We start from the raw sequence: 72089 nt of genomic DNA, 5'->3' as shown, positions 1-72089 counted from the left end.
AAAGTTGACATCCAAATAAGGAAGATCTTCAGGCAACATGGCATGGATAGGAGCTCACCCTCGGATCTGATCAGGAACCGGCCTCAAGCCAAATATGAGTTCTGGAAGATGTCTCTGGCACGCAATCTGCACTCAAATAAAAAGTGCAGCAAGGTAGTATCAGTAGAAACACTATGTATGGGTAGATATCATAGGCCGACTAAGATTAGTATCATGCATACGTTCATAAAATCAATAAGATAGGCGGTTAGGCACAACAGAACATAACCAAATAATGTCATCAACAGAAATTAACCGACACAAGTTCAATCATCAACCAACCACAAGAATAAGTAAGTCCAATGCAATACAATGCAACAATGATAGAATCTTAACCGTGTACGCACATGCTAAATGGTATTGTTTCCCCAAATAGTCATGACCTGCAGGGGACCCATGGTGTCCATGTACCACTCACTCCGGAATTGACCTTGGATCACGAGCACATAACTAGGCCACATCCTCACCCCCTGTCAAATGTGCCTTTATGTATATATTTATATCTCTGTATCTGATCACAATATGAATCTCAATATATTTCTAGTCCAACAGTCAATATGGAACATGATCAGTCAATAATATCGATGTCAATGAATACAAGGCACTATGCCACAAGTCATAACAAGACTCAGATAAATTCACTCAACACATCATGAATATGCAACCATCTCAATCAACAAGAAGAGTATACATTGACTCCTTCCTTTTTCAAAACACAACAATTTCATCTCAAGTTTCGGTATATGAAGAAATGGCAACAAGCCCACATAATCAGAGTTCATACCAACCAAATCATACTTTCTCCTATCAACTTCATTACATATACAATCAACTAATCAAATTCTAAGTCAAGTAAACCGTAACCTACCTCAAAGCCGAATTGAAACAATGCACTTATTCTGCAACAACTTTCCCCTTTCGCAAAGCTTCAGAACGTTCAAAGTCTAGCAATCATAACGCTAAGTGAGTAAGGAATCATCTACTGAACAACAAAAATTAGGGGAAGAAAACCTCACTACTTCTACCCTTTTTCAATGGGTGAACTATCATTAGGTATGATTTCATCCTAGAATCAATCCCAACAATCATATTCTATCCATTCATGGGATTTCCAATCAATTCAACCCCTTTCAATTAGTTTTTTTAGGCTAAAGCTTCCATTTTAATTGGAACCCTAAGTCTCAATCAACAATTTCCACCATTGATAATCAAATTCTCATCCTAGGAAGTGATAATCTATACTCCTATGTGATTAAACAACAAATAAATCAACAACCCATTTATTAGTCAAGGGTTTCATAAATTCTATGGTTTTAACCTTTCAATTCACCATTAAGGAACCTTAGATGAGGTAGGGACTTAAGATGATTATGGAATGAATGAAGATAAAGGTTAAGACTTACCTTGATGAAGAGTGGTTCCCTAGCCTTAGAAAAATTGCCTTAATATTTCTTGAGAACTGTTTCTGGTGTTATGTGGGGAATGGGTTCGAAATATGGAATATAAAACGCAGTTTCTTCCTCTCGTCGACGTTGCAGTGGTCGATGTTTCGCTACGGCGGTCTCGCTCGCTACCTCGAATTATATCAAACGCATCCAAGAATATCACAAAAGCCGACAAGGCGGTGTTTCAAAGTTAGATAATTTCCGAAAAAATTTCGGCGAGTTTCCTTTGTTTTACCGACTATCCAAAATAACCCCGCGTACGTAAAATACCAACAGAGGCCACACAGGACCAACAGAACATCATATGTACATATGCGGACCGGCCGCCGCGGCGAATGGGATCGCCCAAACACAACGTATACAAACACAACTGAGCAGAGGTAGGCACGACCCACAAAACATGTCCACAGACCTCTAAACAGACAAACAGAATCATATGGCGGAACAGGGCCCCGCCGTACCCATGAGCAATATATACAAAAGCAACAGACGAGCATATATATATACCAAAAGTATAAGCTCCGGAATGAGGGGAGCACTCCAAGTAGCAGAAGGGGGTGTCCTAAACAGGTGGATCACCAAACTGTGCGTCCGTACCGCGGCATGAAACGCAGCCCCCCGAAGAAAGGGGGTCAGTACGAAATATGTACTGAGTATGCAAAGCAGAAAATGTAATGTACAATCTGAGATCAAATCAAAATAGAGGTACAAAAAGTAAATGCATTTCCAAAATATCAAATGTTACTTCAAAATATAAGTCATGCATAGGGCACACGGAAATATGGTCGCCCGCCCGTCGATGGCGCCATAACACAGCATAACACCAGAAGGTTTCAAATCTCCGAATCTCCGTCACATATCACACACAGCATATCGCCATACACAGCATAACGCCAAACATGAGTGGAACCCGGCCCTCGAGCGAGGAGCTCGGTGAACCATAATCACAAGATAACACCGAATGTATCATAATGCGCACGACAACGAACCGGCCCGGAACCGGAACGATATCATAGTAGGCACGAGCGGAGTAGTGAGTAATCATATGCATAAAATCGTTATCATAAATCCAAAAGATAAGTAAAATAGTCATATTCGAAATCGGAATAATAATTATCACTTTTGTTTCAAAGGTTATCGAATTCACATCAAAGGGGCGTCGCGGGACCCACGGACGAGTATAGACCCGAACTGAGCCCGCCTATGAAAAACATACTCATTATATATCATACAAACTCCTACGAAAGTTTCAAAGCATTCCGAGCTTTTCTGAGAAAGTTATGAGCGTTTGTAGTTTTTGAATCGCTAATGAATAAGTTCTTCAAAAAAAAAAATCAGCTTTTAAGTAGCCTTTGCAAATTATTAATTCCAAGGGTATAAGGATCAACGTTATGGCATATTAGCACAAGGATACCAAGGAAACAAGTGCAAGTCATATACAAGCTCGGATTGCGAGAATAGAGTTTCCTCGAGGCTTGAATCATAGCCTAATTTAACTAAGACATGCCAAAAAGGAAGGTTACTTTACATACCTCAAACGCTCTCCAAAATGATCCAAACTCAAGCTAATCCAATCTATGATTCGGGCTGCCCACGATCTATAAACAAGCCATAAAGTGCCAAATATTAGCTAAAGACTTTTTGGGCATTAGATTCCAAATTTGCCCTTAATTCTACGAAATTCGGGCAAAGATTTCCCCTGTAAATAGGCTACCCCGAGAATCTAACTCGGCCATATCAATCAACAACAACAACAACGACCAACCTAACAACATCAACAACCAATCCGAAAGACAAAACAACAATAATAGCTTTCTTTTCCATTATTCAACAACTTACATAAATTCAATTCGACGACTTACCTTCAAGCCAAAATCGACGCTTATACATTCACATACTAACCCAAACCCCTACCAACGATATTTAAGGACATTCTAAGCAATTCATACAACATTTCCAACAACCCAAATTTTTCTCCATCTTGGCCGAAAACAGCCCAACCGAGAGCAAATTTCTTTAGTTTTTTTTTTTTCTTCATTTTTAAATCATGATTTGAATCCACAATTCACATTCTAACAATGGTATTCTCATCAATATACAATTTACATTAAATGTACAACAACCTCCAAATCAGTCCGCAACATTTACGACATCAATTTGAGTCAATAAACTTTCATCTCCAACATAGAATTCATAGCGACGACGACTAAAACAATAAGCGATACTCATTTGTTCGTTGTCATGTAATGTGACCCATAATCATCTATCACTACACATAGACATGTATTAATGATTCTTAGCCATCCCACACACTACAACAATTAACATGCTACAAGAAGTTTACTCAACAACCCAATCACAATACCCATTTACACGGCTAGCACACCCATCACACAACCCACTTCCAATCATACTATATTTCATGATTTCCAACCATTATAAGATACTACAACATGAATATAACCTTCATAACACAAAAACATAATGAATGCTTACCTTTCTTCTTCAACTTTCCAATAGCCTAGGGTTTCCAAAAGATGAAAATAATGGGTTGATCGCTCCAACGGTGCTTCCACGCTACTTAGGGACCTCAATATAGTGGGTTTGTACCAAAGAATTAATTTTGGGGTGGCTTGGAATGGACTTGGCTTTTCTTCCCTTCTTGGCCGTGAGCTTCTTGATGAAGCTCTTCAATTTGGGGCTTTATTTTGCTATGTGAAAATGAAGAAAGATGACTTGAAGTCATCTTTTAAGTCCCACTTAATATCTCTCTTTGCTTATGGCCCACACAATGACATTTTTTGCACAACATTTCTAATTCCAATTTTATGAATTGTGGTCCCAATTTCCTAAGTGCTCAATACCAACAATTTCATATATATAACTTATATCTCAAAATAAAATCGAAAGTCAAAATCCCGACTTTGTATCCCGAAAATAGTTTTGTCCTTAACTTATCATAATTAATCCGGATTATTCCAGTGCACAAAATTACGGGTTCTAACATCCTCCCCCCCTTAAGAACATTCGTCCGCGAATGTTAGATTAACCTTGCGGGTCATACAAACAACTTGGGGGAGTTTCCTTTTCAACTATCACAACAATACACTCATAGATCAAACAACATAGTCAAATGGAGAATTGGATTACCTGGAGGCTCTGAAAATAAATGAGGATACTTCTTCTTCATCTGCTCCTCAGCTTCCCAGGTCACCTCCTCTCGATTATTATTCCGCCACAAAGACCTTAACGTACGCCATATCTTTGTTCCGCAACCTTTTTACCTGACGATCCAATATGGCTATAGGTTGCTCCTCATAAGATAGCTCCTCCGTGACCTGGATATCATCTACAGGAAAGACTCTGGAAGGGTCACCAATACATTTACGAAGCATAGAAACATGAAATACCGGGTGAACCGCTCCCAAATCAGCTGGCAGATCTAACTCATAGGCAACCTTGCCTATTGTACGAATGATCTGATAAGGCCCAATATACCTTGGACTGAGCTTCCCTTTCTTGCCGAATCTCATAACACCTTTCATAGGTGACACCTTCAGGAAAACCCAATCGCCAATCTGAAACTCCAAAGGTCGACGGCGATTGTCTGCATATGATTTCTGTCGACTCTGAGCCGCTAACAATCGCTCTCGAATGAGTTTCACCTTATCCACTGCCTGCTGGACCACATCTGGGCCAATCAACTCAGTCTCCCCAACATCAAACCAACCGATCGGTGACCTACACTTTCTGCCATACAATGCCTCATAAGGTGCCATCTGAATACTGGAGTGGTAGCTGTTATTATAGGCAAATTCAACAAGCGGCAAATGGTCATCCCAGCTACCTCTGAAATCTATAACACAGGCTCGCAACATATCTTCCAATGTCTGTATAGTGCGCTCGGCCTGTCCGTCGGACTGGGGATGGAATGCTGTACTGAGACTCACCTGCGTCCCCAATCTCGCCCGAAAGGATCTCCGTAAATTAGCTGTGAACTGGGCACCTCTGTCGGAGATAATAGATAAAGGAACTCCATGAAGTCGCACAATCTCCCTGATATAAAGCCTGGCATAATCCTCGGCTGAGTAGGTAGTCCGGACCGGAAGAAAATGAGCTGATTTCGTCAACCGGTCAACGATAACCCAAATAGAATCATACCTCCGGGGAGTGCGAGGTAAACCTGTAATGAAATCCATATTAATGATCTCCCACTTCCACGTCGGTATCTCCATCTCCTGCAATAGCCCACCGGGCTTCTGGTGCTCAATCTTAACTCCGCCGGCAATTCGGACACCGAGCGACGAACTCGCTATATCTCTTTTCATACCATCCCACCAATATAAGCATCTAAGATCATGGTACATCTTCGTCGACCCCGGGTGAACGAGAATATCGGGCATAATGTGCCTCGCCCATAACCTCGTCGCCGCAACCCCGCAACGTCGGTACACACACCGCCTCGTGAAATAACACTCCATCGGTGAAATCTCAAACGGAGTCTTCTCTCCCGTGCCGGGCCGCATCTCTGTACTGTGCCAGAATAGGATCCTCATACTGATGCAGCTTGATATCTTGTATAATAGAGGACTCAGCAATACCTCGAATAGAAACCCCAACATCTCCAGAATCTGCCAAGCGAACTCCAAGACTAGCCAACTGATGAATATCGCGAACCATCTCTTTACTCTCTGATGGCACCTCTGCTAGGCTGCCCATAGACCTGCGACTAAGTGCATCTGCCACAACATTAGCTTTCCCCGGATGGTAGAGAATATCAACATCATAATCTTTCAGCAACTCTAACCACCTCCGCTGTCGCAAGTTCAGCTCCTTTTGCTTAAAGATGTACTGAAGGCTCTTATGATCTGTATAAATATCAACGTGAACCCCATATAAATAATGTCTCCACATCTTCAAAGCATGAATAACCGCAGCCAACTCCAAATCGTGAGTAGGATAATTCTTTTCGTGTTTTCTGAGCTGCCGAGAAGCATAAGCTATCACCCTGCCGTGCTGCATCAACACACACCCCAAACCAATACCAGAAGCATCACAATAAATCACATACCCATCTGGACCCTCGGGAAGTGTCAGAACTGGAGCTGTAGTCAATTTCTCTTTCAGCAACTGGAAGCTACGCTCACAAGCCTCTGACCACTGAAATTTCGCTCCCTTCTGAGTCAGCCTTGTCAAAGGCGCTGAAATGGAAGCAAATTTCTCTACAAATCTCCGATAATAACCAGCCAATCCCAGAAAACTACGCACCTCTGTCGGCGTCGCAGGCCTAGGCCAATTCTTAACGGCCTCAATCTTCTGAGTATCCACCCGGACGCCATCAGCCCCCAATAATATGTCCCGTAAATGCCACTGAAGATAACCAGAATTCACATTTGGAAAATTTAGCATACAACCTCTGTTGCCGAAGTGTGCCAAGTACCGTCCTCAAATGGTCTGCATGATCTGCTTCTGACCGAGAATAAACCAGAATATCATCGATAAATACGATCACAAACATATCCAAGAACGGTCTGAATACCCGATTCATCGTGTCCATAAATACCGCCGGGGCATTTGTCGGCCCAAAAGACATAACTCGAATTCATAGTGCCCATACCGGTCCCGAATGCCGTCTTGGGAATATCGCCTCTCGTACCCGTACCGATGATAGCCCGACCGCAGTCTATCTTCGAGAAACACACAGGCACCCCGTGCACTGATCAAACAAATCATCAATCCTGGAGGGGATATTTATTCTTGATGGTTACCTTATTCAACTGTCGGTAATCAATGCACATCCGCAGCGATCCATCCTTCTTTCTCACAAATAATACCGGAGCTCCCCAGGGTGATGTACTGGGCCGAATGAAACCCTTCTCCAATAAATCTCTCAGCTGCTCTTTTAATTCTTTCAATTCTGCAGGTGCCATTCTGTACGGAGGAATAGAGATAGGCTGAGTATCCGGCAACAAGTCGATAGCAAACTCTATCTCCCGCTCGGGAGGAAGACCTGGAAGCTCATCTGGGAATACATCTACAAATTCATTAACCACTGGGACTGACTGAAGAGTCGGTGCCTCTGCCTCTAAATCATGAACACGGACCAGATGATAAATATAACCCTTTCTGATCATCTTCCTTGCCTTGAGGTATGAAATAAACTTGCCCCTCGGCGATGCTGTATTACCTGCCCACTCTATGACTGACTCCCCTGGAAACTGGAAACGAACTATCTTCTTTTGACAGTCAACAGTAGCATAACAAGAAGCTAGCCAATCCATACCCATAATCACATCAAACTCAGTCATATCTAACTCTACCAAATCGGCCTTAGTACAACGGCCACAGATAAATACCGAACAGTCTCTATAAATCTGACTGGCTATAACAGAATCCCCTACTGGTGTAGCTACCTCAAAAGGCTCTATCGACTCAGATTCTATCCCAATTTTATTAGCAACAAGTGGAGAAATATACGATAATGTAGAACCAGGATCAATCAATGCATACACATCTCGAGAGAAAACCAGTAATATACCTGTGACGACATTAGGCGACGCCTCCTGGTCCTGTCGGTGGCTAATGCATATATGCGGTTCGAAGGACCGCTAGAACCAGAACTCCACCACGACCCCTCGCCTCGGCACCGCCGGCGCCGGTGTACCTCGCCCGCGGGCGCATAGCTACCGAGGACGAAGATGAACCCCCGGCCGACCCGGTAGACGGAGCCGAACCGCTCGTACCACCCCTAACCGGACAGTCTCTCATCTGGTGGCCCTGACGGCCGCAAGTAAAGCACGCGCCAGTGGCACGAAAACACTCTCCCGGGTGCTGTCTCCCACAGTAGGAACACGGAGGTCTGGGTGGTCTCGTCTGACTGCTGGAGCCTCTGTCCAACTGTGAGCCTGAAAACCTGGAGCTCTGGCCGGCTCCTGAATACCCTGCACCCTCTGATCTCCTGCCGGAAAACTGCGGGGGTGTACCCCGTGCTGACTGAGAAGGATATCTGCTCTGCTGCGCCGACGAGGTCGTGTCGCCTATTTGCGGAAATCCCCAGAGTACCCAGATGATCTAGCCCTCTTGGGCCGGCCCCTGTCATCCACTCTATCAGGCTGGCGCCCTCTGCGTCTGTCCTCCATGCCCTGGGCGTGAGCCTGTATACGGGCAATATCCATGCCGGTCTGGGCTGCTAACACCGCGCAGCTATCAACGAAGTACGGATCCAGCCCCCACTATATACCTATGCATCCGATCAGCCATGGTAGCTACATATGTGGGCGCATATCGGGCCGCTAGAATCAAACTCTAAGCCGTACTCCCGAATCGGCTCGCCCCGCCGCTTCAACAAAGCAGAATCGGTCTACCCCGGAGCGCCTCACCTCCGGAGGCGAAAAATGGGCCGTGAAAAAGCCTCGTGAACTCGCCCCATACGGCTGGAGGGGCACCCTCACCTCTGGACAGCATCCACGACTCATACCAGTTAGCTGCTACATCGTGCAACCGGTATGACGCCATCTCTACCGACTCTGTATCCGAAGCACTAATCAGTCGCAGGGTCCGCTGCATCTGTCGGATAAACTCATAAGGGTCCTCTGCGGGCTTGGACCCGAAAAACTCTGGTGGGCCACAGGTCAGAAAATCACGGGCCCTCGAACTGTCGCGCCTGTCCGCGCGACCATCTCCTGCTCCCTGTCTGGGGACCTGCCCTGCTACTAACCGAGTCAACAACTGAACTGCCTCTCGCAGGGTACCATCGTCCGCCCCTGGCTGGGGAACTGGAGGCATGTGCACCGGTGCTCCAGACTCCTCTGAAGAAGAGGACGTAGTAGAGTCTGTCGGCCGGGATGCAATATCACGCATTATCTGAGCAAGGGTCCGAGTACCCTTTCGAGCCCGACTCGTCTCCCCGGCCGCTACTAACTTGCCCTTCTGGGCACCCGTCGTCGCCTTTTCGAGGCATCACCGAAAGAAAAACACAACAACCGATCGTAACGAGTCATCCTAATAGCACAAACTCTATCGCACGATCTAAGATCGAAGAAAAGACAACATCCTAAATGTCCTCGTAGCCTCCTCGTTTATAGATGTGGTGCACAACACACCGATAAACAAGACTCTACTAGACACGATCTGTGGACACTCCGAGGACAAACCGCTCTGATACCACTTCTGTCACGACCCAACCCCGTAGGCCGTGACTGGTGCCCTAATTGGGCACCCATACACACCTATCAGACGCTACCTCGAATTATATCAAACGCATCCAAGAATATCACAAAAGCCGACAAGGCGGTGTTTCAAAGTTAGATAATTTCCGAAAAAATTTCGGCGAGTTTCCTTTGTTTTACCGACTATCCAAAATAACCCCGCGTACGTAAAATACCAACGAGAGGCCACACAGACCAACGAACATCATATGTACATATGCGGACCGGCCGCCGCGGCGAACGGGATCGCCCAAACACAACGTATACAAACACAACGAGCGAGAGGTAGGCACGACCCACAAAACATGTCCACGTACCTCTAAACGGACAAACGAATCATATGGCGGAACAGGGCCCCGCCGTACCCATGAGCAATATATACAAAAGCAACAGACGAGCATATATATATACCAAAAGTATAAGCTCCGAATGAGGGGAGCACTCCAAGTAGCAGAAGGGGGTGTCCTAAACGGTGGATCACCAAACCGTGCGTCCGTACCGGGGCATGAAACGCGGCCCCCCCGAAGAAAGGGGGGTCGGTACGAAATATGTACCGAGTATGCAAAGCGTAAAATGTAATGTACAATCGAGATCAAATCGAAATAGAGGTACGAAAGTAAATGCATTTCCAAAATATCAAATGTTACTTCAAAATATAAGTCATGCATAGGGCACGGAAATATGGTCGCCCGCCCGTCGATGGCGCCATAACACGGATAACACCGAAGGTTTCAAATCTCCGAATCTCCGTCACATATCACACACAAGATATCGCCATACACCAAGATAACGCCAAACATGAGTGGAACCCGCCCTCGAGCGAGGAGCTCGGTGAACCATAATCACGGCAAGATAACACCGGAATGTATCATAATGCGCACGACAACGAAACCGGCCCGGAACCGAACGATATCATAGTAGGCACGAGCGGAGTAGTGAGTAATCATATGCATAAAATCGTTATCATAAATCCAAAAGATAAGTAAAATAGTCATATTCGAAATCGGAATAATAATTATCACTTTTGTTTCAAAGGTTATCGAATTCACATCAAAGGGGCGTCGCGGGACCCACGGACGAGTATAGACCCGAACTGAGCCCGCCTATGAAAAACATACTCATTATATATCATACAAACTCCTACGAAAGTTTCAAAGCATTCCGAGCTTTTCTGAGAAAGTTATGAGCGTTTGTAGTTTTTGAATCGCTAATGAATAAGTTCTTCAAAAAAAAAAAATCAGCTTTTAAGTAGCCTTTGCAAATTATTAATTCCAAGGGTATAAGGATCAACGTTATGGCATATTAGCACAAGGATACCAAGGAAACAAGTGCAAGTCATATACAAGCTCGGATTGCGAGAATAGAGTTTCCTCGAGGCTTGAATCATAGCCTAATTTAACTAAGACATGCCAAAAAGGAAGGTTACTTTACATACCTCAAACGCTCTCCAAAATGATCCAAACTCAAGCTAATCCAATCTATGATTCGGGCTGCCCACGATCTATAAACAAGCCATAAAGTGCCAAATATTAGCTAAAGACTTTTTGGGCATTAGATTCCAAATTTGCCCTTAATTCTACAGAAATTCGGGCATTTCCCCTGTAAATAGGCTACCCCGAGAATCTAACTCGGCCATATCAATCAACAACAACAACAACGACCAACCTAACAACATCAACAACCAATCCGAAAGACAAAACAACAATAATAGCTTTCTTTTCCATTATTCAACAACTTACATAAATTCAATTCGACGACTTACCTTCAAGCCAAAATCGACGCTTATACATTCACATACTAACCCAAACCCCTACCAACGATATTTAAGGACATTCTAAGCAATTCATACAACATTTCCAACAACCCAAATTTTTCTCCATCTTGGCCGAAAACAAATTTCCAACCGAGAGCAAATTTCTTTAGTTTTTTTTTTTTTTTCTTCATTTTTAAATCATGATTTGAATCCACAATTCACATTCTAACAATGGTATTCTCATCAATATACAATTTACATTAAATGTACAACAACCTCCAAATCAGTCCGCAACATTTACGACATCAATTTGAGTCAATAAACTTTCATCTCCAACATAGAATTCATAGCGACGACGACTAAAACAATAAGCGATACTCATTTGTTCGTTGTCATGTAATGTGACCCATAATCATCTATCACTACACATAGACATGTATTAATGATTCTTAGCCATCCCACACACTACAACAATTAACATGCTACAAGAAGTTTACTCAACAACCCAATCACAATACCCATTTACACGGCTAGCACACCCATCACACAACCCACTTCCAATCATACTATATTTCATGATTTCCAACCATTATAAGATACTACAACATGAATATAACCTTCATAACACAAAAACATAATGAATGCTTACCTTTCTTCTTCAACTTTCCAATAGCCTAGGGTTTCCAAAAGATGAAAATAATGGGTTGATCGCTCCAACGGTGCTTCCACGCTACTTAGGGACCTCAATATAGTGGGTTTGTACCAAAGAATTAATTTTGGGGTGGCTTGGAATGGACTTGGCTTTTCTTCCCTTCTTGGCCGTGAGCTTCTTGATGAAGCTCTTCAATTTGGGGCTTTATTTTGCTATGTGAAAATGAAGAAAGATGACTTGAAGTCATCTTTTAAGTCCCACTTAATATCTCTCTTTGCTTATGGCCCACACAATGACATTTTTTGCACAACATTTCTAATTCCAATTTTATGAATTGTGGTCCCAATTTCCTAAGTGCTCAATACCAACAATTTCATATATATAACTTATATCTCAAAATAAAATCGAAAGTCAAAATCCCGACTTTGTATCCCGAAAATAGTTTTGTCCTTAACTTATCATAATTAATCCGGATTATTCCAGTGCACAAAATTACGGGTTTGAAATAATGGTTTCAGCTTTAGAGGGCATTGAATACTCCACTATTTTATCACTGCTTGATGCACTTGAACAAATGGACCATTTATTCCTGCAAAGAGAGTTTAGTATTTCCATACTGATGCAACAAAATCTCTAGTAAGAAAAAGATGTTAAACAGTTTCCTCTTGAGTTTGATCACACCATCTGCAGTTAAAAACTATAACAATTTTCATCCTTTTCAGAACTTCATCTACAGGTAATTTGTACTTCCACAGACTCCATAAAAAGGATGATATTTTAAAAGGTACTCCCTTTGTCCACAACTTAGCATTGTGTATTGGGATTTTCTCCTTCTGCTTGAATAGGTTCTAGGCACTTCCTACTGTAAATTTCCCCATACTGGTGAGCATCCACCAAGGTTTATCATGTTCCTCTGACAATTCAACAAAGTTCAAGCTCTGTCCTGATATGATCAAGAATGTCTGCAGGAAATGGTTCTAGTAATCTTTGAATGTTCCAGCAACCCGATTCCATAAAGTAGTCAAGATCTTCAATATTATTGTCTCTTGGAAAATCAGATGGAATAACTTGCTTTAAAGCACCAAGTTTAGTCCAGTTATCCTCCCACACATTGACTGTGTCACTTCTTGGTTCCTTCCAAATCATCTCATCTATTTCTTCTCTAGCCACCAAAGATCTTCTTCTATATATGAGAACCACCTCTCCTTTGAACTGTTGTAGGTTTATGTTTCTCACAACATTCGCTTTGCATGAAATTTGCCCATAAGGAGCTGGTAGTCCTGAATCTCCACCAGAGTTCAGCAAAATGTGCCTTAGAAACATCATACAATGATGAAACGTCATACAATGATGAACCATCATACAATGATCTATAGCCTAATCCTCTTTAATCTTTTGGAAGGCATAGCTTCACCCATGAAGCCTAATGTCTGCTCCTCCCTTTTTCCTTGTTGCTCCAAAGAGAATCTTGCAAATATTTTATGCAACTCATTGATAGTTTATTTTGGTGGAACAACAACTGATATTAAATATATAGGAATGCTCTACAGTATATTTTTTATTAAGACAACCTTTCCCCAATATGACAACAATTTGTCTTTCTAGTTTTGCAACTTGTCTTTAACCTTTTTGATGAGATCATTATAATAAACCTTCTTCTTCCTAGCATGGAAGATTGGAGACATTGGATATTTTAATGGGAACTGACCTCTTGTGAAGCCAATAATCTGCTCAACCTGTTGAATCAAGTTATCATCCACCTTCTGAAACATGTAGACAACACTTTTCTCTTTGTTTATTAATTGGCCTGATATTTCTTCATACTCATATAGAATCTTCATGGTTCTCTTCAAAGACTCCTTTTCTGCAGATGCAACGATGATTGTATCATCTCAGCTGACAAGTGAATAAAGCTGGTGATAGGGGGTCACCCTACTTGACTCCCCTTGTAGAGTGAAAAAATCATTTGGCTTGTCCTTCGAATTGACACGCGATAATGCATGTTAAACAACAAACCATATATTACCAGGAAAGACAATTAACTATTGAAAAACTAACTAAGTTACAAAGTATGCTAAACAACTAATTAGTTTCATATTATATCATAGAATTTATTAGAATTACTAGCTGTGCAAAAACACATGCTATTACCCTCGCGGTCTACTCTAGATACTTCAAATCTAGCCAACCTATCTCATTTTTTCCATCACACATGAACTAGATGGTTTAAATGTATACAAGCAACAGACATAATATGTTTTAAGGGAAAGCAAGCAAATTAAGAATTAAAGTTTCACTTACCTCGAAAATGACAAACTTTTACATTACTTGAAATGCTCAAACTGCCCAAAACGATCTCTAACGGTCTCAATCTATTCAAAAGTATGAATAACGGGTCCAGATTAATCTAGGAGAATCGGTCCCATAATTTTAGGATGCCTCAAGGACAAATTCAACTACTGATGAACTCAAAATCGTCCCTCGGATCAACATATCATAATTCAAAATTATTTACATTGGGGTGTTATCCATTGGCCATGGACTTCAATTCTATAATCAAATTTTCATTTTTTATCTCAAATGCTAGTCAAAAATCTCATTTTACCTCTTTTAAATCTAGGTCTAAAATATCTAATTTAAATTTTTAGAACTCATGATTTAGGTCTAAAGTATCAAAAACGAAAATCTTAATGCACCAAAAGAAAATATGCACTAAAGTTAATCTCTGAATTTGGGCTTGAAGCAGCCAAACCAGCAGTTACATCTCCCTAAAGCTAATATGATGTTAACTACCAAGGTGCTTGATGATCACATCAAAAGCTGTTGAAACCACAAGAGATGAATTATTGAAAAAAATGTAAGCAAATATCACAGATTGATTGACAAGCTATTGTACCTAACAATATTTAGACCATACATTGCTTTCAGTGTACAGACACTCAGCCAGTTCTCAGCGCACCCAAAAATATCTCACATGGAAGCGGCTCTAAGTTAGTAAAGTATGTGAAGAATCTTTAAGTGTAGTGAAGTATGTGAAGAATCATCCAGGACTCTTTAAGTGTAGTGAAGTATGTGAAGAATCATCCAGGACAAGGTGTTCTATGATCCAACAATGAGAAGGGAAACTTAACAACCTACTATAATGCTGACTGGACTGCTTGCAAACTTCAGGAAACCTGTGACAGATTTTTATATTAAGTTGGGAGATTTCTTAGTGTCATGGAAGTCTAAGAAACAAAGCACGGTTTCAAAAAGTTCAGAGAGGAGAATACAGAAGCATCTACATTTTTAGAACTGACATGGTTGATTGAACTACGAAAGGAGGTTGAGGGTGTGTTCAGTATAGGGGAAATCATTTTCCAAAAAAATGTTTTCCAATTTTCTCAAGTTTGTTTGGTAAAAAATTTTGAAAAATATTTTATTTAGAAAAACAAGTTTCTTAAAAATGAGGAAAATAATTTCGTTAATAAAAGAAGGGAAAACAAATCCCACAAGTGGCATTCCACCAACTACACCACCACCACAACTCAACCCCCACACCCTCCCCCCCCCCCCCCCCAATTTATTATTTTTTTTTTTAAAAAAAATTCTTCATGTTTTTTTTTTTTTTTTGGTTTTTCTATACCACACACCCCCGTCCCCCACCACCACTTTTTTTTTTTGGGGGTATTTTATACCACCCACTCCACCCCCTTTTAAAAAAAAGTTTTGAAAAGTTTTTTTTTTAATTTTATATATATATATTTTCTACACCACGGCCCTCCTCCCGCGACCCACCCCACCCATCCAAAAATAATTAATTTTTCTTTTTTAAAAAAATGTTTTGAATTTTTTTTTTGTTTTTACACCACCCACGCCCCGCCCCGAAACGCCCCCCTCACAAATTTTCTACTTCATATATTTTATTTTACTTTTATAAAACATTTATAAAAATGGGAAGTTTGTGTGATTAAATTTGGTGTAGGGTGGGTGTTGGGGGGGGGGTTGTGGTTGGGGGTATGTGGTTGTGGGGTGGGGGTGGGGTAAATTGGAGTAGGGTGGGTTGTGGTTTGGGGTAGGGTCAAGTGGAGTGGGTGGTTGGGGGTGGGGTGGGTTGGGGTTGGGGTTGAGTGGGTGGTGCGGGGTGGGGGTTGTAAGAAATTTTTTTCCATTTTTATAAATTTTTCATAAAAGTAAAATAAAATATATGAAATACAAAATTTGGAAGGGGGTGGGTGGAGCGGTGGTGTGGGGTGGGTAAGATGGAGTGCTTTTGCAGGTGGCGGTTGGATGGGGGTGGGATTTGTGTTGGGGATGGGGTGGTGGGGGTGGGGGTGTGTTGGGTGTGGTGGGGCTTGGGTGAGTATTTTTCGAAAAATGTTTTTCTACTAACCAACCGAACATGAGAAAATAAGTAAGAAATTCGCTTATTCTCCAATACCCAACCGAACATTAGAAAATAAGTAGAAATTCACTTATTTTCTAACAACACATTTTCCAAGAAAATATTTTCGTGGAAAATATTTGTCCTCCATACCGAACACACCCTGAGCACGAAGTGAAATTGCTAGTTATATTTCGCAGCTACAGTAAGACGCTCATCCGAATAGTTGTCAATTCTGTGTTTCATGAGAGAACAAAAATATATAGACAGAGACTATCACTTTATAAGGGAGAAAATAAATTCAAGTACTAATGAAATTGAGTATGTTTTATGATTTCAGATCTCAGAAACTCTACAATAATTAAAGAAATTATTAATTCTTAACATCATTAAGGACTCAACAGCAAGAGAGATTTGTCCATGTGATGATAACAAAGAGTTTTAGAGTAATGTCAAAGAGTATAGATGACGTCTTCATTATTTTGGATAATACAAGAAATTAAAAAAAGGGTATGTAAACTTTCAAATATAGCTAAGAAAGAAAAAGAAAAGCAAGTAACGCAATAGCTTTTGGAGATAAACAATTCGCACATTAAAAAGGGAACGTATAGTAAGCATGCATGAAACAGAGTGACTAACAGAACACATTTTGCATCCAAAACAAAAATCGCTCATTATTTTTTAGTCAATACATTATGGGTGAAGAAAGCAAAGGCTTCGTACCATCGTAGAAGTGAATATAAAAAAGAAAGGGACTTATAATAACTTAGTAGCTAGCAGCAAAACAAACACACATAAAATATATCTATGTAATCTCTAACAAATTGGAACTAAAGAGCAAATTCAAGAAGCTCAGGATCACGTTCAAATACAGACATATCTTCTTCACTGATCGTCATGAATGCATCCAGTCCACCAGTTTGGTTACCCATCAAGATAGCCAACTTGTTATTTAGACCATTTGCTATATATACCTTTGTAGGCATCCCCCATCCAAAATTGATTTCATGAAGTGCAAATTTTACTAAACTAGTAATTTGATACGCATTAGGACCATTTTCATGATATTCCTGCTTCGAATTAGCTAGTTGGAGTAATAAGGCCACAAACAAGTTGACATTGACGTTCTCTCTTTTGTAAGCTAGCTCTTTTGATTTCCTCATTTCACTGACCAATTTTGATATCGTCATACTTTCTTCATTAGTTATTGATGTTGGACAGATAGTAAGAAGATTTCCAATAGTCAACTAATTCTATCAAACAAAGATAGCAAAATGGGCTCAATTTCTCTTCCACTTGTATCCATTATCTCTGAGAAGATCATCAAGCCATCTTCTCCTACTAAAAGATGGCACAAACTTTCTCTTATTGCTCAAGCTTTTAGCAACTCTTACATTTCCATTTTCCCTTTTCTACACCGAACATCAACTAAAGAAAATTAATCCTACTCAAATATCTCAACGTCTTGAGGAATCTTTATCAAAAATCTTGTCCACTTATTATCCATATGCCTGAAGGCTTAAAGATAATATTACAGTTGATAGTAATGACACGGTGGCTGAGTTCGTTGAAGTTCAAATCGATTGCCCCATATCACAAACTCTTAACTGTGCCAGTTTATTTTAAAACTAAACCCAAGTTCTAGCTCCATTTTAAAGCTATAGCTGCATTGTGCCAGTTAAGAGTTTGTGATATGGGGCAATCGATTTGAACTTCAACGAACTCAGCCCCCGTGTCGTTACAATCAACTATAGTATTATCTTTAAGCCTTCCGGCATATGGATAATAAGTGGACAAGATTTATTATAAACATTCCTCAAGAAGTTGAGATATTTGAGTAGGATTAATATTCTTTAGTTGATGTTTGGTGTAGAAAAGAAAAGGGAATGTAAGAGTTGCTAAAAGCTTGATCAATTAGAGAAAGTTTGTGCCATCTTTTTGTAGAAGTTGGAGAAGATGGCTTGATGATCTTCTCAGCGATAATGGATACAAGTGGAAGAGAAATGGAACCCATTTTGCTACCTTTGTTTGATATAATTAGTTGACTATTGGAAGACAAATGATTTTTTTTGTGCTATGTAATTACCGTTACAGTTTAGCGCTTTTATAGCCAGAAACCTTGAACAATAGTCAAGCCGATTTGATGTTGGTACACCACGGCACTACAATTTTTCTCTGTTGTTAAGCCAGCTAAAAGGGCGTCTTACATACTTTAAATATCATGACAGGACATCCCTATCCTTCTCAAATGCGATGGCATGGAAAAGAAGCCAATTAAAAAGAGACACGTTGAAAATAACTCCAACAATTCCTAAAAGTTGCATCCCCATACTTGCCTCTCGTTTTGTCTCTTTCTTTTCGTAAACATGTTGTCTGCTACACTCTTTCCTTGTCGCCCTTTCTTCCCCCCCATCAGAAAATATTTTTTTTCCCTATAAACATTGACAGGAAAACGATGTTTATGGGGTTGAAAATAAGGAAAGCGCGACTATTGGGATTTTTAATGGAATTGTTGATGGAGTTGAGAAAAAGGAGAGGGGAAAAAATCCTCCATTATCGTGTCAAAATGGAGAGGTAGTATTGCTAGAGGCTAGGAAAGCGGAAAGACAAGAAGAAGAAAGAAGGAAAAGTAAAAATAAAATAGTTCTGTTTTTTCTATTACTTCTCCTTCTATTTGGCTCATTTCACGTTCTTTAAAGTGGTGGACAAGAAGCTCTCTGCCATGTATGATCTTAAGAAGTTTCGACTAATATTTAGTGTTCAATAAATCATTACCTGAATTAAGGTGTTTAACTGAAAATATTTGAAAATTTTAAGGGGTCGCATATGTATTCTTCCTTGTAAATAGTTGTTGCTTTGTGACGAATTTTGTAATATGGTCTTTAATCTATTCTTTTTATTTTGTTTCCCACCTGGTGTCCGGTACCAGCATTGAATATTGATTATTTTCGGATTCGCGTCACGTATCCATTTCTGGGGAAAGCGCTCCCTATCAAGGATTTTTTCATACACAGGGCTCGAACCCGAGACCTCTGATTAAGGGAGAAACAGCCTCATCCGCTGCACCACGTCCTTTGTTGGTCTTTAATCTATTCTTTAAAAGATCTCTATTACATAGTTTACAAGAGAATTAAAGAGATCATCAATTTTTAATTAACACCATTAACGATGACTTGAAACAGAACACATTTTGCACGCAAAAGGAATCTCTTAATAGTCTTTGTTCAATACATTGGTGAAGTTAACAAAGGCTTCTTACCATCGTAAAAGTAGCCAACATCAAAATAAAAGGACTTGTAATAACTTACTAGCTAGCACCAAATCAAACACAGAAAATATATGTAAAATTTCTAATAACTTGGAACTAAAGAAGCAAATTCAAGAAGTTCAGGGTCACGCTCAAACACAGACATATCTTGTTCACTGAGCGTCACGAATGCGTCCAGTCCACCACTTTGGTTACCCATCAAGATAGCCAACTTGTTATTTAGTCCATTTGCTATGCTCACATTTGTAGGCTTCCCCCATCCAAAATCGATATCATGAAGAGCAAATTTCACCAAACTAGTAATTTGATACGCATTAGGACCATTGTCATGATATTCCTGTTTCGATTTAGCTAGTTGGAGTAATAAGGCCACAAACATGTTGTCGTTGACGTTATCTCTATTGTAAGCTAACTCTTTTGATTTCCTCATTTGACTGACTGACTTTGATAGCGTCATATTTTCTTCGTTAGTTATTGATGTTGGACATATAGTTAGAAGATTTCCAATAGCATTTGGAGGCAAACCAATTTGTGCTCGTAAATCAACTGCTTGAACCATTGATGGTGGTTGGAAAAACGCCGAGTTTGCCTTTGCTGCAGCAACAGCACATTTAAAGATAAGCGCACTCACAACTTCAGTACGCGTCGGATTTTGCACTTCTGATTCGGCAGCAACCGTGTTCTTAAGGTTAAGTAATTTCTCGTTAGAGAAAATGTACCTTCTTTGGACACAATCATGTTTGTTTGACATGAATAATGGGGCGATAAAAGGTCCACTTGAAGGTGGAGGGAAAACAGATTGTCCAACGTAGTGGAGCGATGGTTTTGTAAAATTCGGATCGCGAGTTATCTCAGACCAATCACGAAAAAGATTGTAACCACTACATCCATCTCCAATCTTGTGTGATATACACATACTGATAGCTATTCCTCCACAACTAAAATAGCTGAGTTGAACTACAACTAGTCCACGGCCTTCACAATTCGACCAAGGCAAACCTTGAGGAAATAGCAAATCTTCTATAGTTGCATTGTGCCAGTTAAGAGTTTGTGATATCGGGCAATCTATTTGAACTTGAACGAATTCGACCCCCATGTCATTACAATCAACCTTAGTATTATCTTAAAGTCTTCCGGCATATGGATAATAAGTGGACAAGATTTTGGACAAAGATTCCTCAAGAAGTTGAGATATTTGAGTAGGATTAATATTGTTTAGTTGGTGTTTGGTGTAGGAAAGGGAAAACGGAATGTAAGAGTTGCTGAAAGCTTGATCAATTAGAGAAAGTTTGTGCCATCTTTTAGTAGGAGATGTAGGGGAAGATGGCTTGATGAGCTTCTCAGAGATAATGGATACAAGTGGATGTGCAATTGAGCCCATTTTGCTATCTTTGTTTGATTGAATTACTAGTTGACTACTGGAAGGCAATGATTTTTTGTTTTTGTGGCTATGTTATTGCCTTTCAAGTTTAGCACTTTTATAGCCAGAAACCTTGAATAAGAGTCAAAAGTAGAAGTTAGCCGATTCTATGTTGGTACGCCAAGGAACTCGATAAAATTGATATTGTTAAAAAATTATCTCATATTTTTCTTCAATCAAGAGATGTATGGTTAGATAAAAAGGTAGAGAATTCTAGAAACTCAACCAGAAATTAATAAATAATATATTGTATAAACAAAATTAACTTTGAAACAAACTGTTCCGAAATTAAATACAAAAAGCAACCAGACAATTTACATCCAAAATTGTCTAGTCTAAAATCGTTTTAAAAATAAACCTGAAGCTGAATCCAAATGCAACCTAAGGTTAAACTCAGTTACTGGTTAATCCTATGGAAGGCAACTCATTTTTTATTTTACTGCACAAAGTCACAATATTTTGCAGTGAAAACCACTCAACCTCAATTCAATATTACGAAAGTCTCTAATTCTTTTTTTTTTTTTTTTTTTTAAATAAAAGCCACTCAACTTTACCTATCGCCACAAAAACATAGCCGCCATAATAAGAAGCAGGCGAAGCAGCTAGAAGTACTCCCTTCACTCCCTTGAATTATTATTCTCGAATGAATTGGGAAAGCCAACAGAAAGATTCGATTCTGACTTCGTAGAACCGTGTCTTTCTTGCCTCGCGCATAGGGTCGTCCCCACTCCGTCCCGGGGTGTCATTGAAAGTCACTAGGTAGAAAAAAAAAAAAAAAAAAAAAAAGAATAATAAAAGTAGACATAGTATTATATATTTTTATGATATTTCGGTGAAATCGAGTGATATTTTGGTTACAAAATAATTGTTTCGTTACTATTTTGTAATAACAACAACATACTGTAGTAGTCCCCATGGTAGTAAAGAGAGGGTAAGATGTCTGTGTACCTTACCTCTATCTTTTATAGGGTAGATAGGTTGTTTAAGATAAACCTGCTATTCGTAACTATTTTGTAATATTTAGGCTAAATTGAGTGACTATTTTATTACAAAAGTAGCTTTGTGATTTTGGTCTAATCAAATATAAGCTAGGTGATCATCCGTCTAATTACCCCACTTATTTATCTTATATTTATTCTTTCTTTCTTGGTCGATGTTGCTCTTGTTGCTGCTGATTTAGCCATATAGTTCCACATTCGTACTTGCTTTGATAGGTTTAAGAATTTCTTCTGTGTTGTGTTGTTGACTTCCATGAGTTTGTTTACTAGTTAATTTCAAGCTTGATTTATTCCTAGATTTTATAATTGTTCAAAACTGAAAAGACCAATTTGTACTATTGGAGAGTAGAATAAAAAGTATAGACAATGTTTATACATGCTTGTTTCTAGAAAAGTCACAGCACGTTAAACAAATGAGCATTTCAAAAACGGTGGACCGAGGATTTTTGTGGAGTAAGTACTGTGTCTATGGTATGCTAATGACAAAGGAAGTCAAATTTTGCCAACTATGCGGAGTACAAATTAAATTTGATTTACCTTTACCTTGGTCGAGCAAATGATCTATTATTACTTCGTCTAACTATCTTTTAAGATTATTTAAACTCATGATTCATTTCCTGATTTTCTCAACAGATAACAAAGTGTTTTTGTGCTTTTCCTTTCTTAGTAGAGTGTTTTGATTGCAAAGTGTTCATAAACATGGGGTGAGAAAAGAAACAAGTAAATGTTTTATTGTTTAAAATTTATTTACATATTGAAAATCGGGTCCAAGACAAATCTATAAAGAGAGTGTAACAGCATATTTCGCATTTGAAAATTAAAGGCAAGATAGATAGTACAAAATAATAATATATTTCAATAAATTAAGCGGATTACAATCTCTAGACTATCTTAAATCAAAAGATGTAGTCCTCTGATTCTTCTTCTCAAAACTGTCAACTCAATGGCTTCGCTTGTTCTTGAATTGATGGGCTAACTTGTTGATTGAATTTGACCACAAAAGCGGAGCTAGGCTTTGATCATTAATGCAGAGGTCTGTAAGACTTGTGGATCACCGCCGCAGATGAAGGTTTCTTGATTTGAGAAAGACTTATAGATCAGTTCCGGAGAGGAAAAACTTATTGATACAGATAACACTTGCGGATCCCCACGGGAGAGGAAGACTTCTTGGTATGTAGAAGATTTGCGAATCACCACCAGAAATAAAAGTTCCTTGATATATGTATCTTGTCTTTGAGTCCTTTAATTATTCATTACTGTTTAATTCAATTATGGTCTTGGTAAATCACGTCTCTTTAGTTTTTTTTTTCTTTTTAATAAAAAAAATTATTGTAAGAAATTTTATCATGTTCCTTTGAAATGGCTAATTCATGAAGAATGCATACGATTTTCTCGAGGAATGCTAAATGAAATGAGACATACGAACGTTTCTAACTTAACATGAGTAGAGTCATTTTAGAGGGACGTTCGTTGATGTTCGTTTCGATTGGATCATGCCAAAAGGAGGAAAGGATAGCCTTACATACCTTCAACATCAACATCCTACTTGTTGCTGTGACCAAACTCCTCTACGCCTCAATCTACAAGGAAAATAACGATACTATCATTAATTACAATGGTGCAAGAATCAAATATCGAGTGGCAAGCCCTTTTGTACTGAATCAGACATCATCTCCCCAATTTCTTGCACATCCCTCATGTTCAAATAACAAGAATAACAACAACCACATCAAATCCACCAATTCAGCCAACAAGACAACTTAGAACAACCACCCAATAGCCCACACGACAATAACAAAAACTTATACGATTTTCCGGTATCAATTCCATATTTTCTCGTCTAACAACCTAGCTACGACTTGCATAAAAGTAAATACATCTAGCAGAGGGGAATTCTTACCTTACTTTAGCAAGACAACACCTTTCTCAAGCCTTCTCCAACTTAGGAGAATTTATGTCCCAAGAACAAGGGGATAGAGAGGATACATACAATCTCTACGCACTTTCCGAGGGTAGATTCACGTTATAAACTCGTAGATCTTGGTCTAATTAGTAGAGGAACCTTTAGAGAGCATTTTAGGGTGTTTTGCATCATGGGAGAGTGAGATATGAAGTTAAAATGACTCCTTCCGCTTCAATATATAAACCAGAAAATTCCACTGCCTCTCTCATACGGAGCAATATACGGCCGTATGTGGTGACATACGGACCGTATGTCCACCGTATGTGGGGCCGTACATGGAAAAACTCCTCTGAATCTAGACCTCTCAAAAGATGGAGCAATGTATGGCCCGTACCTCTATTCTACATCCCGTATGTTGCTCCATATGTCGGGAACTTCGCCGAAATTCGTTCGTATAACCTTCTTCCAACACATACTAACCATGGGTCCAAACACTTCTAACCTTAGAAATAACATCGTTCTTTGATCTTATATCGACGTAACTCACGACGCCACTCAACGCATGAAAATACGGGATGTAATGCCTAAATCCATTAAAGCAGTGGCTTTAGGCCCCAAAATTATTTGTATTGTATATACTATTTAAATAATTGTCTATATTTATTATTAGTGAAAAGTAATTTTCTTAATCATTTTATTGTCAGTTATTTATCAATTATTACATACATATTTTCAAAGTTTATGTTACTATTTAAAAATATGATTGATGTAATTACAATTGGAAGTTGTAGTCAATTAAATGTGTAACTACTTCCTACTTTGTAATATGGTTTAATTCACTTCAACTTAAATCAATCTTATATATAACTAGTAAATTTGGCCGCGCTTCGCGCGGTTATAAGAATTAGGTAGTGAATTTAAAAAATATTTTATACATGTAATCAAGATAAAAGATATAAAATTTTCATATATACGGATATAAATTTATGTTCACCTTATGTCATTATACTTTTTAATTGAAGCACCATCAATAATTTCAATTAAAAAAAATACTTTTTTACTACAAAAATTTCTTTTTGACATCTCCAATTCTAAATGGAAAAAAAAGAAAAAAAAAAAAAGAAGAGGAAATCCTACTCATCTTTTTAATCATGTGAATTTCTGTGTGTTTTTTTTTAATGTTTTACTGATGATCTGCTTTATATATAATTGAGGATATGAAGACTAAAACTTCCGTATGTCATTCGAAGTGTCAAAATTCGATTTAAATATTTTTAAAAAGAGATTTGTAGTCCTCGAGTTTAGATAGAATTGATTTAGATTTATTATTTTGTTTCTCCTCATTTAGAAATTTTAAACTTAATTAAAATTTTCTATTAACTTTTAAAACTACATTTTTTATAATTTCTTTGATTTTCTTAACATGGAAAGAAGATAAAATCATATGGACACAAATTTTTCATGTTGGAATCAAGTTGCTATTTTCTCACTTTTTTTCTTATTTAATTTTTCTACTTCCCCTCTTTGTTCTATACATAAAGAAGAAGAAAATTCAAATGGAAATAAGACCAGAAGAAAAGCATGCACACATTTCGTTCACTAATTTTGTATGTTAGAAATCAAGTTGCTATTTTTCTCTTTCTCCTCATTTATTGTTTCTTTTATTCATTTTTTTAAATCGTTTTTTTAGAGCACCTTTCCCGTAATTATAATATTTCTTTTTAACTCTTTTTTCTCAACAAAAAATCACACTCTCGAAACAAATATTGTGTTACGACAAATGAGAAGGTAGAAGAAAAAAAAGGAAGAAAAAAAATGTTTCAGTGAAATTCTCATGCTTGGATTCATGATCTATCAAAACCTGAAGTAAAGATGAATAAAAAAGAAACAGATTGTTGGTAGCTTATAGTTTTTCAATATCCCAAAAGAACAAACCGCACATGTAATACAAATCCTCAAGTTATAACTCTGAAAATTCAAGTATATCAATATCATAACAGCCGCAAAAAGACGGACAAAATGAAGAAAAAAGAGTTGAGACACAATTAATTTTGATCATAAATAGAAGATCGAAGCATATATAATTTGTTACACCCCGGAAAGTTTGCGTTACCAAGACTGTCGATGGCTTAGTACGAGCTCAAGGGAGAGCAGAGTTATACAAGAATTAGGGATGAAGATTATATTATCTACGTATAAGAGTGTACATATGACATTGGAGATCGTATGGAGTAAATCAGTTAACAAGTTACCTGATGATAACCCTTGTAACCATAAGTTAAGGTGGGGCCCACATGTCGGGATTTTATAAAGGACATATGAAGAGATATATGGGTAGTACATGTGAAGTTGAGCAAGTCCTAAGAAGGACCCATAAGCCAAAAATGAGTGTAAGCCCTCCAAAAGGACGATTTAAGAAAACGTTTTCGGGTGATCTGACTTCGAGGGGACAAAACGGTATTATGAGTTTGGAATTTGGGAAAACTCCCAGCATGAAAGTTGTAGATAATTGAAATATATTTCCAACCATAGGTCGTGGGTTCACGAGCGACATCGGGATAAGGAGATATGGACGTTTTAAGGAGAAAGAGTCGGTGCCCAACCCGAGCCCAACCGGGTCGTGCCCATGACCCACACCTTTTAAGTAAAATTTCAGCCTTTTATCCTCATTTATCATACCAAAACACCCAGAAAATTCTGGAGAAAAAGAGAGAGGAGAGCCTAGAGAGAAAAACCAATTTTGACCAAAATCTGGGCCCCGAATTCCGAAGCCCATGAAGAGAAAAGTGTCGTACGTCGCGTTGCCTTCAATTTGAGATAAAAATCAACCAAGAAGAAGAGGGTGGACGTGGTGGCTGCACACTTGAGGTAAGATTAAGGTTCATTTTCATTGTTAACAAGTTTATTCAGAGTTTTAACGGATTAGAACGGAGAGAATAGTGTGATAAATTCGTTTGTTGGTGTTGTCGGATTATGAATTTAGTCTTGAAGAGAAATTTGGATAAAAATGTATGTATTTATTTTGTAGGATATTGAAGATGTTGTTATCGATGTTGTTGGTATTAATTTCGGCTTCTTTACGGAAATAAAGTTATTAATTAGTCGTATCGCAAGTCAAGGTTGGTTGAGAAGATGGGAAAACGATTAATGGGCTGTTTTATGACATATGTTGTGTTGGAAATGATGTTATTACTATTGGTATTGTTGTTGATGTTGTTGGTTATTGAATTGAAATTTCGGGCTAGGCATATAAACGGGGAGATCTTTAAAAATTTCGGCAGACTATAAATGAATTTATTTGAAGGACTAAGACAAGCGTGTAATAATGAGCCTAATGATTGTGTAAATCCTCTTAAATGTAGACTTGCGAGTTTGGACGAATAAGCGTAGCTAATAAGAGGTGGAACAGGATGTAAAGCTGTCCTTCTTTCTTTTGGCATGATCTTTGTGAAATGAACAGATGACATGTATACGGTTCTAAAGAAATTCCTATTCTTAGGGGCACTACGATGATTATGTTCTTGATTTCCATAAGCTATTTCATATGGTTTTGATACGTATCTATGATTTCTAAAGTTCTATTTGATATGTTCGGAGTGACATTCGAAGGAAACTTAATTTGACTATTGTCTTGGTTTTCAAATGATGGTTCGTTTTGATTATTCTATTGAGTCCTTGAAAATGTTTTTTTAAAGCGCATATAGTTCCTCACTACTCTGCTCGTGCACACTGTTGTTACATCTTTCGCCGAGTCCCGGGCCGGTTATGTCATCGTGCGCACTATGCTACATTCTGGAGTATGATGTGTTATGGTTCACCGAGTCCCTCGCTAGAGGGCCGGGTACCGTATATATATATTCTGGTGTTATGATGTGTTATGGTGTTATGATGTGTTGTGGTGTTATGATGTGTTACGGAGTTATGTTACGGAGTTATGCAATATTCTGGAGTATGATGTGTTATGGCGCCAAAGACGGGGTGGCGACCATGTTCCCCGAGCCCTATACATGATATTGATATGCATTATTTGTGTTTCAAAAGTAAGCTTTTTGGTATTCTGGCTATTGTGTTCATTTTCTGTACTTTATTTCGGTTATGATCCTATTCGTATTCCGTGCTTTATATACTCGGTACATATTTCGCATCGACCCCCTTTCTTCGGGAGGTCGTTTTCACGCGCGGTGCGGATACTCGTTTTGGTGATCCGCCGCCTTAGGATTTCCATTCATTTGTCTTGGAGTGCTCCCTTGTTCCGAGCCGTATTTTTGGTACAGACACTTTCGTTGTATATGTATATGTCTATTCAGGGGTACGGCGGGGCCCGTCCCGTCATATGATACGACCGTTACTCTTAGAGGTCTGTAGACATATGTGTGGGTTGTGAATAGTTACGTTCGGGCTTATGTCTCGTGTGATTTATGTTTTGGGCATTCCCGTTCGCGGTGGGGGCCCATGTCGACTGCGTGTATATATATGTTGGGATGTTGTGTATTGTGACAGCCTTGCTGGCTTTTGTGCGGTATATATGTACATGTATTTGCGATAGTTTTGATATGACGTCGGACCTATGTATATGCATAAGTTGTTTGTATGCTGACTATGGTTAATAGGTGGGTACGAGTGCCCACGGCACTAGTCACGGCTGCGGGTTGGGTCGTGACATAATTGAACATAATTCTCAATATTTTTAATCGTCATCTCAAAACCACCAAATCTTTTCAGGTTCTAAATGTTTGCCAGAGCAGCGAAAGAATAAAAGAACGTACTATCTAAAACTTGCAATAGTGAAAAAGTGACCAGAATGTCTAATAATAAAATAAACCAAACCAATATTATACATAAAACAATCCCAATAGAAAATAAATAATATCACTCACTCAAATTGCTAGAAGAACAAAAGAAATTTTCACTGCTCTTATTATATGCAAAAAAAAAAAAAAGAAATTGAATGAAGAAATTGAAAGTGGATGATTGCTGCAGATTTCTTTTCTCTAACTTATATAACATAGATGAATCCTTTTTATTTAGTATTAATTAAGGAAAGTGAAACGGTTGATTAGGCATTATTAGGGAAAGCAAAAGGGTGAAAGTGACTTAATTAGGACAAACATGACCATTTAAATCTTTATTTATTTAATAAATATATTATGAATCACTAACTTTATTATAATATACATGGAAGAAAACGGTAGAGTAGAAGGAAAGAGGGGATTATGGAAAAGAATTAAATGAATTCACGCTTAATTATCATTTACTACATATGTTTATTGCTCTTACAATTCATCATCGGTAACTGCTCATGCTATGCCTCTTCACTTTTTTCATTTATTTACTACAATTATTTATTCTTTATTGTCTTTATTATATGAGCTTTTAAATATAATTAATGATAAAAATGATGGGAAAAATGTCAAAAAAAAAGAGATAAAAGATAAATGCATTTGGAGGCCTTAGAGGGATGCCACATAGGATTGGCTATGCCTAGCTTTATATTATATATAGATTTTGGCTTTGTAAGATCCTCTATAATTCTTTGGGTGCCTTTTTAGACATTTTCAGAGCTCAAGCTAAGTAGATTATTAAATAATTAGAATAGAAGGCATTATTATTTAAGCCTTAAATGTCTTTTAAGACATAATAGTCACTATAATATTGATGGTTTTAATTTATTTTAGAGTTAAACTGATAGGAGAAAATATTTTAGTAAAAGATGCTCTCATACATATTCAATAAGTGTCATGAAGTCTTACTTCTATTTTTAAATGTTTCTATTAATTATAAACTAATTATTTTAATAGTTTTTGTACCAATTACTTGAATTAAAAAAAAATTAAATCTAAATCAATGAGATGATCGTAAGAGTATATGACTCGTGATTTAGGTCATGTCTCACTAAAAATTACACGAATTGATTATATCATCAATTAAAGTAATGTTATCAAAATACAATTAACTATCTTTCACTTTAAGGAGCTATAAAAATAGATATCAAATAAAATATATTAAAATTTTACTACACAAATATAAGGCCTCCTTTTAAATTTCGACTTTAGGCCACCGTCTCTCTTGAGCCGCCCCTGGCTAGAAATTCCTACATAGGATAGAAAACATATGCAAATTAGAAATTCCTACATAGGATAGAACACATATGCAAATTCAAAACTCACAAAGGAAACCACTTCTGTAGTTTCTTTCGGATCTTGCTCTATCAAAGAACATCGAAATTATTCATTCTATCTCTAATTCAGGATGTGAATGCATCAACAGACCCTCTAATCCAACCTATGCTAGCAATGGTTAACTTGTATTATTCATGGTTGAAGAAATTTCCACGTGGTCATTGGGATGAGCCAATATCTTCAAAGGAACACCTAAAGTGCCAGCATGTTCTTGATCTTGAGGTAGATACTCCGATTTTTTATCCTACAAGTAAATAGAAGAAATGAGATATTCTCATACCAACGCTGCTAAAAATGGATTGTTGATAAACTTGTTAACAATTGTTGAAAAGCTAAAGCACTTGTAGTGAAGGAAATGTTGGATCAGACAAAACAACGGAAGCATGTAATTTTTTTATTTTTTTATTTTTTATTTTTACAATGAACCAACTTTCCAATCAAGGATCTTTCTCATGAGATTACATGTAAATGATAAAAAAAGAGAAGAAGCATATCAAACAACTCCTTTGCTCCTTAAGCTTGTAGAAGTTGATGTTTCCCTTATCTGCTAGGAGTCCAAGCGTCCTCTCTCCAAAGCTATTCCACCAATATCCTTAAGATATTTCTTGCACTAATATGTAAGAAGACTATAGCTAAGTAGAGAGAGTATCTTATATCTCATACAAGAGATGAAAAACTTAAGTAAAGACTTACTTTGGATTTTCCCAATTAAGACTCTCTTATATAGAGCTCAAAGCCTTACATGCAAAGAGACAATTGTCAAATCTCTAGAACACGTGTCTTTCTACAAAGATAAGTGTTCTTAGATTTCAAGACAAGAGTCTTCTTAATAAGACAAGTGTGTAGCCTTCATGACACATGCAATATCTTTTATATTACATTATTTTTCTATCTTTGTAGTAATTTCCCACTTGGGTCATCTAGCCCATTTTAACGGTTCAACAAGCCTATTGTGAAATTACACAAATACTAGCCCATGAAATATTCCAAATATTTCAAAGTCTATTCTTTTATTTTAAGTGAATAGGAAATATTAATTAGGTGCTAGACAAACAAAATTATTTCCCAAGACTTCTCTAAGTCTTTCAGACAATATCCAATTGAATCTTATACGGTGTGACCCTTTGGGATCCCGGTCAAAGTTGCACATGGACTACTACCCGATCAACATTTGATCGATAGTCAATACAAATAATTTGTCAACTCTTTGATATAATTATTTGTTCCAATTAATCAATTAACTCTTTAATTGATTAAACCGATTAGAAGAACTCTTTCTTTCTTATCGGGGTCCAATGATCTAGATTATCGTCTAACAATAAGTCAAGACGCCAGTGACCTAGGACATGGTGGAGATGCCAAAATCCCTTCCGCAATAGGTTAACATGAAATTCAATCCTTCATGTTGTACATCCCTAATAAGCTAAGGGAATGGATATTGTCAATCCCAAATTCTCATCTCTATGTGTTTGATCTATGGATGTATGACTTAATAACAAGACACTAGAAACTCTTTTCTAGATCTTGTCCAACTCTGGCCAGAGATTCCCAAGTCATAATCCCACGAGATCCCAAAAGACGTATGCTCCCTATACTGAGAGTGACTGATCCCATCTTGATCCACTCATTACCTTCGATATACACTTTCCTACCCGCAAAACACCTCGTGAACATCCATATATGATGCACCTAAGGTGAATCAACGCATAGGTTGGTGTATATAAGATACTATGCTGATCTCAGGTCTAAGGATCACTTGCACAACCTCTATATGAGTACTTCCTTATTGACAAGCTAGTAGGGCATCCATTAAGGTTTTCTCATACGGGTCAATCCAGTGAACTTATTCTCTAATGAGCACCCACATTCTTGCATTAGTGTCACACATACGTGTAGCTATGAGATCAACCACCTTCTCTATTGAGCATACATAGAATGTGCTAATCTAACCGGTTTATCAATACCCTTTCTCGATAAACCATAACGACGCTTTCAAGGCATCGAGGTCTCATTGGTATGATTGCTATCAAAACCCTCAAATATATTGCCCTAATCCAAGGCTTTCTTCATCGTCTACAAGCAATATAAACAAGACGCAGCAAGACGATGTAGATTGCCTTTATTATAATTATGCATAGAATGATAATATTTGTTACATAAATATCCCTATCACATCTCTATGTGATTGGCTGAGGGCATATTTCCAACAATCCCCACTTACACTAAAGCCAATCACCTTTATACTGAATGCCCATGATTTCTAGATGATTTTTGAATTGCTGTTGTGACAAAGCCTTAGTGAATGGGTCCGCAATTTTGTTCTTGGTGCAACTCTCTCTAGAGTCACATCACCTGGTCCAACGATCTCTCTCAAGAGATGGAAGCATCTCAAAATATGCTTGGACTTCTGGTGAGACCTTAGTTCCTTTGCTTGAACAACTGCCCCAGTATTGTCACAATACAGAGAAACTGGTAGTGCTATTCTAGGAATTACTCTAAGCTCACTGATAAACTTCTTCATCCAGACTACTTCTTTAGTGGCTTCACTTGTAGCGATGTATTCTGCCTCAGTTGTTGAGTCAGCTACTATCGGCTGCGTAATACTCCTGTCACGACCCAGCCCCGTGGGCCGTGACTGGTGTCCTACTTGGACACCCATACGTACCTACCTGTCAGATCCGATATACCAACCGGCTAACTCCATTTAAACATACATAAATTCATACGGATATAAGGTGCATCGCACGAACATACATATACGTATATACATACCGAAACCCGTACGTGTCGTTAGTAGCTATTATGTCAGACAAAATCGTATATCACACATACCTACCGGACAGTGACAACCCACAAACCCACAAACATGTCTGCAGACCTCTAACATACAGAACAAAATCAGAAGACGGGACAGGGCCCCGCCATACCCAAGTGATCATATATACAGAACAAACAGACAACACCAATCAACAACAATAATCAACTAAAATCGCTTACTAACATAGTTAGTCTTCTTTCTTCATAAAGCAACAACTTCCACACTAACTTCACATTTTCAAACTAATATCAATATTTTCATACTCATTTACTCATTCAAGACCATCAAATACAATTCAAGAGCATTTCACATTATTTCACCGATTATACCAAAGTTTCACCGAAACCATAATTCGTTCAAAACTTCCAACTTCCAACATAACCTTCCATAACATATTTTCGCCTTTCAATTCCATTAGCAACCATCATAACTTACATCTTACAATTCATTTCCATAATTACATAACTATAATAAAATCACATAAATTTCTCATAACAAACATACAACCAACTTCAACACCAACTTAACTCATTAAACCTTCTATTTACTTCATAATACCATAACAACATAATTAACATACTAAACAAAATTAATTCATTCCATTTCAATTCTTCCATAACTCACGGCCCATTTCTATATTCCTAACTTCACCCTAACTCATCCAACTTCATTTGCAACATGAATTCCACAACAACCACAACTATAATACAACACAAAATTCAACATAACTTCCATGCACAACCATGCACACACACACACGGCCTTATGTATATATACACACCACAATTCACAATTCCATGCTTTTCATTCGATTCCACATACCATAACATATGTATAACCTTCTATAACATAATAAAAACATGAAATCCTTACCTTTCCTCCAAGTCCTCACTTGCCAAGAGAAGCTCTTTCTTGCCTTGAAAATTATACCAACTTGGAGAGCACTCGAGCTTGTTACTAATTCAAGAAGAACCAAATTTTTGAATCAAAAATCAAAGCTCCAAGAATTTTTTTCCTCTTTTTTCTTTCTTTCTTTTTTCTCACGAGCCGAATGGCCTTTTTTTTTTTTTTCTTGGTTTTTCTTTTGTTTTCTTGAACATTCTATGGCTAAAGATCATTCTTATAATTAATTTGCACATGCAAAAATTAATAAAACTTGGGTTGGGCCTTGGCTTATAGCCGGCCACCCTCCAAAAATTGGGCCTCAATTTCCTTATTTTTTTGAGCCCAATAAGTCATGAATCTAAATTTGTAATTTCCGAAACAAATTTCCAAAATTCCAAATTTGCCCTTAGGCCTTCTCCGGTGTTTTCACGTTCAAACTCCCACATCCGCCACACACCTACTAAGAAAAATTCAAACATGGCCTTCTTTCTCATAATTCACAATTATTTCGAATTTTTCGATTATGCAAAAAGACGGGATGTAACATCCTCCCCCCCTTTAAAACATTCGTCCTCGAATGTTAATTTAACCTCATGGTAAATCAAAATCAGTCGGGGAGGGCTACTTGCCACTTACATACTTGCACTTGATTGAAGAACTTGCAAAGGCCTTCATTTTCCAACTTCATCCATCTTTCTTCGATATCACTTTTTATCGGGTTACTCGCACAATCTCAAATCGGACCAACGGCGTACGAGTCTTGATCGAGAACCGGAGATCAAACTCGGTGTCAAACGGAAAGTTAGTTCCGTAACGAAGCGTAAAGGTGCAACAAACGAGAATCGTATTCGACGATTATCTTAAGCGATTCAACATCGGAGCGTACGTACAAAGATATCGAATGGGTCCATAATCATAGTCGACATAAATCCGTAGTCGAATCGTACACATAGAAATAGGTCGCACATGACCGTAATCGGAGTCGTACGTATAGAAATTTATCGGACCGCTTTGAAATCGAGTCCGACGTATAGACACATATACCGTACGTTCCCGCAATCGAGGTCGGATGTACGTACGTATGTCGCATGTATCCGCGATCGTGCGTACATACGTAAATATATCGAAGAGTCATATCGAGTCGATGTACAGAGATTTATCGAGATGATTTGAAGTCGAATCGTACGCACCAAAGTATATCGGTCGAATTATGATCGGAGTTGGACGTACGGATATATATTAAACAAAAACGTGATCGATTCGAAAGCACGGATTATGAGTATGTAACTCCACCGAAAGCGTGGGGCGCGAGAAATATAGCGTATTAATCGCGATCGAATCGAACTACCTTTACTATACTCCGAGACTTACGTAAATTTCCTTGTCATCCTACTTACAAACATTTCCAATCGCTATTCAAATTTGCTTTGATTTCGGAAATCGTCGCTCTTCATTCTTCTCCGATCTCGTCGTTCACTCGGTAACCTTTTTTAAGATCTCTAATCACTCCACATACTCAAATTCCACTTAAGTTACCCCAAATCCTCATTTAGTCTCCATATCCATATTTGCGAAAAATTCTCGACGTACTTCCCAGGGGGGTCACCCATCCTGTGATTGCTCGTCTCAAAGACGCTTAACTTCAAAACTTCTATTCATTCTGATGCGTTATCGGTAATATCACTGCGTCAATCGCCTCACACGATCTTTGCCACGTAACTTAGGGCAGTTCAGCGCCTTAATAAAATTTTTTCAGAAATTTTCGTAGCGGGTCCCACCCCGGTCCAAACTACACAATTATGCAACAAATACACATATATAGAACAAATTTCAATAAATACTCGTATACCTGTGGACGAGCTGCCCCGATCTAGTAAGCTATGAGCGAGGGGCGCTCCTCCTCGTCACCCACCTCGTCCGAATCCGAGGGGTATAGGGGGAATCCGGCGACTCGGTTCACCGATGACCGGGATATGGGGGAATATGGCGTAACGCCCGGCGAAGAAGCCGGCGGAACATAGTGCTCCACCGTAGGAGCGACCGGCACAATGTCGGGGAGCTCCTCTCTCGGTGCCCCCGCTCCATACTCGGACGGATCCGTGTCGTAGTCGCTCTCCTGGGATCCTCCTCATCGGGGGTCGCGGACGTTGTCCGGAGGGATCGTCGCGCAGATCCTCCGAAGGATCGGTCTCGATCGAATAGCGGGGCTCCAACACCCGATACTCGGCCCGAGAACCGACATTCTCGGGGCCTTGGCACCCCCATCACCCTCATCGGCCGCCTCTTCATCTTTATCAACCTACAATCACCTGCAAGGAGGGTCAGAAATAATCTCCCAAAATACCGACGCGGATGCTCTTTTCGGAGCCTCGCTGTAAACACAAAGAATTCGTTGGGGGGAACCATTCTAACAATACAGCTCTATCGCACGATCTAAGATTTCAACAAAAGGTAACATAACATCCTAGATGTCCTGTAGCCTCCTGTTTATAGATGTGGGGCCCAACACACCGATAAACAAGACTCTACTAGACACGGCCTGCAGACATTCCGAGAACCGACCGCTCTGATACCACTTTTGTCACGACCCGACCAGTGGGATCGGTGTCCTACTTGGACACCCATACGTACCTACATAATCGATCCGTCGATCCGATATACCAACCGCTAACTCCATTTAAACATACATAAATTCATACGAGATATAAGGTGTGCATCGCACGAACATACATATACGTATATACATACCGAAACACGTCGAATAATGTTTAGATTCGCGTTAGGGCTATTATGTCAGACAAAATCGTATATCACACATACCTACTCGGACAGTGACAACCCACAAACCCACAAACATGTCTCACGATTTTCGACCTCTAACATACGAACGAGACCGAAGACGGACGGGGGCCCCGCCATACCCAAGTGATCATATATACAGAACAAACAGACAACACCAATCAACAACAATAATCAACTAAAATCGCTTACTAACATAGTTAGTCTTCTTTCTTCATAAAGCAACAACTTCCACACTAACTTCACATTTTCAAACTAATATCAATATTTTCATACTCATTTACTCATTCAAGACCATCAAATACAATTCAAGAGCATTTCACATTATTTCACCGATTATACCAAAGTTTCACCGAAACCATAATTCGTTCAAAACTTCCAACTTCCAACATAACCTTCCATAACATATTTTCGCCTTTCAATTCCATTAGCAACCATCATAACTTACATCTTACAATTCATTTCCATAATTACATAACTATAATAAAATCACATAAATTTCTCATAACAAACATACAACCAACTTCAACACCAACTTAACTCATTAAACCTTCTATTTACTTCATAATACCATAACAACATAATTAACATACTAAACAAAATTAATTCATTCCATTTCAATTCTTCCATAACTCACGGCCCATTTCTATATTCCTAACTTCACCCTAACTCATCCAACTCTCATTTGCAACATGAATTCCACAACAACCACAACTATAATACAACACAAAATTCAACATAACTTCCATGCACAACCATGCACACACACACGGCCTTATGTATATATACACACCACAATTCACAATTCCATGCTTTTCATTCGATTCCACATACCATAACATATGTATAACCTTCTATAACATAATAAAAACATGAAATCCTTACCTTTCCTCCAAGTCCTCACTTGCCAAGAGAAGCTCTTTCCTTGCCTTGAAAATTATACCAACTTGGAGAGCACCTTGAGCTTGTTACTAATTCAAGAAGAACCAAATTTTTGAATCAAAAACCAAAGCTCCAAGAATTTTTTTCCCTCTTTTTCTTTCTTTCTTTTTCTCACGGCCGAATGGCCTTTTCTTTTTTTCTCTTGATTTTTCTTTTGTTTTCTTGAATCTTCTAAGGCTAAGGATCACTTATATAATTAATTTGCACATGCAAAAATTAATAAAACTTGGGTTGGGCCTTGGCTTATAGCCGGCCACCCTCCAAAAATTGGGCCTCAATTTCCTTATTTTTTTGAGCCCAATAAGTCATGAATCTAAATTTGTAATTTAAACAAATTTCCAAAATTCCAAATTTGCCCTTAGGCCTTCTCCGGTGTTTTCACGTTCAAACTCCCACATCCGCCACACACCTACTAAGAAAAATTCAAACATGGCCTTCTTTCTCATAATTCACAATTATTTCGAATTTTTCGATTATGCAAAAAGACGGGATGTAACAACTCCTCCAACTAACTGCACCTCCATTTAGGATAAAAATAAATCCTGATTTGAATCGGCTATCATCTGGGTCAGATTAAAAACTTAAATCTGTATATCCTTCAAGTTTTAATTCTGAACCAACCCCGTAGATGAGGAAAGCATCTTTTGCTCTTCTCAAGTACTTTAATATGGTCTTTACTGCTTTCCAGTTCTCCTCACCGGGGTTAGCCTGAAATCTACTTACTACCCCAAGGGAAAAGCAATATCATGTCTAGTACATAGCATGATATACATGATAGATCCTACAACTAAAGCGTAAGGAATATTACTCATCCTCACTCTCTCCTCAGATGCCTTTGGGTACATTGTCTTGGGGAGACAAATGCCGTGTCTAGAAGGCAAGCAACCTCTCTTACTTTCTGCCATGCTGAACTGATTGTCTATGTACCTCTATTGGGACAAGCATAACATCCGTTTTTAATCTATCCCTATAGATCCTCATTCCGGTGAAAAATGATACTTCTCTCATATCCTTCATGCAGAATTTTTGTGATAGCCAAGTTTTAACCTTTTGAAGCACTGGGATTTCATTCCCTATTAGCAGAATATCTTCCACGTATAATACCAAAAATACTATCACGCTTCCACTAGCCCACTTATATATACAAGGGTCATCTGGATTTCTTTCGAACCTATATGACTCGTTATTTCATCAAATCAGATATTTCAACTCCTGGATGGTTGCTTTAAATCATAAATGGATGCTTGCATACTTGATTTGTCTGCCGCGAATGACAACCCTCAGGCTGGACCATATATAGTTCTTCTTCAAGGTTTCCATTATGAAAATAAGTTTTAACATCCATTTGCCATATTTCATAATCGTGATATGAAGCTATAACAAGCATAATCCGAGTAGATTTGAGCATAGCTACAGGAGAAAATATTTCTTCATAATCTATTCCTTGTAACTGCCTATAGCCCTTAGCTACATGCCTGGCCTTACAGGTTTCCACCTTGCCATGGCATCCAATCTTCTTTTTTGAACACCCTTTTGCATCTTATCGGGATCACACCCTCGGGAGGATCAACCAAGTTCCAAACTTGATTCGCCTACATGGAGTCCATCTCTGATTTGATTGCCTCAATCCATTTTTTAGAGTCAGTACTCTTTATTGTCTCATCGTAGGTTGAGGGATCATCATTCTTAATGATATCCGTTTCTTTGTCATTTTCAACAACAAGCCCGTAGTACCTTTCGGGTTGCCTACGGTTCCTTTGTGACCTACGGGGAGTTGGAATTATTTCATGGCTCTTTTGAGTGTCAACTTGTGACTCTTGGACCTTTTCTTGGGTCAAAGGCTTAGACATAAATTGTTGGCCATGGATCTCATCCAATTCAATTTTCCTCCGACTAGCCTTTTCAAGGATGAACTATTCTTCCAAGAAGTTAACATGTCTACCAACAAAGATCTTTTGTTCAGTAGAGTGGTAGAAATAGTATCCCTTCGTTTCTTTGGGATAACCCATGAATATACATCTATCTTATTTGGGAGCAGTTTTATATGATTCAAGTCTTTTTACATAGGCAGGACATCCCCAGATCTTAACATATTTAAGACATGAATTTCGTTCAGTCCATATCTCATATGGTGTGGTTGAAACAGATTTTGTGGGAATCCTATTCAATATATAGGTGGCACAATCTAAGGCATATCCCCAGAATCATATTAGAAGGTCGGTAAAAGACATCATGGATCGTACCATATCCAATAAGGTACGATTCCGCCTCTCGACAACTCCATTTAGTTGAGGGGTAACTGGAGGTGTCCATTGTGAGAGAATTCCATTCTCTTTGAGATAGTCGAGAAAATCATTGCATAAGTATTCTCCTCCGTAATCTGATCTAAAAGTTTAATACCTTCTCCAATTTGTTTCTCAACCTCACTTCGGTATTCCTTAAACTTTTCAATGGTTTCAGATTTGTGTTACATAAGATACACATATTCATACATAGACTTATCTTCTGTGAATGTCACAAAATAGGAATACCTCCTCTAGCTTGAGTTGTTATTGGTCCGCATACATCTGAATGTATAAGGCCTAATAATTCACTTGCCCTTTTCTCCATGTCTAAAGAAAAGAGATTTGGTCATCTTGCCCATAAGAAATGATTCACAGGTTGTATAAGGCGTGTAAACAAAAGGGTCCAAATAACCCTCCTTATGCAACTCATTAATTCTTGTCTCATTGACATGACCCAAGTGGCAATGCCAGAGGTAAGTGAGGTTAACATTATCTCTTTTCCGTTTAGCACTAATATGATTAATATTTTCAATGTCACTCTTAACATCCAAGAATAAAACACCATCTTTTGTAAAATAATTGCCGTAAACTACACCAGAATGATGCAATGAGCAACTATTGCTTTAAACATTCAAATCATAACCTTGTTCACATAACAAGGAAAATAATATAATATTTTACACACATTCTAGTACATAATAAACATTGTTTAGTTCTACAAACTTGTTAGAAGGCAACAAAAGATAGACATTTCCTACAGTTAAGGCAACAACTTTTGCACCATGGGCAACTCGAAGCTCCACTAGACCTTTAGCCAGTTTTCTACTTCTGCTCTAACACTTGTAGAGAATTACATATATGAGCATCACATGCGGTATCAAATACCCATGAGAAGTAGAATGATGTATAGAAAATTAAATTTAATCATAAAAATATCCGAGGAAGAAGCAACATTTGCATCTTTCTTCTTGCTTTCATGATAGGCTTTGCAGTTCCTCATCCAATGAAATTCCTTCCCACAGTAGTGACAAGCTCCTTTAGTTTTCACACAGTTGGGCTCGGTCAACTTATTCAAATCCATTAAATCGCGCAGTGATACAGAGGATGCCATTTTTGTAGTAAACCTACATAAATTCAAACAACATATAAATGAACATTCATTGTATGGTAAAAAAATCTATATTAGGTAGGAATTTATTAATATGGTTCTCCCACTATTTTTCTCATTCCTCATTACCCTCTTAAGAGAATGGGAGCCCTGTTGGAAGGCTTCCTAGCAGGCATCAAGATCTCATTAGTTTCACCAAGACCTTGGCTTTGGCACAACAAATCTTGATGAACAATAGGTAAGGAACTCTTTCCCAATTATATCATATATAACTCTTGATGGTCTCTTTTGCTTCTTAGTCTCATAGTCTTGACTTTGGCACAACAAACTATAAGGCCAAGCTAAGTTATACCCACCATTTCATTAATATAAGAATGTAATAATGCACTAAGAAAGTTTTCATGAATGACTGGAGGGATCATATATAGTCCCACTTAAAACCAGACTCCTTAGGCAATATATTAGCCTTGTTGACAAAACTTTCGAAGATACGTTAATGCATCCCACCCTTGGCTTTGACACAACAAAGTGAGTCATTCAAAATTTCATATTAATTTCCCATGTTTTAAAGAGATAGGTTTAGGTCTTGGCTTTGGCACAACAAACTCATGTCCAGGGTCCAGTACATTACTATCCCTAAATGGTGGGAGGCACGGGTGATATTCTTAATATCTATCACCGTATTTAACTTAATTTTTGTGTGAGAGAGTTTTCAATTTTACTAGGTCTCACGTATGTCATGACATCACATGCAATACAATAATCAATAAGGATCCATGCATGATGAATAAAACATTCATTCACACATCTTTATGAATGGATATTTCAAACAAGATAACTAACATTCATGTTAGTTTTGCAATACCAATCGAGCTATATGTTGTGTTCTTGATCATAAATCTGATAAAAAAAATTTATCAAAAATATTTTGGTCAAAACTGGAAAAAACGAAATCGAGGCAGCAATCCAAAATCAAAATACAGTTTTGCGTCACTTTAGTAAAACAGTCATAATTCCTAATTGGATTGTCGAAATCAGGCATAGTTAATTTTGTTAGAAACTATATTCATAGCTACAACATAAATAATTTTCAGATTTTAACTCCACATAGATTAGATCAGTTCTTTCTCTAAAGTTGGACCAAAAAAAAAAAAATCTCAAAATTCATTTCGGCCAAATTTGCATTCGAGCAAAGTTTCTAAAAATCTTTCTTTGATCAAGACACACATTAGCTAGACTTAGAAACATCTAAATTGAAAATCAAACATGCATTTATATGTATCTAGTGAGAATGGCTCTGATACCACTTGAAGGAAACGTTGGATCGAACAAAACAATTGAAGCATGTAATTTTTTTTTTTTTAATTTTTTTATTTTATTTTTACAATGAACCAACTTTCCGACCAAGGATCTTTCTCATGAAATTACATCTAAATTATAAAATAGAGAAGAAGTGTACCAAACAACTCCTTTGCTCCTTAAACTTGTTGAAGTTGATGTTTCCCTTATCTCCTAGGAGCCCAAGTGTCTTCCCTCCAAAGCTAGTCCACCAAGATCCTTTGGATATTTCCCGCACTAATATGTAAAAAGACTATAACTAAGTAGAGAGAGTATCGTGTATCTCATACAAGAGATGAAAAACTTAAGTAAAGACTTATGTTGGATATTTCCAATTAAGACTCTCTTATATAGGGCTCAAAGACTTACATGCAAATAGACACTTTTCAAGTCTCAAGAACATGTGTCTTTCTACAAAGACAAGTGCTCTTAGACTTCAAGACAAGTATCTAGACAAGTGTCTTCTTAATAAGACAAGTGTGTAGTCTTTATGACACATGTAATATCTTTTATATTACATTATTTTTCTCTCTTTGTAGTAATTTTCCACTTGGGTCATCTAGCCCATTTTAATGGTTCAACAAGCCCATTGTGAAATTACACAAATATTAGCCCATGAAATATTCCATATATTTCAAAGTCTATTCTTTTATTTTAAGTCGCATAGAAAATATTAATTAGGTTCTAGCCAAACAAAATTATTTCCCAAGACTTCTTTAAGTCTTTTAGACAGTATCTAATTGAATCTTATACGGTGTGACCCTTTGGGATCCCATTCAAAGCTGCACATGGACTACTACCCGATCAACATTTGATTGATAGTCAATACAAATAATTTGTCAACTCTTTGATATAATAATTTGTTCCAATTAATCAATTAACTCTTTAATTGATTAAACCAATTAGAAGAACTCTTTCTTTCTTATTGTGTTAGTCCAATGATCTAGATTACTGTCTAGCAACAGGTTAAGACCCCCAGTGACCTAAGACATGGTGGAGATACCAAAATCCCTTCCGCGGTAGGTTAACGTGCAATTCAATCCTTCATGTCATACATCCCGGATGAGCTAAGGGAATGGATATTGTCAATCCCAAATTCTCATCTCTATGTTTTTGATCTATGGATGTATGACTTAATAACAAGACACTAGAAACTCTTTTCTAGATCTTGTCCAACTCTGGCTCGAGATTCCCAGGTCATAATCCCACGAGATCACATAGGATGTATATTCCCTATACCAAGAGAGATTAATCCCATCTTGATCCACTCATTATCTTCAATATACACTTTCCTACTTGCAAAACACCTAGTGAACATCTATACATGATGCGCCTAAGGTAAATCAACGCATAGGTTGGTGCATATAAGATACTATGGTGATCTCAGGTCTAAGGATCACTTGCGCAACCTCCACATGAGTACTTCCTTATTGACAAGCTAGCAGGGTATTCACTAAGGTTTCCTCATACGGGTTAAGCCAGTGAACTCATTCTCTAATGAGACACACATTCTTGCATTAGTGTCACACAAACCATTGTCTATTAGATAAACCACCCTCTCCATTGAGCATACATAGAATATATAGTCTAACCGGTTTACCGATACCCTTTCACGAAAAACCATAACGACCAGGGATGTTTAAGATTTGGGCTTTTGAGGCATCGAGGTCTCATTGTTATGATCGCTATCAAAACCCTAAAATCCATTACCCTAATCAAAGGGTTTCATCATTGTAACGACCCGCCTGGTCGTTATTGGACCTTTCGCAGCCCGTGTATGAAAAACCAAGTTTCTTGTTATAGAATTAGTCCACAGGGAAGTTTTACGTGTATTTTGAATCGTGAGTAAATTGGTGGGAGTTATAACATTGTGGGCCCGGATAGGACTGCTTCGCCGCAGCGGTCCAGGCACCGCCATAGCGAACAAGTAGAGTGCTGCAGTGGTCCGAGCAGACCAGATCCAGTTAAAAACCTTATTTCATGATTTAATCCCACTATTCCACCAAACCTTCTTCTAAGCCGTTACTGGGGAGAATTCCTGGGCAGAGAGCCTGGAGGTTTGAGTAAGGTAACCCTTCCTATCCTTCCTTTCATTATCTTTCTACAGGTAATTCCTCACTGCAAGGTTTAACCTCCGGATGATAATAAACATGGAGTTCTTGAATGAGAAATATGAAGGCAGGAATAGTCAACTATCGAATCTAGATTAATGCGCATGATTTATTTTGACTCTTGTTATGGAAATTCATGCTACTCCTAGACTTCCCCGTCATGGTCTCCGAATTTGGAAGCAAAGGAGAAAGACTCTGTGATTGTTCATGGCAGCTACTTGGCCTTGAGGTAGGTTATGATTTACTTGAGTTAGACTTGGATTAGTGAGTCGTATATATATATTATAGAATGGATGGGAGAAAGCATGATTAGGTTTTCGAACACGGAGTTTGGTTAGACCTTAGATATATTGGTATTCATTGTTGCATTACGTGGGTTTGTCGCCATTGAGGGAGTAGTTGAACCAAGGTGAATAATTGTTATGCTTGAGGGGATATGGTGGCGTTTATGTTCTTAGAGCGATTAAGTTAGAAGGTGTGGATTCGCATACGTACTGAGTTGATCAATATAGAACTTGTTATACTATTAGGAGGGTTGACTTGTGTGGTAATTGCATGTGTCTTCATTAGAGTATTCATGTCGTAATTTAGCAGATTTGATATCTGTGTGATTAATGAGCGGGGTTATTTGGGTCTTGTTATGACTTACGGCATGATGCCTTGTGATCTTGATATTGATATTGTTGATCGATCATATTTCATATTCTTGATGAACGGGAAATATGGGAAATACACATTGTGATGAGAAACAGAACATATATATACGAAAAGACACGTTTAACTAGGGGTGAGGATGTGGCCTAGTTAAGGGCGCGTGATCAGAGGTCAGTTTCAGAGCGAGTGGTACATGGACACCATGGGTCCCCTGCAGGTCATGGCTATTTGGGCAAACAATACCGTTTAGCATGTGTGTACGGATGTGATACTATTATTATTATTGCGTTGCATTGATTTGGTCTTATATTATCATTGTGTTTGGTTGGTGACTGGACTTATCATATCTCTGTGATTGGTTGATGGCGGGTCCTGTTGATGATGTTATTTGGTTATGGGCGTTTGTGTTTACGTGTAACTTCATGGCTCCATTGACTAACGAGGGAAAGTGACGTTGTAGTGATTTCATTCGGCATGGTCCAGGTTTGAAAGTATGGTTGAGATATAGTGTGGGTTGTATTGCTTTTACTTAGTTTTACTTGTTATTGATAAGTGACTGTTGGCTAATGTCTGATATGGGTTGTCGTGCGGTTGTGTGTGTTTGTCAAAATTACGAGTTTGTAAGGCAAGGAGGGAAAAGGTAAGAATTAGTGATCCCACTTAGTGTCGGTTGATGTGGAGGTTGAGGTCTATCCTTTATAATTATTGTGGTTTAGTTGGTCCAGGAGCCTGTCTTGAATGTAATTTTTATTGTCCATTGGTCCTTAATTCGTAGTGTTGCTTGACATGGTAATGGGATATAAACATGTTTATGTAAGAACTGTTAAGTATGGGTAGGACTTAAAAAGGGCGAGCGACTATACCTATCTGTTTATTCTATTTGATTTTATATCGTATTATGATGCTTACCAGTACGTGTGGTGTACTCATACTACTCATGCTACATCCTTTTCGGGTGTAGATGTGTTTGAGGTTATTGCTGAAGGTTTCATAGATTGGAGTGGTGGACATCTTCCTACAGCTCCTCTGCATCTCGTCCCAAGGTAGAAGTTGGGTCATTGTATTTTAATCTATTCCTCATTATTGTAGAAGCTCCTGTACACGTCTAGACTAGGTCCCGTGAAATTGTAAGCTCTAATTTTATAAAGAGTGTCATTTATGTTTTCTCAAGTAATGCTTATGATTATCTACTATTGGATGGAAAAATGAGTTTTAATATTGGGTTGGTTGGTGAGGGTTCGCCGACTAGGAGGTAATCAGGTAGGTGGCCGCACGATCCGTAATTTGGGTCGTGATAGTTGGTATCAGAGCCCTAGATTACTGGCCTCACGAGGACAAAATCAATGTCTAGTAGAGTCTCGTGGTGTGATACGATAATGTCCATACCGATCCACGAGAGGCTATGGGGCATTTAGGAAACTTCCTTTCTTTCTTTCCCATCGTGCTATCTCAGTCAGTCTCATCTCTAAGTTGAATCCAATTGAAATCTGGATGATCCCAATTGGTATCTCGACGAGTCCAATTGGTATCTGGTCGATTCCAATTGGTTGTCTAGCGGTGTCATCCTATCGATGATCTCTGAATTATGTGTGTATGTTACATTTGTATACAACGAGTTTCCTGTGTTGTAAATCCTGTTGGGCAGTAGAAAAATGCCCACTGACTCAGACCCTTCGCCGCAGTAGTGTATGCACCGCCATAGCGAGACTTAGTCCGCCACAACGGACCTTTACATTTTGATTTCCTCGCTGCTATAACAGACCAAAATTCTTTGTTTCACATTTTCTCAACTTGTACAATTCTTGTAAAACTCAGAGGAAACCAGAAACTCCAAACACAACTACTTCATAAAAGCACCTAGCCCAACTAGGGTGAAGGCCATTCAGTACCAAAACACAATTATCCAAAAACAAGGGGAAATTATTTGAAACATCCAACCAAAACAAATAAACCATTGTTTGAAACAGAGGCCTTACACGGGCAATGAAAAACTATGCCTAAAAAAAGGGGGGGGGGGGGGGAGGGAGTGACACCTAGGCCACCGCCTTGCCTCGGCTCGTCACCTCCTGACCACCATTTTCAGAGCGGTCAGAAGAGTCACTATCGAGCCCGAATCGGCTAAAATAGGAGAACTGCTGGGTGTCATCCTTGGTCACCTTAGGGTCCAAATCCTTTAAAAGTCACTTGACGCCCTTGCATATTCGGGCAAACAGCTTGTCCCCAGACCACCTCTTTTGCTTCTCCTTCTCGAGGTCCGCTCGAAGGCTTCCCTGGGTCTTAGCCATATAACTATAGATGCCCTGCAAAGTGTCTACCGACTCCTACATCTTTGTCTGAGCATCCATGTATTCTCCACCTCGTCCGGAGTGAAGCCACTCCATCTAGTAGCGGCATTAGATGAACTAGCCTCCATGGAAGGCCGGGATAAGCCTAATATCAGACTCTTTATGGCCGCCATTTCAGTCTCAATTCGCTCGAAAGGTCCCTGAGCGGGAGGATCTGAAGTGCCAGCCCCATATCTACCCTCTTTCTAATCATCATCGTCATCAGCATTAGAGACAAGCTTTCTTTTTTTGTTTCGGCTTTTTGACCCCTTCACCCATAGTGGATCAAAGTCAACAGCTGTGTTGACCATGTTATCAGTAGGCTCCCAAGGCACCTGGGCCCGCCTCCACAGCAAGGTAATAAGGGAAGGGAACATCAAACTCGGACCCGGCTTGGACAGAAAAGCCTTCCACTCTAGGATCACCTACCTCCCCACATTCACCGGCACCCCATCCATTATACAAGCCACCACAAATGCTCGGGGATGGGTAACATCAGTAGTGTTACTCGAGGGGCGAATTCGGCGAGACACAAGGTTCAGCCACCTGCGAGCGTCAGCTGAAAAGTAGTGACTTTTAATTCTGGTCTGGCTATTAGCCCAAGTGATCTTACACCTTTTGTTCTCCGGAACCAGCATAGATACCATCCAAGGACCATTATCGTCGTGGTCTTTGGCAATCATCTCATCATCCGGGATGTTGTCTAGCTCATAGATGGCATTAATCACCTCGGCCCCAATTTTCACCCTGACCTCTCGAATCAGGATCTCCGGCTCCGGAGATGACCAATCCACCATAGGGAGCATAGCGTAAAACTCTCGGACCCAATTAGGATTGCATCTACCGAGGTCCTCAACCAATTTGTGCCATCCCAAAGCTTGTAGGCGGTTGTAAAACTACGAGGCATACTCATCCACCTCGTCCATAACAAAGCCCCGATCAACCAACAACTCTTTGCTTTGTTGCTCCATGTAGTGCCTTTTGCTTTGGGGAGTGGAAACTTTTTCATAGGTGGGAGCTTCTTCGTGTTGGGCCATTTGTCAGAGGAAAAGTAAGCACTTACGCAATGAAACCATGTTAGTTGGTATTGTATCTCAATTGATCTGAAATTAGATGTAGGACAGACTAAAGAAGACCAACACAAGGAAAAGAAAATCAACCCAGGTGTGCAGTGTGTAGTATTTCAATTCTGTTACTGCAGCCCCGCTGCAGCGATGACTACATTGCGGTAGTGAGCCCACTACGGCGAGCCCGCGAACCGCTACTGTAAAAAATCCACTTTCCTTTAGTCCGCGCCAGCGAAAACGATTCTGCTGCAGCGGACCCGTCTTCCCCAGCTAGAAAACCCTGTTTTCCCCTAAAAATGGCTTCTCAAATTTTGACCCAATTTCTACAGATTTCGACATAGATCGGGTAATATGTTAACATGCATGTTGTTTACACCCCATGAAACATATTTTTAACAACAAATAGACCCGTAAATTCAAGCATTATCGAAAAACTCTTCTACAAGTGCCCCACTACCCCAACAAGGTTTCACCCCCAAATATCCAGTAAATCCAAAGCAATGAACAATTTTGTGACTTTGCGAACGTCAATAACATGATGCAATTAAAGATATCCCTTCCCCAAGTGGTCAAAACCCTTGTCCCACACAAAGAAACCAAGTTCTTGCTATACCCAACCATTTAGACATGAAAATTTTGAATTAGAGACCTCTAAATCATTTTCTAGAGTTGGGGTGAGAGCGATACATACCTTGAAATAGAAAAATCTTGGGAGTATTGCCAAGAAATCTGATCCTTGTCGTTTGCACCAAAGTTTGACTTTTCTTGTGAATTATGAAGTGTATTGGGTGAATGGGGTGTGGAGGGGTTTAAATAGGAGTGCAGAGGGGAAGAGGGGGTTAGAGGAGTGAATGAGAGGGGAAAATAGTGGGATGTGGGGGAGTGAATCAGCTAAGGGGGGAGTATAATGGTTAGAAAGGTGGGATGAACCACCCCTTAAACTTCCTGAGCAGTTTCGCTGCAGCGGTTCTGCACCGCTATAGCGGTACCGCTATGGCGAGAACCTCATCACTGCAAGCGATGTGTGAAATTCCTGGGATCTCGCCCCCGTGGTCCTGAGCTGCGGTAGCGGCTCATCGTCCCTTCCTTCTAATTGTATAGTTTCGTCCATACCATGCGCTTCAAGTCTGCCTCCCAAAAGTTGTGTGTGCTTCCTTATGTGGCCCAGTAGTATCAAAAGGGTACAGTACTCAGTCCTTTCCCTAGCTCGGTTTTTTTCTTCGGATATCTTCGGATAGTATGAAGTATTAGCGTCCGTTAGCAATTAGCCTCGAGTGCAAACTCGAACTAATTTTTCGTCGGTGCGCTAAGGCCTCAGATAAAAAGTTGTATCACGATTTTGGTGTGAACTCCGTTGACGTTATAGCACTCAGAAGGACATGACCGTCTAATTCCATGCCACTCTAGGCCGTTCGGGGATGAATGGTAGTTTAACTGGTATCTGATGTAATGACCTGCCTGGTCGTTATTGGACCATCCGCAGCCCGTGTATGAAGAAACAAGTTTCTTGTTATAAAATTAGTCCACGGGGAAGTTTTATGTGTAATTTTAATCGTGAGCAAATTGGTGGGAGTTAAAATGTTATGGGCCCGGATAGGACCTCTTCGCCGTAGCGGTCCAGGCACCGCCGTAGCGAGTCTGCCATAGCGGACAAGCAGAGCGCTTGTTACACCTCAATTTTTTTTTCGATGATGCATAGTGAATAGGCTAACGAAGAGCACGAAGTACATGGTGTTTCGATAAGTAAGAATTAGCATTTGATGACCTTAAGTAAGATTTCAAAGACATTCGATGTTAGACGAGAAAGTTGCCAAGAGAAGGCAATGTACACGATAGGTAACGGACGAGAATTATGAATAATGAGTGGATGACGACTTAATGATGTTTTGGGGAAGATTTATAACGCCCCTTAGATTGTTAATGAGGTGATAAACAAGTGTTAAGAAGGTTCCATAAGGATTGGAGATCAAACGAAGTGACGAGAACAAGATTAGTGGACTGATGGATTATACGGCTCATTATACGGATCGTATAATGTTATACGAACCGTATAATGTTATACGGACCGTAGAACCATCACAGTGAAGGTCCCTCACTAGTGGGATTATACGGTCAGTTATACGGATCGTATAAATTTATACGGACCGTATAATGGTCACAGAGGCGAGTGAATGAAAGGTCCATTTCATGGTCACTTATACGGACCGTATAAGTTATACAGACCGTATAAGTGTCCGTATAATGTCCCGACAGATCAGATTTTTGGAGTTATTAAAAAGAGGACCAAGTTCATTATTTCATTTCCACATTCCACACCTTCTCTCTAGAACTCTCTAGAACATTTCTCCCACACAAATTCAAGAGATATTAGTGATCATCTACATCAAACTAAGTGAATCAAGTGTAAGAAACCCATTAAAGTTCATCCAAAACAAGAAATCCAAGTGAAGGTGAAACTAGAGTTTTTCTCAAGTGAAGTGTTTGCACCCAAGGTTCATCCCTACACCATCTAAGGTAAGTTTTATGACATTTCCTTGTTATTTAAGGTATTTGAAAGTTGAAACACTTGGATTATATAAGGAAATAGGAAATGGGTCATGAATGTGGGAATAATGTCACTTTTGAGTAAAAGTTTGGATTGAGTTATGATTCTTGATAAATTATGATTATAATCATGTTATAAATGATATTGCGAGCATGGAATAGACCTTGTATATGAATGGACAAAATTGTGTGATATGACTATGAACATGGATGAATTGAAGTGAATTGAGAATTAAGGATAATGTAGTTGAATAAAGGCTATTGTGATGATATTGTGAAAATTATTATTGATGTTTGGGAGTTGATATATGATATGGAGGAAGTCGTATAAATAAAGGAGATGCTGTCCAATTTTCCCTAGCTTTAGTCATGAATGCTAAGCTATCAATTCTCTAATGTTAGTATGCACTCTAATGAAGGTAGAAACGTGAGCATTGAAGAAGCACCTGCAAGTGATAGAATAGTTGAACGGAAAGGTATGTAAGGCTAACCCTTCTTTCATAAGGCATGGTTCTTTGGCCAAATATCTATCCTTCTATGAGCTTACGATATTCTCTAATGATCCTATTTCTAAAAGCTACTAAGCTTATGATTCTAGATATGATACGATTGTACTAAGTTCCTTATACGATGAGAACTCCTTTAAGGATAAATGTAATGAATGACGATAGTAAAAAGGCTAAAGATGCTTATGAGCTTATATGAATATGTGCCCATGTGTGGCTATTATGAAACCCCGTGCTTATATGCCCAGGTAGAATATAGTAGATATGTATATATGTAATGCGCGCGCACCACTGCGGTTGGGTACAGATAACACTGAGCCTTGTTAGGGCCAGGTATGTGTGACACTGAGCCTTGTTAGGGCCAGGTATGTGTGACACTGAGCCTTGGTAGGGCCAGGTATGTGAAACACCGAACCTTCGTGGTCGGGTATGCTATATAAATGCTATATATATGACATCAATATGAGTACGAATATGCTAAGTATATGTAAATGTTATGTAAAGGCTATGTATATGCAATGTATACGAGATGTAAATGATATGGATATGAGTATGAATGGAAATATGAATACGAATACGAAAAATGGATGCGAAAGGTAAATGAGTACGGATATGGATGTATGTACACGGATACGCAATAGAAATGGAATGTCCCTATGGAAAGCAAGTAAGTGCTATGACGATAATACTATATCTCCCATCCTATGCTATTTCCTATGTTGTCTATTATGCTTTTATATTGATGTTGATCATTCTATACATACTCAGTACATTCTTCGTACTGACGTCCTTTTGTTTATAGACGTTGCGTCATGCCCGCAGGTGGCCAGGAGATAGACTTGATCCATAGCTATATTTCTCAGGGACTACATAGCGGAGCTCCATTTCATTTGGAGCTGCAGCTTTTGGTATAGATTCTTTTGTGTACATATTTATGGGCACGGCGGGGTCCTGCCCCGCCTATATGATATGACGTATTCTTCTTAGAGGCTCGTAGACATATGTATATGGGTAGATATGTTTGGAGTTGTCGGCCTATATTTTGGGATATTATTTTGATAGCCTCGTCGGCTTATGTACATATATATGGGCATAGTTGTTAATGACGATATAAGTGAATTGTCGCCAATGGGATTAATATGAATGATGAATGAAAGCATGATTTAGCTATAAGGCTCACCTAGATGTGATGTGAAAGTATGTTAAGAGGTGCCCGAGTGGGTTAGCACCGGGTGCCCGTCGTGGCCCTCCGGTTTGGTCATGACAGCGCTACAGCGGTCCGAGCGGACCAGACCCAGTTAAAAACCTTATTTCATGATTTAATACCACTTTTCCACCGAACCTTTTTCTAAGCAGTCACTGGGGAGAATTCCTGGGAAGAGAGCCCGGAGGCTTGAGTAAGGTAACCCTTCCAACCCTTCCTTTCATTAGCTTTCTATAGTTAATTCTTCACCGCAATGTTTAACCTCCGGATGATAATAAACATGGAGTTCTTGAATGAGAAATATGAAGGCAGGAATAGTCAACTACCGAATCTAGATTAATGTGCATGATTTATTTTGACTCTCGTTATGAAAATTCGTGCTACTCCTAGACTTCCCCGTCGTGGTCTCCGGATTTGGAAGAAAAGGAGGAAGACTTCGTGATTGTTCATGGCACCTACACGGCCTTGAGGTATGTTATGGTTTACTTGAGTTAGACTTTGATTAGTGAGTCGTATATATGTTATAGAATTGATGGGAGAAAGAATAATTAGGTCTTTGGACACGGAGTTCGGTTGGACCTTAGATATATTGGTTTTCATTGTTGAATTACGTGGGCTTGTCTCCATTGAGTAAGCAGTTGAACCAAGATGACTAATTGTTATGCTTGAGGGGATATGGTGGCGTTTATGTTCTTGAAGCGATTAAGTTAGAAGGTTGGGATTTGCATACGTACTGAGTTGATCAGTATAGAGACTGTTGTACTATTGGGTAGGTTGACTTGTGTGGTAATTGCATGTGTCTTCAGTAAAGTATTCATGCCTTGATTTAGCCGATGTCATATCTGTGTGATTAATGAGCGGGGTTATATGCGTCTTGTTGTGACTTGTGATCTTGATATTGATATTATTGACCGATCATATTTCATATTTACTGATGAACTGGAAATACGGGAAATACACATTGTTATAAGAAACAGAAAATATATATACGAAAAGGCCCATTTGACTCGGGGTAAGGATGTGGCCTAGTTAAGGGCTCGTGATCCGAGGTTACTTTCAGAGCGAGTGGTCATGGGTTCCCTGTAGGTCGTGGCTATTTGGGCAAACAATACCATTTAGCATGTGTGTACGATGTGATACTATTATTATTATTATTATTATTATTATTATTATTATTATTATTATTATTATTGCATTGCATTGATTTGGTCTTATATTATCATTGTGTTTGGTTGATGACTGGACTTATCATATATCTGTGATTGGTTGATGGCGGGTCCTGTTGATGATGTTATTTGGTTATGGGTGTTTTTGTTTACGTGTAACTTCATGGCTCCGTTGACTAATGAGGGAAGGTGACGTTGTAGTGATTTCATTTAGCATGGTCCAGGTTTAAAAGTACGGTTGAGATACAGTGTGGATTGTATTGCTTTTACGTAGTTTTACTTGTAATTGATAAGTGATTGTTGGCTAATGTCTAATGTGGCTTGTCATGCGGTTGTGTCTATTTGTCAAAATTACGAGTCTGTAAGGTAAGGATGGAAAAGGTAAGAATTAGTGGTCCCACTTAGTGTCAGTCGATATGGAGGTTGAGGTCTGTCCTTTATAATTACTGTGGTTTAACTGGTCCAGGAGTCTATCTTGAATGTAACTGTTGTTGTCCGTCGGTCCTTACTTCCTAGTGTTGCTTGACATGGTAATGGGATATCAGAATGTTTATGTCAGAACTACTAAGTATAGGTAGGACTTAAAAAGGGTGCGTGACTATACCTATCTGTTTATTTTGTTTGATTTTATATCGTATTACGTGAACTAATCTTAATCGGCCTATGATGCTTACCAGTACGTGTGGTGTACTGATACTACTCTTACTACATCCTTTTCGGGTGTAGATGTGTTTCAGGTTATTGGTGAAGGTTTCATAAATTGGAGTTGCGGACATCTTCCTACAGCTTCTCTGCATCTCTTCCTAAGGCAAAAGTTGGGTCATTTTATTTTAAGCTATTCCTCATTATTGTAGAAGCTCTTGTACATGTCTAGACTAGGTCCCGGGAAATTGTAAGCTCTAATTTTATAAAGAGTGTCATTTATATTTTCTCAAGTAATGTTTATGATTATCTGCTATTATATGGAAAATGAGTTTTAATATTGGGTTGGTTGGTGAGGGTTCGCCTACTAGGAGGTAATCAGGTAGGTGCCCGCACGATCCGTAATTTGGGTCGTGACAATCGTCGTCTACAAGTTATATAAACAAGACACAAAGAAGACGATGAAGACTGCCTTTTTATAATTATACTTACAATGATAATATTTATTACAAAAATATCCCTATTGTCACGTCCCAAATCGGGGAACGTGCGGGCACCTACTCTTTTCCCGCCTGGTACGCGAACCCGTCCCTTAATCAACATTCAAACAACAATAAAATAACCCAACCAACATAAATATCTAAGTAGTCTGAAATAGATAAGTAAATAAGTGCAGAAATATTACATTAATTCCAAAATCTGGTCTAGGCCGTACAAGAGCCACTGCATAACTAAAAGCCTGAATACATAGTTTCAAAATGAAATATTGTCTCAGAAGTAGTGAATAAGACAAATAAAATATGAGGAGTCATCCGGGCTACGGATCTGGCCATGTGCTTACCCTAGATACTCGACAACAATGCCTCGGGAGTCAATCTCGAGGGGAAGAAGTCGATCCAACCATGTACTCTACACTCATAAAAGAATGCAGCAAGGTAGAATTAGTACAACAACACGTACTTAGTAGGCATCATAGGCCGACAATAGTTAGCTAGCATATATCTAAGTAAGAGACTGAAAGATAGACATGCTCACAACAAGTACAATCAACAATGTCCAAGAATGGAATCACAATCACTAAATATCAAGTCCAAATGTCACCATAAGTACAGAATACCCAGTCCAAATCTCTCCACAAGTATAGATCACCAAGTCCGAATTTCACCACAAATACAAGTATCAAGTCCAAATCCAACAGTATGAATATCTAAATAAGAATGCAATGCAATGAAATGATACATACACGCTCCAGAAGGAATACCTCCATGCCTGCTAGTCATGACCCATGGGGGACTCGCAAAGTCCATGAACCTATTGTGGCGCACAACCCGATCAAATATCTATTGCGAAACATGCAACCCGGTCCAATATATGTTGCAGAATGTGCAACCCAGTCCAATATATGTTGTGGAACGTGCAACCCGGTCCAATATATGTTGCAGGACGTGTAACCCAGTCCAATATGTGTGTTGCGGCGCCCAACCCGATCCCAATATATAAGTATGAATACATGGATGATATCAATGTTAACAGAGTATATCAATGCCAAATCATGCCACACATGGACACCTATCACAAGAATCTATCTATATCAACTGTGCCACACATGGACACCTATCACAAGGATCTATCAATATCAACGGTGCCACATATGGACACATATCACAAGGAGCTATCAATACCAAGTCTAGTATCACAAACGGGGCAACAAGCCAATAGCCTACAACAAGGCAACGAGCCATAATCAAGCAACAATACCAACCTAAGTAATCCATTCCAACTTCATACCCGAAGGTGTAACATGATTTCTCCAACAATCACTAACTCTACATATGCCTCACTAACTGAAGTCTAACTATAAGGTAAACCGTAACCTACCTAGTAGCCGAGCAGAAGCCACAAACAATCAAACCTTTGCCTTGCCCTTTCATTGCGCCTCAAATACTCAAAGTCTAATCATATTTGAATTCCATATTAGAAATCGTGAAGAACACCCATATTGCTATACTTATCATTTGGGTCAGATTCAACTATGGAGAAAGGGACAAACAGGCCCACAAGGGTAAAACAGTCATTTCGAAAGTGAAATATGCAATTTCATGTTCTAGGAGTTCAATCATACTAAACAATTACTAAAATAACTTGAGAATAGGCTAATTTTGAGACTCAAGTGGAAACCCCCTGCTGACACCTAATTTGTGACCTCCCGTAATTTATTTTAAGTGCTCGGAATCCTTGGACAATAAATAAAATCAGCTGTGCGCCCTAAAGGGTCTTGGTAATTTTTATGAAATTATTTGGATAATATTTCACCCTTTTAAATTGATAAAGAAACCTCCAGGGTATTTTTAAATTTTTTGTGGAAAATTGATGATATTTAAAGAGTATTTTTATTGAAATTAATCAAAGGGGCAAGAAAACCCTTTTTGGATAATTATTTGATTAATTAATTCAAGGAAAATTAGTTTAAGGAGTAGTTATATTCTAGTTTTATTGTCCAAGGCGCTTTGAGTGATTAAAAGAAGTGATCATTTTACCCTTTAAATCTTGATTCTGTGTGCGTTTATGTAGTTGATTAATTTTTCTTTTATCCAGTTAATTAATTCAAACCAGTATCTACAAAATGATTTTTATTTTATTTATGAGTCATGTTTTACATTAATTAAGTCCTAATGGACTAATAACTAGTTTTTCTTTATTTATGTATTAGTTTATTTTCCCCAACCCTCTATGCATATATATACACACACACACACACTATGTATATACCAATATACATGGTGCGTATACATATATGTATATATAAATAACGGGCCCAACGTTTTAAGAAATAAAAGACCAGGCCCAGTCCAACAAGGGACCAGGACCTGGTCCATTAAGAGGTTAAAGGGGAAGGGGGGGGGGGGGGAGGCGGCTAGGGGTAAAACCCTAGCGCCACCTCCTGTTTCCACCACCTAGCCCGCCTTATTTTTCAGTCCTATCCCATCGTGGGAGCATGTAACGTGAAGGAAAGGATGAAACATTAATAGCTTTGTCCTTTTCTCACCAGAAAACCGGCCAAACAGGCCCTTAAAGGTATTATTTCCCATTTTTATATGTATTTCCATCTTCATTGCTAGTCTTGGTGTATTTGAATCATTGATTTCGTTTTTACCATAGATCTGGACCGTATATTTGAGTTTGTGAGTAGGACTTGCATAAAATTTTTAAGTCCCACATCATTGGTGGTAGTTCTAAAAGTCATTCTGGGGTTTCTATTATAGAAATCCCTATTCATTCGAGAAAAAGGGTTGGAAACCACAAAGAGACTGAAAATTGCCATTTTTAGTCTTAAGAGTTCCATAGTCAAAATTTCGATTCAAACGTAAGTTTTTTTAAGTTTCCAGTTCTAAAATTTATATTTTGTTATTGTGTGGTGTTCGTGGTGGTCTGAGTTTGGCGTTAAAGCACAAGGGCTTCCAAATCCATCACTTGACCCCGGTTGCACTCACAAAAGGTAAATACCTTTTAGTTTAATGCTTTACATTTATTTCATATTTAGTTAATAAGTTTCTGTTTAAGTTAGTATTTTAGTTCATTGTTTTCTTACTTGGATTCTGCTTATGTTGTGTTTAGTTAATAAGAACATATGAGATTTTATGATGGAGTTTAAGTAGTTATTGTTCTTTATGCTTAGCTTCTATTTTGTGTGATTTTTAGGTCGCATAATTGTATGGTTTATGATAGGATTTAAGTTAGTACATTAGCTTATAACCTTTACATCTTGGTTCTGCCTACACCATACCTAGTTAAGGTGTGTGTGTGTGGTTTAGGATGGATGTCTGAGTCCATATTGTTACACCCCGTAGTTCTGCACGTTGAGATTTTTTTTTAGGTGTTAGCTATTCAATTGCAGACATCGGAGTTATTGTCAAGAAGATGCCAGATCATAGGTGCTCATTTTATAATTTTAAGAGTTCGAGTTCACGTAACAGGTTATAGAAGGATTGAAAAACGAGTGAACTAAGGAGATTAAGCTTCCGAGGTGTTGAAGGAAAGTTGGGCAAGGTTTGGTACAGAAATTTTGGTCTAACTGGGAGTAGGAATATCTCTAAGTATATTAAGAGTTTTAAAGTGAAACAAAAGCCTAAAGTAAAGTTCGGGAAGTCTAGTTTCCAACGCGACAAACCGCTCCCTAATAGGACATCGGGGTAAGGAGATATGGATGTTACAAGTCATGCTGACAGGCCAGGAAAATGGTCTACGCGAACGCGCCAGGGAGTGGCGCGAATGCGCAGAAGGCCAAGGGCCAATAGCCGCGAACGCGCCACCACGAGGCGCGAACGCGCTGAGCAATTTTGAGGCCCGGGGTCAGGGATGAAGGTTATATTATAAGAGTGTAATAATAATATACGTATGACATTTGGAGACTATAGGGTGTAAATCAGGTGGTACGTCGCTTGACGAAAGCCCTCGTTACTGTAAGATAAGTGGGGCCCACATGATGGGATTTTATAAAGGAAATATGAAGAGACATATGGGTAGTACGTGGAAAGTTGAGCAAGTCCTAAGAAGGACTCTTAAGTCAAATATGGGCATAAGCCCTCCAAAAGGATGATTTAAGGAAATATTTTCGGATGATCTGACTTGGAGGGGCCAAAACGCTATTATAAGTTTGGAATTTGGAATAACTCCAAGAATAAAAGTTGTAGATAATTGAAAGATCTTTCCAACCATAGGTCTTGGGCCCTCACACAATATCGGGATCAAGAGTTATGACCTTTTTACTGAACAAATGTGCAGGCAGAAAAGTTAAGCCTGCGCGAACGCGCCCAAAAGTGGCGCGATCGCGCTGAACGATTTCTGAGGTGGTGCAGGCAGATTCTGGAACTTTATTTAAGGGGGCTAACCCCCCATTTTCTTCACTAAACACCCCAAAACCTCTCCAAAATTCTGGAGAGTTCTCCCCAACTCCCCAAACCAAATTTTAGCCCAAACCAGGTATAATTCCCAAATTTCGGTCCGGATAGCGTATAGTTATTGTTGCAGAATCATGTAGCGGCGTGTTGTGGCCTAAACTTAGGGTGGAGAAGTGAAGATACAACAATATTAAATGGAGAAAGGTATGGATCTCTTCCTATTTTTTGTAAATACTAACTTATTCACGAAGATAGAATGGTTAAATGATTGTATGATGGGTTGGTTGATTATGGAAGTTGGAAAACAACGTGTGGGATGCTCTATGGAATACTTTGGTGTTGAAAATGATGCTATTGATGTTGATATTGTTGTTGTCTTCATTGGTTGTTGAATTGAGAATTCGGGCTAGGCATATAAACAGGGAGATCTTTACTTGCTTTTTGCGTAATATAAAATAGTTTGATGTGAAACTTGGTACAAGTATGCGATGATGAGTCTAACGTTAGTGTAAATCCTCTTAAATGTAGACTTGCGAGCTCGGACAAATAAGCGTAGCTAATAGGAGGTCGAACAGGTATGTTAAGGCTCGTCCCTTTTCTTTCAAAGGTATGATTCCTATGGTATGATTCAAAAAGTATTTCCATTACCTCCTTGATTTCAAAAGCTAGAAGTTTATGACTCTTAAAGCTTCTTATGATGTTAAAAATGAGAATGTTTTATGAGAACTACGTCGAGAATGATTTTATGCTTAAAGGTCTCAAGTATGATTTCAACGATGATATGAAAATGTTAAGCTATTTCATGAACTTCTCAATTTATTTCATTGTTGTTGATCTCATCTTATAAATTGTTCCTTCAAGGTGAGATAGAGCGATAGCTTCTATTTGAACTCCTATGCATGCCATGAGTATAATATATGTATATGGCTATTTTGTGACATTACAAAGTTCTAATATTTCATTTTGAATGTGCACTGCACTCATTTTCATTCTTCATGCATATATAAGGCACAGTTGACAGGGGGTGACGCTGTGACCTTTGTTGTATATATAAGGCACAGTTGACAGGGGGTGACGCTGTGACCTTTGTTGTGTATATATATGGCACAGTTGACAGAGGGTGACACTGTGGCCTTTGTTGTGATGTGTATATATATATGGCACAGTTGACAGGGGGTGACGCTGTGGCCTTTCTTGTGATGTGTACATATATATGGCACAGTTGACAGGGGGTGATGCTTTGCCCTTTGTTGTGATGTGTATGTATATGGCACAGTTGACAGGGGGTGACGCTGTGGCCTTTGTTGGGACGTGTGTATATATGGCACAATTGACAGGGGGTGACGCTGTGGCATTTGCTGGGATGTACATATATATACGGCACAGTTTACAGGGGGTGACGCTGTGGCCTATGCGGTGATGTTTTAATTCATCTTTGCACATACATTTAAATGTTTTACATGTCTTCCATGATTTTATGTACATATTGATTTAAAAAGGGTAAAGTTGCATTTGTGGTATCCGCCTTAAGAGGCAATCAAATGTACGGGTCATCTTTATCCCCTGTTATGTTTTATACTTCTTACTATGATGTTACTCAAGCCTTACATGCTCAGTACACTATTCGTACTGACCCCCTTTCTTCGGGGGCTGCATTTCGTGCCGCGCGTGTGTATACGTATGAGTAGAAGACGTTGGCAATAGGATGTTCCCGTGCTATCGACCGGATTGGTGAGCTCCATCTCGGTTCGGAGTGTTGCCGAGTCAAGTACTTATGTTGTGGTATTTTGTATATGTTAGAGACTTTTGCGAACAAAGGTCCCGTGGATAGGGCGTCGAGGAGTCGACAGTTGTGTAAAGTGACCATATAGTTCGATGCGTCTTTATGCTTTGTTTCCTTTTTAAAAGATTTTATTTGTGACTAAAGGTTTTCTTTGAATTAACGATAAGGGAGAAGTTGTGACTCTTGGATGGAATAGTTGTATGGCACTCAGCCGAGTAGGGTTTTGGGTGTCAGTCACGGCCCTCTGATTTGGGTCGTGACACATATGCTGGTCTGTTCCCTTTCTTTTTCAATTTATGTCCATGTTATACTTGGCTAAGATAATTGTTGGTAGTTTAGGACAAAGCTCAAAACCTGGTATGCTTATTCTGATTCCCTCTTGATCTTGTCTGTATTTTGCTCACTTAGGGAGTTTCATGTGAGTTCTGTTCATGCTTTGTGAGTAGTTTCTCCCTTTTCTTTACACCTAATATAGGTTATAACATTAGGCTGATGAACCTGCCTCACTTAGATTTCCATTTGACTTTCCTGTTTGTACTTTTGGCTGTTCAGTTGTTACTAAGATCCTTTAAATATGGCTTAGTACCATAGTTTGAGCTGAGGGGGCTTGTCTAATATGGATCTTCTTCTGGACTTCCTGTTTAATCATGATTATCTAAACATCTTTAAGTGTTCCATGTAAAGGTCTGGTTTGTAGTTTATATTAATGTATTGCTTGGTATAAGTCCCGTGCTCTGAATTAGGGTCAAGATGGGTCTGTTTAAATCATGAGTGGTCTAGTCCTATGTATCTCATAAACTAGGTTCATGGGGTTAGTTTGAAGTCACAATCTCTTTTGAATGACTTGATTTGCCTTATATCTTGCTATTTATCATTTGGAGGTTTGTCTTGGTTTAGAGGATAATTAAGGGAGGGGTCAAGAGGTCTGTCTGAAGTAAGTTGCCTAATCTAGTCATTGCTTGTTCTATGTGGTGATGTGTTGATTGGGAGTTTGATGTCTTGAATCTAGTTTGATCATAGTCTGTCCTGCTTGATCACATGTGTCATGGGAAAGTCAAGTCTTGTTATGTTGAACCCAACTTGATTATTGCTTGTCTCATATGGTTAAGTGTCATGGGAAAGTCAAGCTTTATTATGTCTGAACCCAACCTGATTATTGCTTGTTTTATGTGGTTTTGTGTCAAGAAACAGTAAAGGCTGATTATGTTGAGCTTTAGCTTGGTTGTTAATGTCTTACCTGATCATGTGCCTGTTGGCAATATTGAAAGTCTAAAAAGAATTGGACCTAGTCTGGTCATCACATTGTCTTCTCTTAAATAATTTGGTTTGTTTGAAAGTTTAAGTTGTCATATGCTGGACCTGGCCAGATCATGTCTGTTCTCTAATGGTATTTTGGTTCTAAAAAAGTAAAAATGTATTGTGTGCTCTTTGTGGAATCGCACTTGTTTCACTTAGCAACTTGTTTGGCCTTATTCCTGTTGTCTCATCTAAATCTTACTTACTTGATAAAACTTGGCATTTTGGGGTCACAATAATATATATTGAAGCAAAGGATTTTAAAAGTGATTCTGGGGGGGAAGGGTTTTAACTTGACCAAGGTACTTCACTTTGCTCTGCTTTTGTTTGGTTGTCCTGTTTGTGGTAAATATGGGAATTTGTTAGACTACCTTTGAGTAGAACATGTGGAGTGTATGGTTGTGATGTGTTTGAGTCTAAAAGGTTTTCTAAGGTTTCTATAATAAGCTAGGTTCAGGGCAGTTCTAAGAGGGCCCATGCTTGATAAAAAGAGGAGGCAAATCACCTAGTCTAACAGGTTGATCAAGAGGTAATTACTATGTTTGTTTCTCACCTAGCAAAAGGGATATGACTATTCTGATGAAAGAGGGCAAAAGAAGGATTTTAAGGTTGATAATTTTGGCTAGGAGTGTATGCATGTGTGTGCCTATGGGCCATGTCTATGTGCAGGAAAACATTTTCTTTGAGAACTTGCCACCTAGTTACAATAATAGGTAAGTAAAGGATAAAAGAAGGAAGGATGATAGTATCTCTGGTATCTTTGTTAAAAATATTGCTTAACTTGTCCTTGTGTGGTCTTCTCTGCACACTGTGGTGTTTTCTTTTGATATTGAGAGATGAATTCTTTCAAAAAGAGTGGTGATAAGGCTAAAATGATAGTGTGGAAGTTTGTTGATTGTCTCCATGTGTGGTCTGCTCCTGATGGAAAAGAAAATGTGTACTCTTTCCTTTGAACTACAATGTGGTAAAAAACAAAGACTTTTTTCTATGATCTTGGTTTTAAGTTTGGAGTTGTTCGGAAAAACTAGTCTGATTGTCATTTGTTATATGTCCATGGTGTGTCCATTTTCCAAAGACTCATAAGGGAATTTGATCAAAGACCTTTTGGGTTCATTTTAGAAATTGTGTGATATAACTAAGTTGTCTTAGATCTTCCATGGCGCTTAGTGGAGTCTCTAGGGTATGAAGGGGAGGGCATAAAGGAGAGGAAAAAGGGCTTAGGAGAGTGAAGGTGAGCCTGGGCATGAACTGGAGGTAATGACCAGTGGAACCTGTTACACCTCGTAATTTTGTACATTGAGATTCGCTAGGTATTAGTTGTTCAATTAGGGACACGGGATCCATGGCCGAAACTACACGAGATTATACGTGCTATCTTATGATTATGAGGGTTTAAGTTCATGTAATAGGTCACGAAAGGGTCGGAGAACAAGTGAATCAAGGAAATTAAGTTTTTGGAACTCTGGCGAAAAGTTGGATAAGATCTCGTACGATAATTTGGTCTAATTTGGAGAAAGAATATCTTTTAGTATATTAGGAGTTTTGAAGTGAAACAAAAGCCTAAAATGAAGTTCAGGAAGTCTAGTTTCCAACGCAACAAACCGTGCATCGATCGGACATCGGAATCAAACGTTATGAGCATTTTAAGATGGGCTATCAGAGCAGGGAATTAACCCTGCGCGAATGCGCCAGAAGGTGGCCCGAATGCGCAGAGGAGAACCCAAAGAACTCACTGCAAACGCGCTATAAGGTAGTGCGATCTCACTGAGCAATTTTTGAGTTGGTCCATGTAGACTCTGGAACATTATATAAGGGGGCTTACCCCCTCTTTCTTCATCCAAACGCACCAAAAACTCCTCCAACATCTGGAAATTTCCCCAACCTTCAAACATCAAATTTTAGCCCGAATCAAGTATAATCCCCGTCTTCTGGTCCAGACGGCGTATGGTTGCGATTATAAAATCGTATTGTGGCGATTCTTGGTTTGAATTCAAGGTTGACAGTGAAGATATTGCGGTTCTAGAGAAGGTAAGATATGAATCTTCCTTTATTGATATCGATTTAAGTTTATTTACAGAGATAAGGTTATTAAATAGTCGTATAACGAGTTGGTTAATTGAGAAATTTGGAAAGCCTCGTGAGGGATGCTTTATGGAGCTTATTGGTGTTGATAATGTTGTTGTGGATGTTGACATTGTTGTTGTTGTTGTTGGTTATTGGATTGTGATTTCGGGCTAGGGATATAAACAGGGGAGATGCAGCCCGAATTTGGGCAGATTCTAAAGAAGTCTAATTTAAAGACTTGAGATAGGCATATGACAATAAGTCTAACGGTAGTATGATTTCTCTTGAATGTATATTTATGAGTTCAGGAAAATAAGCATTGAGTAGTAGGCGATCAAACAGGTATGTTAAGGCTGTTCCTTCTTTTCTTGGCATGATTCCATATATGGTGAGAATGTAATAATCCTTGTGACTAGAGATTTGTTTAAGTAGATCTTGTCATATTTTTGCCTGACTTTTGAGTGTTCTATTATTCTTTATGAGGGGCCATGTCCCCTTCCTTTGTCCTTAAGTTTATAGAGAGACAGGAGAGATATGTTACAGTATCAGTATTTTTCAGCGTATGCATGATTTACATATATTTTTCTTTAGCTTGGCCTATGAGCCAGGGAGTTATTACCTGACCTACGGGTCATGGAGTTGATTATACCTGGCCTATGAGCCATGGAGTTATTACCTGACCTACGGGTCATGGAGTTGATTATACCTGGCCTATGAGCCATGGAGTTATTACCTGACCTACGGGTCATGGAGTTATCTATGCCTGACCCTCGGGTCATGGAGTTATATCTATAGAGTTATGTTATCTTGCCTCGTATAAAAGGCAACCTAGGAAGAGTACCTCGTATGCTTTCTTGAAATATCCAGGAGTATAGCTTGTTACTTTATTTCAAATTATTACCTTGCCTTACATATTTGGTACATTATTCGACCGACGTCCCTTTGTCCGGGGGCATCTCGCATTCATGCCTATAGGTAACGATCGACGGTACCGATAGACCTCCCGAGTGCGCGTAGTCGGATATCACCATTGGTGAGCCTTTTTTTGCTCGAGTTGCCGTGTCCTTGGAGTCTCTCCTTTTGATTTCTGATTGCATGGTATAGTCACACGTTTCCTAGAGGCTTGTAGATGGGTCCCGTATGTATATAGTGTTCGTATGATAGCCCTGTCGGCTTGTATATGTGTGTTTTGACACTGTTGTACGATCATAGTAGCCTCGTCGGCTTGCTCAGTTGTATATATACACGTTTTGTGTATGCGTGCACAATTCAGATGAGATAGTTAATATATGTATATATATCCAGATTGCGGTTTGTGGGTATTGTATGTGTGCAGGTAGGCCTTACCGGTCTAACTTGGGGATTACTCCCCCAGAGTTCCAGATTTAGAGTGGTTCGCTCGGGCCCGGTTCGACTTTAGGTGCCAGTCACGTCACTCCAGAACTGGGGCGTGACAAACTTGGTATCAGAGAAGGTCTGTCCTGAGGAGTCTACAAGCCGTGTCTAGCAGAGTCTTGTTATAGATGTGTTGTGCAGCACATCATATAAACAGGAAGCTACAGGGCATTTGGGAATTTGGTTACCCATCTTTCAAATCTAAGTCGTGCTGTAGAGCCAAGTCATAGGAGATTTGATTTAAACTTACTCTTCCGTATTTGTACACAGCTATACCGGTGACTAGGAAGACGGTGGCTAACCGGAGAGGTGGTACGGCGGCTAGTGAGGGAGCGATGGGGCACACCGATGGCCGGGCGGCACCGAGGGGGCCGGTGGTGAGACCCTATCCCGGCCGTCATCAATGAATCCACCGCTCGAGGAGCTCCCGAGGGAGACAGTACCTCCAGTACCCCCTTCCGCACCGACAGACTAGGATATCAGGAGAGCGGTGCACTTATTAACCCAGATTGTGACGACACAGAGACAGCCGAGAGCACCTGTTGAAGCAGTGACTTCTGATAGGTCCCAACGTTTGAGGGTTCATGAGTTTTTAGCCCTTGACCCTCCGGAGAACTCAGGGGTTAAGCGGAATCAGGATCCGCAAAACTTTATTGATAAGCTTCAGCGTATATTCAGGGTCATGCATGCTACCGTGACCGAGGCAGCAGAGTTAGCGGCTTTCAGGCTTCGTGCTATAGCGGTCTTATGATATGAGCGGTGGGAGCATCCCAGAGGTCCTGAGGCACCTCCAGCACGTTGGTCTGAGTTTTCAGAGGCCTTTCTTGATCATTATTTACCATTGGAGGTACGGGAAGCGAGGTTAGATCAGTTCTTGATAGTGCAGCAAGGTAGTTCCAGCGTCCGAGATTATTGCCTCCGATTTGATTCCTTGGCCAGATATCCTCCGTCCTTCTTTAATTCATCGGGGGCCAGGATTCACAGGTTCATAGCGGGTTTGCACCCTAACATGTTAAGGCTTGTACCACTGCGGCGGTGAATGATAATATGGACCTTGCTCGTATTCAGGCATTCGTACAGAACTGCGAGGATCGTAGACTTCAGCAGCGGGCGACTGAGAGCATGGACAGGGAGTATCGTAAGAGGGCTAGGACTACTGGTCAGCAGAGTGAAAGTAGGGAGAGTTTCAGACCCCAGCACCTGGGTAGGCCATTTAAGCCACCATTAACTCAGACTCAGGGATACAAATCAAGGTATTATATTCCATCTGGACCAGGTGAGAGCTCCCGTATGTCAGGGTCACAGCAGCAGAGGAGTTCAGGACGGAGCAGACCAGCGCCACAGGTATGTGGTAATTGTGGTAGAGCGTATTGCGGACGTTGTCAATTTGGGTCGAATGCTTGCTTTAGTTGTGGTAGCTCGGACCACTTTGTGTGAGACTGTCCGCAGAGGGGACCGGGTGGTATGGCTCAACCGATAGATTCTGTAGCAGGATCATCCGTATCAGTGCATCCTTCAGAGTGCGGACCTCAGACATTAGCTGGCTGAGGTAGAGGCAGAGACGGGGCTTCTAATTCAGGGGGCACTCAGAACTGCCTCTATGCCTTAGCAGCACGTCAGGATCTGGAGGCATCACCAGATGTTGTGACAGGTACCTTGACAGTTTGTTCTCATAGCGTTTATGCATTGCTAAACCCGAGATCTAGTTTATCATGTGTTACCCCGTTCGTTGCGGGGAAGTTTAGCATAATACCAGAATTGTTAAGTGAGCCATTTTAGATGTCTACACTAGTTGGTAAGCCGGTTATAGCTATAGCAAAATCTATCGAGGTTATTCTGTAGTAGTTGGTAATAGTTAGACCTTAGCAGATCTTATTGAATTGCAGATGGTAGACTTTAATGTTATTATGGGCATGGATTGGTTGGCATCTGTTTATGCTAACGTTGGGTGTTGGACGAAGACTGTCACATTCCATTTCCTGGGGGAACCAGTTTTGGAATAGAAGGGCAATACGGCTTCACCGAAGGGTAGGTTTAATTCCTATCTCAAGGCGAAGAAGATAATTTCGAAGGGTTGTATCTATCATATAGTTTGAGTCCAGGATACAGAAGCAAAACTACCATCTCTTCAGTCCATTCCTGTAGTTAATGAGTTCCTAGATGTGTTCCCAGACGAGCTTCCAGGTCTTCTGCCAGAGCGAGAAATTGACTTCGCTATAGATGTACTACCGGGTACTCAGCCGATATCCATCCCTCCTTATAGGATGGCCCCTGCTGAGTTGAAGGAGTTGAAGGAACAGTTGAAGGATCTATTGGAAAAGGGCTTTATCAGACCTAGTACGTCACCGTAGGGAGCCCCAGTATTGTTCGTAAGAAATAAGGAAGGTTTGCTATGGATGTGTATCGACTATAGGCAGTTGAATGAGGTGACGATTAAGAATAAGTATCCGCTTCCGAGGATAAATGATTTATTTGATCAACTACAGGGTGCTAGATATTTCTCGAAGATAGACTTGAGGTCGGGCTATCACCAGGTCAGGATCAGAGGTAAGGACATTCCGAAGACAACATTTAGGACTAGATATGGCCATTTCGAGTTCCTTGTTATGTCTTTCGGGTTGACTAATGCTCCAGCTGTATTCATGGACATAATGAACCATGTGTTTAGACCCTTCCTAGACCTGTTCGTGATTGTGTTTATAGATGACATTATGGTTTATTCCCGATCAGAGACTGAGCATGTAGATCATCTGCGTGCGGTACTCAGAGTCCTTCAGGACTAGAAGTAGTATGCGAAATTCTCCAAATGCGAATTCTGGCTAAACTCCGTGGCTTTCCTAAGCCATATTGTTTCAAATGAGGGCATCAAAGTGGTTACTCAGAAGATAGAGGCTGTGAAGACTTGGCCTCGGCCTACGACGCCGACGGAGGTTTGTAGTTTTCTGGATTTAGCAGGATATTACAGAAGATTTGTAGAGGGCTTATCTTCTCTTTCTGCCCTATTGAAGAAGTTGACTCGGAAGGCAGCCAAGTTCCAATGGACAGATGCTTGCGAGTGGAGTTTTCAAGAATTGAAGGATAGGTTGACTTCAGCACCAGTTCTAGCACTTCCAGAGGGATCTGAGGGCTATGCTGTATATTGTGACACTTTGAGAGTCGGATTGGGTTGTGTGTTGATGCAACGAGGCCGACCACCGAGCACCCCTCATTCTATTGCTTTAACCCGTCTTTATTCATTTCTCTTGTCGTTCATAACAATAGAAAACGACTTTCATATAGAACATTTTTACTTATATAACGTAGGCCCTTTGGGCTATCAAAATAATAATAATATACATAGGCTTTCATTTACACAATGACTATGGGACCATGCTACCCACACATACGTATCTACGAGCCTCTACTAGAACACTGAACGTATGGACGGACAGACCCCGCCGTGCCCAAAATACATGTACACAAAACCATATCTCAAAATAGCACCTCCGAATAAAGGAGGGCTCCCGCAACTCGCGCTAGCTACCGAGGATCTGCACCGTCTCCTCGTCTACCTGTGGGCATGAACACAGCGTCCAAAGAGAAGGACGTCAGTACGAATATTGTACTGAGTATGTAAAGCATGAGCAGTAACAGTAGAAAAACATAACAGATAATATGTGAAATAACATAAAGCGGGAGACGATAACATTCTCTTCATAGCACTTACCTGCTTTCCGTAGGGCGTTCCATGTTCTATTTCGTACTCGTATACATACATCCATATCCTTTACTTACTTACCTTTCATATCTATTATCTCGTCATACTCATGCCCGCATCACGTGCTTTGCATATACATAGCCCTTACTCGGCACTTACATGTTAGTAGTATATTCGAACTCTAATCACTGTCATATGTATAGCTTAATCGTACTCGTAAAGATATCATGTACTTATCTCATTCGTACTCACATGAATGTGATGCATATGGTATAATCATACAGGTAACATAATCATACTTATATAGATATCATACGTGAAGCATCGTCGTGCTCATATAAGCATCATACATATAACATAGTCACATTCATAACGGTACCATACATGTAGCATACTCGTATTCATATAGGTTAGTATCATTCGTACTCGGCCCCTTCGGCTCGATGGAATCGCTAGCATACGTACTCGGCCCGCTCGGCTCGATGACATTACTGGTACACGTACTCGGCCCTCTTGGGCTCGATGGGATCCCCGGTATGCGTACTCGGCCCTCTTGGGCTCGATAGGCTTAGGATTATACGTACTCGGCCCTCATGGGCTCGATGCACTTAATAATATATATCATGGCCTTAACACATATCGTCATCATCATGCATTCATCATACACATACATACACTTATCATAATGTCGCATCTATTTGTACACATTTGATCATTTTCCCTATTCGGCCCCATAGGCTCGACGGCATATCGTACTCGGCCACGAGGGCTCGATCACATCGTCATAATACATATATTTGTGCACAGACACCATATACTTCATATACTTGTCATCATACATCATCGTAGGTTCATTGCTATCATTTATTCCATGAACATATTATTCTTTCGTCTTTAATCGTGTCATAATCGTCTCGTAAGCATATCATATTTGAGCATTCTTACGTCACATAAAACTATACATGTTCTTAACACCTACATTAGAACTCAAGACATCTACATTTATATCGGGGTGACATAAGGTCGTGGACCCCGACTTCGTTATGGAACATTCATATGTAATTCGCCTCACCTTGAAGGAACAAGCATAAGGTGAGTGGGCATAATGATCAATACCATTAGATTACGTATATATAGCGTCATTAGCGTCATAGGAGCATTATACCATGGACCATAGCATCTCTAGTCTTTAGCTTACTATCATCATTATCGTATTCATGCTCATAGCATACCCCTTATCTCGTATAGCTATTCATGGGTGAGGACTCTTGACTTTCTTGGAGATGGGAATCTCATAGGAGAGGAGGAAATACATACATGGATTCATGCCTTAGAAGGAAAGGATTAGCCTTACATACCTTTGTCGTTTAGCTTATTCTATCGCTTGCTCGTTCTCCTTTAATGCTCTCGTTTACCTTCAATGGAATTCGTATCAACATTAGCTATAAAATCGTGAAATCATACTTACTAAGGCTATAGAAATTTGGGCAGCATTTCCTTTGTTTATACTACTTTCCGCCATATTCCATATCAACTTCAACCATTCATACCAACAATCATAATATCACTAGTAACAATCGTCATTCATTCGCCTTACTCGCATTTCATAATTTCATACCAATTCTCCATAATTATAGCTAAAAGTCCATCGTCTCATTCTTTCACATCCAATGCTTATTTTATGTTCTAAATGTCATTTATAACTCATTCATAACATTGACACATCCATTTCCATGATTCAATCCAACTACTATTTCAAGATGACATTATTCTTCCATATCTAACCCATTTCATGTATTCTTTTGTAATTCAAGTGTTTCTACTTTATAATACTCTTAACATCATGAAAATACTATAAAACATACCTTGGATGATGGAGGAACAAGCCTTGGATGACAATTCACCTTTTCCACCAAAACCCTACTTTCTCTCTCTTGGGATTTCTTGATTTGTATGACTTTGATGGAGTTTCTTTTACTTGATTCTCTTGATTTCTTGTTGTTGATCCTTGATTTCTCTTGTTTTCTTGTGATTGAAGTGTAGGGAGATGTTCTAGAGGGTTCTTGAAGTGTAGAGGTGAAGTGGGAAATGAAAAATGAAAAGGAAAGAATCCCTTATATAAAATCAGGTTCAGCCCGATTGGAAATATACGGACCAACATACGGTCCGTATAATTTATACCAGCCGTATGTTGGACCGTACATTTGGTCCAAAGGGCTTAAGTCATTCTCGGGGCTAATTCTACGGCTGGACATACGGCCGAGATTTTATACGGCCGTATGTCCGGCCGTATGTTTGCCCGTTTTCCGAAAGTTGTTTCGTCGACTCGTTTGATC

The 72089-nt window shown here is 39.3% G+C and overlaps 1 long non-coding RNA gene and 1 pseudogene across 1 annotated transcript; both read right to left on the bottom strand.

Annotated features, from left to right (window-relative positions):
- Positions 1-19597: 19597 nt before the first annotated feature.
- Positions 19598-21182, bottom strand: LOC132067059 (acyltransferase Pun1-like; annotated as a pseudogene).
- Positions 21183-40556: 19374 nt separating this feature from the next.
- On the bottom strand, positions 40557-42710 carry LOC132068764 (uncharacterized). The gene is made up of 2 exons (XR_009417497.1): positions 42524-42710; positions 40557-41080 (listed from the first exon to the last, which is right to left on the bottom strand). It is a non-coding gene; the product is annotated as an uncharacterized LOC132068764 (long non-coding RNA).
- Positions 42711-72089: the final 29379 nt, after the last annotated feature.

Source organism: Lycium ferocissimum, chromosome 8 (assembly GCF_029784015.1).
Source record: "Lycium ferocissimum isolate CSIRO_LF1 chromosome 8, AGI_CSIRO_Lferr_CH_V1, whole genome shotgun sequence".
In the NCBI taxonomy this organism is placed as follows: Eukaryota; Viridiplantae; Streptophyta; class Magnoliopsida; order Solanales; family Solanaceae; genus Lycium; species Lycium ferocissimum.
The sequence above is the reverse complement of the archived record's forward strand: the minus strand, read 5'-3'. Positions and strand labels throughout refer to the sequence as shown.